A 71,043-nucleotide genomic window follows, 5' to 3' on the forward strand; every position below is an offset into this window, starting at 1 on the left:
TCTCCTAAAGCTCTTTGCCACAAACTCCAAGTGGGACCTTTCTCTCCAGCAGCAGTGTAGAGGATGTTCTTTACATCCTGTCCTGTCCGTACTGGCCCCAAGGCCACGGCACGGGCTATCTCTTGTTTTCTCTGCTCAAAAGCCTGCTCAGGACCCCATGAGAAATTATTCTTCTTCCATGTTACCTGATAGAGGGGGCTCACTATGTGGCTGTAGTTTGGGACATGCATTCTCCAAAAGCCCACTACTCCCAGAAAAGATTGGGTCTCTGTCTTGTTGGTGGGAGGAGACATAGCAGTGATTTTTTCAATCACATCTGCTGGGATGTGTCGATGCCCATCGTGCCATTTTACACCTAAGAACTGGATTTCCTGGGCAGACCCCTTCACCTTGCTGCGCTTAATGGCAAAACCAGCTTGCAAAAGAATTTGGATTATCTGTTTTCTTTTCTTGAAAATCTCTGCTGCTGTATGGCCCCACACGACAATATCATCAATATACTGCAAGTGTTCGGGAGCAGTAAAATTATTCATGCTTTATATGATGTTATGATGTGGAATACTGATAGCAAAATTACAAAATTATCAAACCATGACACCCTGGTATTTTTCTTTTTTTTTCCTTAAATATTTTCCTTTTTACTATTTAAATGTTATGGGCACATCTTGTAGAAACACAAGGCTGTTTACAAAGAAGTGCATGCTGTGTTGCTGTATGATGAGCAAGATACATCTATTCTTCATCTAGCAGGAATAGTTGCTGAGCCTTAAGAACAGTTTCAGAAAGCTTTGGGAATTTGGGCGTTTTCCTTGTTTCTGCAACACAAAATGAAAATTTACGCTGTATACAAAGAAAAGGGGAGTCCGAACTTGTACGTTAAATTTGAAGAAGATCAATCTGGGGTAATATTTAAAAAAAAAAAAAAAAAAAAGGGAGCGTGGTCATCAAATACTATAAAATATATTAGCTGTTACTAGAATGCCACTTATCTTCCCCCCATACGAATCACTGTCATGTTGTATGTGAATTTGTGAGGTGGGTTTTGAAGCTGAAATTAAAAACTTCTTGTATGGCTGTCTTCATAGTGGCTATCCAGACTATCTGTAGAAATAACAGCTATTATGTAGTCAGCTATTCACCAGTTTTAACTGATTATAAATTACGTTTCAGGGTGGAGAACATAGCATAGTGCCTGACACCTGTGTTGATCCTGAGGGCATTCTTGATTCTGTGCATTATGATGTCATGGATATTAAAGAGCAAGCTGAGGCAGCACATAGTTCCATTGTATCCCTGGGGGACCCGAAGGAAGATACTGGCTGGTTTGAAAAGCAGCTGGAGAAAACTAACTTTGAACTGATGGAGACCAAAGAAGAGCTAACAGAGAAAAACACCAAACTACTTAAAACTGAAGAAGAGCTGATGCAGAAGAACAAAGGTGAGTTATGCGATGTGAAAGGTAGAAGACAGAAATAGTTCATTAATCTAAAAGAGAAATAACCAGTTTGAGTAGGAATTAGAGGAGATGTTCTACCTTTGGAACCATAGCCTGTAGATAAGTGATAGTTTGTTCCTTGTGTATATTCAGGTTCAGCAATTCCACGGGTTTTGGTTATTTCTTTTCTTTTTTTCCCCCTCTCCTTTAAACTGCAACTAGCAGCTTTACACTTTCGTAAGTATGGGGTTAAATGTCTATATCTTGATTTTTACTTTTATATTGTAATCTCTACTCTTCTTTATGTCTTGTTGATGCAATGTTTTCGTTCCAAGAAATATAGAAAACTTTTGAATCACTCCCAATAAGTGAAGACCACATGCAAATTAATTAATCTGTTCAAAAGCTACCTAAACATTAGAATATCTGGAAAAATTGATTACTTAATAAACTATCTATTGGCTACTTATGTAATACAACCTTTTCTGTGTGTTACAGACTTTGAAATGCAGGTGATTAAATTGGATGAGTCTGTTGAGCAACTTAAAGAAGCAACTGAGGTAACTTTATCAAGAAGATGTTGTATAAAATTGTTTTAATACCAACTTGTGGTAGCTTAAAATGCTATTCCAGTAGGCTCCATTAATAGATTTCTTACCGAGCTTAGCTTAATTTGCCTTTAATGCATTGTGTAATTCAGCTACTTAACACTACATTAGAAACTGATGACTGAATTTTTTTTATTTTTTATTTCCAAGAAAATGAATGCACAAAATGAAAGGATTCGAGAGCTAATGGACATCGTGGTGCAGAAAGATGACATTATTACAGAGCTACAAGACTTAAAATCTCATTTAGAAGAAAAAGTAAAAGATTATGTGAGTTTTACACATCTCCGTATCCTTATACAAAAAAAGGAAAACACTAATTCTATGCTTGTAATCAACACATTTTTGGAAAACTGATTTTCTGTATGTAGCTGCTACTCGCTTGAAATTGTAAACAATTCAAATTTATCTGAAGGTAGTTGTTGTTAACACAAACAACAAAAATATCAGTGTGTTCCACTAACTCCTGCCTCACACTCCTACATCAGAGGAAGAGCAACAGTAAAAGTATGTTGAGTAGAGTTGGAAGTACGAGTATGAACGGTCAGGATATCTCCACGTTCTATGCAGTCCATAAAACTTTATCCTGACTAATGTACCACGAGCTACTGAATATGTGAAGACTAGCTTGATTAAGTATGTGTGCATACCACTTCTGGTGGTTTTTGTTCATTTTTTGATGTTTGGTAGCCTGAAGTAGCTCTGAAAACATTTATAGTTAATTCTGTCACTCAGATCTCTAACCTTGTAAGCTTAGCAACTTGACCCTTCTTAGTCTTTGACTGTCTGCATCACTGCAACTTAGTATTTCCACGGTATTAAAGCTGACTGTGATGAGTAGTCATGTCCTCACCTATTACTTCTTCCAAGAACAAGGCTCCAACTCTATCTGTGAGATTGTGTGGCCTGAACACTTCTGAGGCTTTTCTTTTCATAAGTTACTAAAGATGAATAATCAGTCCTTGGCAGTGCCAGCATGGCTTAACAATCGTCATCTTGTAAGTAAGGAAGCTTCACTTGTGGTCAAGGACACAATCTAAAATATGCGTGACAGAGCTGACTAAGCTTTAAGGTTGGATTATATCTGTCATGATGAAAGTGATTTTAGCAGCTTAGCTGAAGTGTGATGTGATGAACTTGTATGAGAGCTGACCGTTTGCTCTTTGACCATGTTTGTAATTTTGTTGACTTCTTGGAAACAGGAAATTCTTTGATAAACCGGTAAACTCTTGATTGTGTGCAAGTCTTTTACTTTGTAACCTGCTAGGCTCTTGCTTTCCCTTGTATACTCTACCAAGTATTGCACTTGTCATTATCTGAAGGTGTACTTTTTGTGTCTGCTATTGAAATTTGTAACTGATGTCTATAGAGTCACTGGGTAAATATTTTAGCTGTATGGTTTTGTGTAAATATTTGCCTACAGAAGATTACTGAGACTTAAGTGCTCCTTTTGTTAAGCTTCAATGTAACTGATCTTATATCAATACAGGAAAAGACTACCTACCATTTAACTACCATTAAAGCAGAACCGGCAGAAGAGAACACTAATAAGGGAACTGAAAGCAGCCAATTTTCAGTGCTTTCAGTTAAAGCACTGAAACAAGAGAAAACTGAGTTGGAAGTGGGAAAAAAGCACAGTACTGACGAGGATAAGCCTACTGTGGAAGAGCCACCTCCAAAGAAAGGTACAGTTTCTTCCATTCTTGAACAGGGTGTCTTCCAAAACAATAAATTGCTTCCTATTCCGAATCGGAAGCAAAAGGCTGTGAAGCGCGTACTTTATGGTATAAGGAGAAAAGCCACTGTGTTAAACTGTAAATAGAAGTAACTGTTATGTAAATATCCCTTTTTCAGAAGGTCCTATGCTGTTCATTTTTGAATGCTTAAGAATAAAAGTTTTTTGCACTATTTTTTTCCTTTTTGCTGCTTTTTCCTCATCTGTTGATGCACTTGCAGATTTGGTAATAGTTTTAAAGCAGTTTCTTTAGGATTGTTTCAACTGCTGTTGCTGATCTTCTGAGTAGCATCAGCTGCTCAAGTGCTTTTTTTTGTTTGTTTGTTTTGTTTTTCCTGAAGCAACTATCAAAATTGTTGATGACCTGCTAATTGCTCGCTCATGGGCAATATTTGAGCAAAATGGTTTGGATAAGCTCTGATGCATTTAACTTCACTTCTGGGCACCGCTGAGCATCAGTGTTCCTAGAATTACGGAAGGCATATACAATGTAGAAGGGAAAATCTAAAACTTAGCTGTAGTCCCTTCCTTTCTTGTATTCCTCTTGCAAAATATGTGCAAGGGAGAAAGTCAAGGCCTTCTTTGGATGAGATGCTGTTCTTGGATGATTTGTCACTGCTGCCTTTATTTGGCATAAATATTGAATCCTAATGTGACCACTGAATGGCATCACATATAAGCATCTTACCAGAGACTGAGGGAGGGATGTGGACTCCTCCATACTCCAAATAGTAGTGGGTTTGTTATAATCATATGACCAAAGCTCTCATTTAAAAATTAATGACAGCAATGCTCCACATAGGAATTAAAATGGGTAGCTGATAGTCACAATGTCAGCATGAAGTTTTCTGTTAAGAAGTACTGAGTATTCAATCATGTTAAAATTTTCTTCTATTTGTGAGTATTAATAGCGTCCAATTTCAAAAACCGCTTAATATATATTCTTTAGCTATGTTAAATATACACAGAACAATGAGCACAGGTATGTTGTGCTGGTTCTTTTGTAGAATTAGTTATATAAGTAGCACGAGCAAAAGTGTTTTAGGAGATGCTAGGTTATCTCAGCTTCAAGTTCAGGGTATTTACACCATTCTCTGAGCTTTTAGGTCTTGTTTCCTATGCTCTGTAATAATGCTTTTTCCCTACTTCCTCTGTAAGGAGCTTCTAGACTGAACATTACACATCTTCTCCCTAGTCTTATTTATCTTGCTTTAGTGCTTGCTTGTTGTTTTCAGCATAAAGTGTTTAGATTACTTATAAATCATATTCCCCTCACTAGTGTTGCTGGGAGCAGCAATCAAAACCAAAACCTGGATTGGGGTGGAATATGCCACTGCTGTTTCTTCAGTATGACTTTTAAATCAGTTGAGGGCTGTATATAAACTCTTTAGATGAGTTAAGACGCTGTTTCCATGCAGTACATGTGAATCTGTATGTAATGCAGGCTGCGCGTGGGTGCTATAAAATTCTGCATTTCTGTAGTTGTAGTAATAAAAGGACTGTACAAGAATCACCATGGAATATATTGTGGTGACCCAATCCCTAGTAAGTCTTGACTTATATTTATTTTTTTTAATACTTAAAGTATGCATATTATGAATGGACATAACTGGATTCTAAAGCAATGATGAAATACAGCAGAAGTCGCTTTTGATAGAAAGAAAATGCATGTGATTTTAGCTAATTGCTCACCAGTTAAAGAAAAAAACAGCCCCAAGCTAATGGAATATTTATGGAAACTTGAATCTGCAAATTTGTACAACTTTATGAGTGAACTTTATATGCAAAAGAGTAAGTGTGGACAGAAGTAGGAATCCTCATATTTTGTTTAGAGATCAACTGAATAAGAGAGACAGATATCAACACTTAAGTGATCAACTTGTCCAGGGTTTTATCTTTCTTTTGAAAGTAAGAGGACTGTGAGTTGGAATTAAATTTCTTAGAGAACTGTTTATCTACCATTTAGATGTAGATGGAGTGATTCCTGGCTGCCTTATAGGGATTGCTGAAGCACGGAAGATAGAAAGAATATAGCTGTGAATTATCTATCTCGTTCCCATGTTTCTTAAATCTAATTAGATTTTCTACTGGTGTGGAGTGGAAGGTTTGAGTAGTGCCATGGTAAAAGTGTTCTTCCAGACTGAAAACCTTTTGCTGTTAATTCTGTATAGAAATCTGAGGCACCTGATTACGTGTTCAGAGGACTTTAATTCCTTCACTAGTATCAAATACTATGTGATGTGAGGGCATGGCTTGCATATTACGACAGTTTTTCACTTAGAAGTTGCTACTTGGTGTTGTGAACTGCTATGTAATAATGATTTTAATCAATCTGAGCTACATTCCTTTTCCCCTTTATTTTTGGTTTGTTTGTTTGTTTGTTTTTCAGTAGTTGTAAATGAGAGAAAGAAAAAGAACACTGTAGAGCAAAAGAAAATTGAACACATGAAACAGAAGTGCTCCGCGTACCGAAAGGAAGTACTAGCACTGAGGGAAAGAACTGAAATCTTGGAACATCATTTAACTGTGCTTGAAGAACAATGCAGAAGAGAAAAAAATAAAAAAGAAGATTTCAGTAAGCAGGTAACAAGGCTGCGTATTGAGCTTTCTTTTTCTGAAGAAACAGCTGATGCCCTCCGTGAACAAATTCTGCAGGGTCAAGCTGACTATCGGGAAATTGCTTCTGAACTGGATGAACAGAAATCTATAAATATGACACTTGAAAACAAAAATGCCCAACTAACTAACAACATAGAAGTTGCCAAAGAATATATAATTGATAAAGTGTCACAAGTAAAAGAAATGCGGACCAAATTAGATGAATTATACAAATGTCACTTAGAGTTTCACGCCATCGGTACTGACTTTGTCAGTGTAAAGGATTCCTCAGACTCAGAAAAAGATGAGACAGGGACATCTCAAATTAGTTCTGCATGCATTCAGTCACAGACTTCTTCCATCTCAGATCTTGTGCAGGACCTCTCCTTTAACTATAGTCTTGAAAGGATTTGGGAAGTATGCAGAAGTATTGTTGATGTTTCCTCACAAAAAAGTCAGCACATCAAAACACTGCTTCAAGACAATGAAAACCTAAAGGCGGGACTGAATAATGCTGAAAATCATAATCATCAACTTGTAATGAAGCTATGTGAGATTACAACTCACACTAGTCAGGAAGAAGATCTTGTGAATCAGTTACATGAGCAAATAGAAAAGAAAACTCAGGACTTTGAAGAAAAGACTGCAGAAGATCAGAGAGTGATTGCACAATTTCAGGAGGAAGTTGCCAACTGTGAGGTAAAAATAAGAGAGCTTGAGTATCTCCTGGAGGCTTCCGAGACAATGGAAGACAATGTGTCAAAACTCAATGAATTAATTAAGGAAAAAGAATATATTATTGTTAATCTGGAGACAGTTACAGCAACTCTGCAGGAGAAGTCTGCTAACGCAGACAAAAAGGTTGAAGAGTTAAGTAGCAAGGAAGCAAATCTGATTCAAGAAGTTATGCAGCTGAAAAACAGCTTGGAGCAGATGAAACATTCTCTTCGGGAAAAGGAAAAGAGTGAAATGGAGAAAGTGCAACGTATAGAATCGTAAGTAACCACTGAGTTAACTTAGAGCCCTTTGAGAATGAACTAGAGTTAAAAATAGTTAATGGGAACATCCCTTCGACTTAATGCATCTGCATGCTTATCAATGGCCAAACTACTACTTTAGGATGCTTTGGTATGCTACTTGAGTTCCAAGGGAAAACAGGAGTGTGCAAGGAAATGAAGAATAATATGGGGATTTCTGGTGGTTTTGTTGTACATCCCTCAGAATAGCATCTGAATAATTTATTGCTTCAGCATCTGATTATGAGAAGCAAGCTGAAATTCAAAAGTAATTGTTTAAATCTTGTCACTGGTCTAGATAGATTTAAGAGTCTATTTACAAATAGAAACCAACAGGCAGGGCATGGATGAAGCTGTAATTGCTGTTTCCATGAGATGTGTAACAGTAATGTTCTTTGTCTCTTTATTTTTAACATAAGGCTAGAAAATATTCTTTCTGAGAGTTCTGCCCTTGTACTGAATTTGAAAAAAGATTTGCAGAGGAAAGAAGAAGAGTATGCAGATCTAAAAGACAAACATTCTGATGCCGAGAAACAAATTCAGCAAGTACAAAGCGAGGTTTGTAATCAACTGAGATATTTTTTTCTGTAAGATTATGCTTGGCTTTCTGCTGTTAAAACTTCTCAAACTTTAACTATGAAGCTGGAAATTTCACACTAGTGTGGCTAGCAGCAAATCTTAGGTAAAGTTGCCATTGAAGCTCTAGAGGGGACCAGAAGTTAAAACATGGTTTCACATAGATAATGAACAGAGGAAAGTAAAGTTGGTTGGTAGTCTGGAATAAGGTTTGTGAAGAGAATAGCTAATCTGCCTCTGGAGGGGACTTGTTATTATCTCTACGTTACTGGTGACTTGCCATTGGTATCCGTGGTAACTCCAAAGCCTAAAACCTAAGTCTTGTGAAAAAACGCTGATAACTGGGAAGAAGAATGCTATTTACTTGAAGAGAAATAGACTAATTTCCAGAGGCTCTTTAATATAAGCATGTATATTTTTTTTCTTCAATTTCAGCTTCAGTGATGTTAATAGTTAAAAATTAATTATTAAACAAGAAGATGTCTTAAAACCCATTTTGCAGGATCTTAGTCTGAAAGTTTATTGGGTGTGCTTGGGGTGGAAAATTGAAGCTTAAAAATGAATTCATGTGTTCCTTGGTAACCTTGCACTTGCTGTCGTTTTCCTACTCAGCACTTGTTTGTGAATTCCTCTTTATTTAACAAAGAAGTATTTGGCCAGGTTGGATTACAGAAGTCTTTTAATTAACCGTGAGCTGTGCTTACATTACAGGTGTCCACGATGCGTTCTGTGGAGGAATCCCTCAGGAACAAGATGGAAGAACTTGAAAGGATTAATAACCAGTTTAAGGATGAGCTGGATTATAAAGACCATACTATCCAACAACTTAAACAGGTATTTTTCTTGCTCTTAATTTTTATTAAATGAATGATTCAGGTTTTCCAAGCAACAGGAAAAAGGTCAAAAAAAAAAAAAAAATTGGAGCAAAATGAAAGTGGCCAACTGAAATTAGCGGTAGACCATGAAAGATATTCAAATAATTAGTCACTACAGAGCACTGGCAGATTGCTTTAAATACAATAATCTGCATAGTAAATACATACGTAATACATGCATGTAACCTGATCTTGTTGAGTGACATTACGATATGTTAATTGAAATGTCTTACCATAAACTCTTTTTATCAGCTTGAGTCCTTATTTATGCTATATGAAAAACTTATTAATTCTAGGCTGTCTTAAAGATTCTGCTTGTTTCTACTGTGTATGCTTTTCTTTCATCATGAAATATAGGAGCTGGAGGAAAAGGACCATAATCTTCAAAAGTGGCGTGAGGAGAGAGATCAGTTAGTTGAAGCTTTGGAAAAACAGCTCAAAACTTTGGCTTCTAATGCCATACAAAAAGAGACAGAAATAGCAGAACTGAGACAATCTGCCTTAAAGGATTCAAGCAAGGTCAGCTCTCCTTTCCTCCTACCTGATTAGCTACCCATAAATTCTGTAAGACTCCTGTACCTGCTCTTTGTATTCTGGGTGTGGTTCTGTTCTTGAACACTGTCGTATTGACATCATGTGCAACTAACCAAAAAAAGCACCAGCTTTTATTTTTGTTCTTCAGAAACAGAATTTCTGTTAATTACTAAAATTTCAATTTTTTCAGTAGTTCAGATAAGCAGATGTCAGTTTGATGCTTATGATCCTACAATCAGACTGTAAATCTGTAGCTTTTTCCGATAATTCACAGCATTTCCGGATCCCAAGCTAGGCTCAATACTCAGACAGTAGTTCTGTCTCAGGTTTCTTACTTTCTTTGCTTTCTCTGAGGTAGTGTCTACAATGGCATGAAAAGACAGAAGGGGACGTGGAGAGAGATTAAGGGAAGCATCAAAAAGCAGAGGGGGGATGATCTCTGGTAGTTGCATTTCTTATTTCAACATCCAGCTTTTAATCAGGATAGCCAATCTAAGCCGTAGCATAGAATTTCAGAAGCTAAACAGAAGACTAAATGAGTTGTGCTCTTTTGAGAATGTTTGGATTCACTTTCTCTGAGAAGAAAGATGTTCTCATAGCAAAACTTCCCCTACAACTGCCGACTTTCTCACAGTACCGAGGATTTGGGAACAAATAAAAGCTCGGGTTATTATATCTTAAGGGAGATGAAGGCTGAAGCACATAAGTAAAATAGAAGAATCAAAATATATTGTATTACAACTTCCCAGGCAATTCTGTGACTACTGCACTTGTAACAGTGACCGTACAAATCCGTGAAATGTTACTGTTCTTGAATAGTTAAGTGTTCTAGCCTGCAATTCTAAAACTGATGCTACTAAGTAATTGCAATACTGCTTGTGTGTGTTAATTCCTTTTGCCAATCCCACAACTCAGCAGTTTTTACTGTTTATTAGGATAATGCAACTGTGATAGAAGAGTTAAGAAAAGAACTGGCTGACAAAGATGACTTTATAAAGGAATTAAAACAACGCATTAACCACAGTAGCCCTCAGTGTTTGCCAGAAATACCTTTACTTGAAGAAAGACAAAGTAGAAGGAATGACTCTGTAAATGAAAAGGCATGATTATATTTATAGAAAGTCAGTACTTAACATCTTGTTAACCCCTTTTTGTTCTTCTGTTTTCCTAGGAGATACTGGAGCTGGAATCATTTTTCTTAGCATATAGTCCTTTAACTACATATTCAGTGATCAGTACTTGTTGGTTCTTTTTGTCTTCCACTCAAACAGGAGCTCTCATCTTCTCAAAAATATTTTATTTACTAGAACACCATCTCTCTGTGTACATTATGGAACTTTTCCATGCAGTTTTCCATGTATTCGTATGTGGATGCTGAAGATTAGGCAGAGGTTTAGCCTTTGGTGTTCTAACATAGCAGCTGTGAGAGTGCAGAGTATGGGGGGAATGGATGACAAAACGACCAGCGTTACAGATTTTGTCCCTAAATAATGTCTCGCTTTCTCTCTTTTCGAGGCAGAATACTGCCTGAGACTGTTAGTGAGACCCAGTAGGGTGTATCTGAAGATCACACAATGAATAGATGTTACTACCTTCCCACACTTGTGCTGTGTTTCAGCTTACGTGTTCATGTGGCGTCTGAGCTTGAGGTTTTACACTGTAACTTTAGAAAACTCGAGATATTTTGGAGGTCTAATGCATAGCCTAATCTTTACTCCTTTTAAATATTTACAGCCTAGGAAACAACAAAGCAAAACTAAAACTGGAGAAAGTATTCCATTAAGATGCAAAGCTGAAGGCAATTATTTGTCACATCGATGTACTAGGAGCCTCACTTCATTAAATGAATCTGAGGTTAGTATGAAACTTCAGATCTGAAAATGTTGTGATTGTATTGCTTTTGATAAGGAATGAGTAGGAAAAGTTAATTTATTTATCCCTTTCAAGGTGATCAGATCACCTGTTTTTATAGCCTTTGATAGGAATAAAAGCTGTTGAAACAATTGTGTGATGAATTTTTGTCAGGTGCTGTTGAAAACTCTCCTCATGTTAATGCTTATGAAGTGGCTCATGATTAGATAAGTTACTTGGAAAAAATTCATGGAGCCACTGAAACGGGCACAGCAAATTGAACTTATTTTCTTCCTCTGCAGGATTTCTGGAGATTGTTTTGTTAGCAGATGATGTTAATCATTCCTATATAAGTTTTTAATTGCTAACTTTCATAAAATAGCAGTTACATATATTTTAAAAACAAAGTATTTATTAACCAACTTAATTCTTGGAAATACAGTGGGTGGTGATACTCCATTCAGATTCTTAGCAGAGCCTGATAAAGTGGCTCTGACTACTTTTTGTCTTTCTACAATCTTTGGTAACTTTTTGAGAGGAAGAAGACTCCCCTCAGGGGGTTGGAACAGTGTAAGTAGTAAAAGCTGCTAGTCTGTGTTTGGGACACTGGAGTTTGCTAGTTACTAGCAGCAGTAGAAGCAGCCATCTACCATTTTCTGATGTCCCCAGCAGCCTGTCTTCCATGTGTTCAACCAGCATCTGAACTCATTTTTGATATGCTAGCTGAATTCCTGCCATAGAGAAGGAGGAGTCCAGGTGATCTCAGTTCTGACTTTGTTGTTCCTGTTGAGAAAAACAGGATTGAGTGGATTGTGGACAGTAAGTGCTGCTGGGGAAATGCATACTGACATTTCCCTGTCACTTAGCTGTGCATTTGCTGCCATTTGACCATGAGCAGGTACATGATAGCCTTCAGCTTAAGTACGGTGTCATTGCTTGAATGTCTGTATTCTCTCCAGGGAAAAGATAGCAATGGAGTTCTTTAATGACTTGTACTGGGCTTGCACCTTGCCAGGTGGACCTTACTTATGTAAATAACATCTCTAGTGTAGAAGAGGAAGGGCAGATTCCCTAAGATTAAGCTGGAAGTTAATCGAACACTTGAATCAAATGCTCCTGTTCCTGCCCAGTTCTGACGCAGCAGAGTTGAGATGAAGAAAATCGTGTCAGTTCTACCACCATTCTCTATTAAAAAAAAGTGTAGTTGTCTGTGCCCTTGAGAAAAAATGACTTGTAAAGTATCAGGCTCAGTTTAACATGGAGAACTTTTTTTGTGATCATAGTTTGGAAATAATTTTAAATGTAACAAGTTCTAGGAAAGAAAGGTAAAACTCTGCTGTAACTGAAATAGACTCCTTCTGTTACAAGTGTTCTTACAGCAGGAAAATCGAATGCTTACATATCCTTTTCCAGATGCTTTATAGCTTTTTAATCTCATGGCTACCTTAACACTTGCACTTAAAATTATTCTGTGCTATCAGGAGCATTTGGAAACTGTCCTCGACTCTTCTGGAGTGTCCACAGAAAATGGCAAAACTAGTCGATTCCCAAAACCGGAGGTGGAAATCCCACTGACACCTCTGCAACCTGATAAGATGGAGATAAAGCAGCACGGCAGCATGATACCTTTAGGAGTGAAAATGCCTAAGGCAAAAAAGGAAAGAAGTGATGACATGGATGAGGTATGACCTAGACCCAACAGAAAACAAAATATCTGATGCCTTTTTACCATTCTCATTTAAGCATTAAAAAAATGCTATTTCTACCTCAGTAAAGTAGTTGAAGAATTTAATCAATGAACTGCTTTAATGAACAAAACTAACAGCCAATCTCAGTGATAATGGTTTAAGAGAAGGGAATTTCTCTTAACTCCATTGTGTATTTTCTTTGAAACCTGTAGACATAAATCAGCTTTTTAGACATCATGAGATGTCTAATACTGATATCTTAATGTCCTGTTTTTATAATTGAATGCTTATTTATTATTTGATTTACAGTGGAATAGCTACCACTAGCAAATACTTCCCTACTATTAGCAAAAGTGTTTAAAGTGTTCACTTTTGTGACATCAGTTGTTCTTTCCAAAAGAATCATGGCTGAAACTTGTCTTATTTTCCCAGGATTTTGTGAAAAGTGAGAACACGAAAAATACAAAATCTGTCATGGCTTTTAATTCACCCTCTGCAAGTGACGAGAAAATGGTTGGTTTTTGTTCTAGTTTTGAAGCTAGCTTGGGACTTCCTGTAATTGTGTGGTCACACGAAAGAAGCAGTGTCTTATCCTTATGTGTATACCTGAATGGGAATCTTACATGCTTATGAGCTCTTCCTATTAAATTCCATAAGCTAACCAAAGGGCAAGTCAGTCTGTCCCCAGAGCTTGTAATGGCTGTACTGTGTAATGATTTGGAGGGAAGGATATTGCACACTGAATAGTTGGGAAGAGAAGCTTTAGTGTATTATCGTGTGCTTTTGTAAGTGAAGCCCTTGTATTAAACTAAGGTTCATATCATTAATAGGCATGGCAGTTATTAAAAACCGATGTTCACATGTGATAGCAGTATCCTTGGCATGGTCAGAGTATGAGTAGTAGATTTTTCCCATCTGTTGTCTTCTGTTTTGTATGTTTGTTTATTTTATGTAATTAGAACAGCTTATGTAAGAAACAACTCCACAGCTTGGGAGCTACTTTTAAAGAAACTACTGCCTTATTAAGAAACGTATGCCTTGAAATAGCTGAGATTTTGACAACTCCCTAAAGGGTATAAAATTGTCTACATTACTTGCCGTTGTGGTATCATCAGCATAATGAACAGAGGTGTCAGTAGTAAAGCTCAAAATGTCAACTTAAAATAACGTTGAACTAAAATGAAGTTTAAACAATGCTCTTGTTTCACATGTTCACATCTCTGTTGAACAGAAATCCGGAAAAGACTACTTCCTGAGAAAGCGAGTACATGCTTCAAGACTGACTAAAAAGAAGGATGAAACACTGCAAAAAGTTGGAGATTTTATTCAAAGCTCTCCTTCTATTATACACTCTAAAGGTTGGTGTAGAATAAGTTTTATTCCATGTTTTCTAGACATTGTAGAATGGCTTGTTTCTGCTGTAGGCTATTAATGTATGTGTTCTTAGAGAACTTGTCTGCCATGTTAAGTTGTCCTTTGATTTATGAAGTAAATGCATTTATTCGTCTCTTCAGAGATTCATTATTACATTTGTGAAAACAAGTATACAGAGAAAGTTGGTTCTGTCTTGTGCTTCTGTCAGCACGAAAGTTAGGCCTGTTGTTTAACTCCTGCTGAAGTTTCTGACTTCCAGCGACTTCTGAGCCATGATTGTCTTTCATACTCCATTTTAATGCGTGCTTTAAGCTGCCGTACCTGAAGCTATAAACTGTTTCAGCTATAGAAGCAATAAGGAACCTCGATGAACAAATACAATTTCTGAGTATTTTCACTTAAATTTTACGTGTCATTTATAAACCAAGTTTGTTACGAAGCTTTTTTTGCATTCAGTGATTTAAAGACTCACAAAACCAGTAAGTTGATTGGTTTACGTATCAAAACAAATTTCTTCTAGCCAAGAAGCTGATGTCAGCAGTAAGTTCTCCTAAATCAAACGAACCTGAAAGTCTCGAAGAAGGAGAGACCAAGCCAAAACGATGCAAAAGGAAGCTGTATTCAATTGTCGTTTCTGGCCCTCTAGATATACCTGCTTCTTTGGTAAGCGATTTGTAGTCTTGGCTTAAAATAAACTACTAAGGAGTCCAAACAGACTGGAGGTTTCATCTATTTGCAGGAGGAGGTTGAAAGTACTGAGGTATTTCTTTATTCTACCAAGTCATTCTTGTTGGTCTTCCTGCTGTTCTGTTTTAGTTTGTCCTCAAAGATCTCTGTGTTTGGCTGGCTTACAGTTTACTAAGTAGGTGATGTAGCAATCACGGAGATGTCTTCTAATTTGGAATCATAGATAATTTCAGTGTGTTGGAGTGGGATTATTCTACTATACACTTTTCTAGAGCACAACTTAGACAGCTTTTTAGGTATGCTTAAACTATGATCTCCTGTCTAAGCCAACTTGCAAAGGATCTGATGTGCCAGTTTCATGACTCTGTCGGCAGCTATTGTGCTAAGAACATTCTTGCTCTGTTGGAACTGCATCTTTTAATTATATTAGAGTCCTTTTTCTGTTCAGCATAGTGATCATTTGCCCATACTGTAATATCCCTCTGAATTTTTTGATGATTTGACGAATGATAGGGGCAGAAACCAAAATGTTATTTTTTTTTGTTAGAGGATGAAGAAGATGAGAATTTCTTCTCTCACTGTAGTTCTGAGAACATGGAACTGAACCGAGAACTGAAATTCTGGGCAAGTCATAGCTGCAGGGATTGAGGCTAAAAATGTTTTCTGAATGCTTCATGTTTCACAAAACAAGTATTATAATACTCTTTTGAAAACAAGTATTTCAAAATGAAAGCTGCCTTCAGGCTTTCCTCAGATGTGTGTGCTTTTTTAAGATAAACAGGATTTTGTACATTCTCCATATTTGTTCCTTGTGATTAAGCTGCATTAAAATGATCTCGGTATCCCATAGTTTTCTGAATAAAATATAATAACCAAATTCCATTCTGAAATCCATTTAGGGGAAGAAATATGTTTGCGTGGGTCAAGAAGAGCTTGTCAGTCTTGTGCGAAAAGATGAGTAACTTTTGAAATGTTTTCTTCAGGAATCTGAGGAACAAAAGAAGGAAAGTGATCATCTGATCATCAAGCGACAGCTGAGATCCAGAACAGCTAAAAAACCTTGAAGAAGCATGTTTGTTCCCCTTTCTCAGGACATACTTTTATCGTATTATTAAAACTGGTTGTTAATAAACAGTAACAGTTACTCCGTTGTGTTCTTAAATTTGTATATAGGTGTACAGTGTCTCTCTGACAGTTTCAAACTGACTCCATTGAGGCTGAAATAAATACAAGCTTTCTTAAACTGGGTTTGGATTTTATTGTGGTTAAGGGTTTATTTATTTTTGTCTTGCCTCCCCTGTATAGGAACAGTATCTGTAGGACTGATTGCTATTTACCCATTGTGCAGTAATAACTGTACTTGTTCAGGATGGCCTGGCTTGCTTTTTTCACGTGACTGGTGTACTTAGCAGAACTCTGGCAGAGAGAAGAGCATGAATACACATTAATATTTATGTATACTTAATTTTTGGGCCTTTTTAAAGAATTTTCTTTGGAGAGAAGATGGTGCCAATTCCTCAGTGTGGAAGAAAGGTGCTTTCCCTCACTTGTGCAAATTCAGCTTTAAATTAATAAACTTAGAAAAATAAGCCAAATACATTTGGGGGGAATTCTAATATCCCAAATACTGTTCTCCCCCTCAGTGAGCTTTGAACCTTTAGATGCTGTTGGATGAATTAGCTGAAAGGTTCTCAGCTGGCAGTATGTCCTTGTGTTGTCTCCAAGTCCAATAGTTCCTATAGATTCAATTGCTCAGGAGGTAAAAACATGGATGAAAGCCGACTTGGGTGAATATTTGAGAGTTTGATGGGAGTGAATTGCCTTAAAAGCAGCTGGTGATAGAACAATATACTGATTGTATTTAAAAAAACCCACAATCGTACTATTTGTTGCTGTGCTGATAAGCTTTCTCCTTGCTTGTAGGCTTGTGAGATCCAGGTTTGCAGAAAACAATCTGTGAAAAATCATGGGAATCATGTGGTTTTATGCTCAGCAATCTCATTAAAAACTTGAACTGACTTTTAGAAGCTTTTCTCCATGGTGTTAGCTGGACAAATCTGCATGTGGATGTCAACATGGAGGCTTTTATTGACCTGGAGTAGAAAACAGCATTCGTACCTACCAGGTGAGATGGGCAACAGAATCACAGAATCACAGAATTACCCGGGTTGGAAGGGACCTCGAGGATCATGTAGTTCCAACCCCCCTGCCTAGCAGGGCCACCAAACATACACATTTACTAGATCAGGTTGCCCAGGGCCCTGTCCAACCTGGTCTTGAACACCTCCAAGGATGGGGCATCCACAACCTCACTGGGCAGCCTGTTCCAGGACCTAACCACCCTTCTAGTAAAGAACTTTCCCCTAACATCCAACCTAAATCTTCCCTCCTTCAACTTAAAACCATTTCCCCTAGTCCTGCTATTATCAGCCCTTTCGAAGAGTTTACTCCCCTCCTGGGAGTAAGTTCCCTTCAGGTATTGAAAGGCTGCAATGAGGTCACCTCGCAACCTTCTCTTCTCCAGGCTGAACAAACCCAACTCCCTCAGCCTGTCCTCATAGGGGAGGTGCTCCAGCCCCCTGATCATCTTTGTGGCCCTCCTCTGGACCCTTTCCAAAATCTCCATATCTTTTTTGTACTGAGGGCTCCACACCTGGACACAGTACTCCAGATGGGGCCTCACAAGAGCAGAGTAGAGAGGGACAATCACCTCCCTATCCCTGCTGACCACCCCTCTCCTGATGGAGCCCAGGATCCCGTTTGCTTTCCGGGCTGCCAGAGCGCACTGCTGGCTCATGTTAAGTTTCTCATCTATCAGGACCCCTAGGTCTTTTTCAGCCGAGCTGCTCTCAAGGACCACTCCTCCCAGCCTGTACAGGTGCCTGGGGTTCTTCCGGCCCAAGTGCAAAACCTTGCACTTTGCCGTGTTGAACCTCATTAGGTTCACCCGAGCCCAGCTTTCCAGCCTGTCAAGGTCCCTCTGAATGGCATCCGTTCCCTCCACCGTATCGACTGCACCACTCAGCTTGGTGTCATCAGCAAACTTGCTGAGGGTGCACTCCATTCCCTCATCGATGTCATTAATAAAGATGTTAAAGAGCACCGGTCCCAAGACAGACCCTTGAGGGACGCCGCTCGTTACCGGCCTCCACCTGGACATAGAGCCATTGACCACCACCCTCTGTCTGCGGCCTTTCAACCAATTGCTTATCCATCTAGTTGTCCACCCATCAAATCCACCTCCCTCCAATTTGGAGATGAGGATGTGATGGGGGACCATGTCAAAGGCCTTGCTCAGGTCCAGGTAAATGACATCGGTCGCCTTCCCTTCATCCACCAACGCCGTCACTCCATCATAGAAGGCCACAAGATTAGTTAAGCATGACCTTCCCCTGGTGAAGCCATGCTGGCTGTCTCGGATCACATGCTTGTTCTTTATGTGATCAAGCATGTTGTCCAGGAGGATCTGTTCCATAATCTTCCCAGGCACAGAGGTGAGACTCACCGGCCTGTAGTTACCCGGGTCGTCCCTGCTCCCCTTCTTGTAAATGGGAGTGACGTGACCCTTCCTCCAATCATCCGGGACCTCACCTGACAGCCACGACTTCTCAAATATGATGGAGAGCGGCTCAGCAACCACCTCAGCCAGCTCCTTCAGGACCCTGGGATGCACGCCATCTGGCCCCATAGACTTATACTCATTCAGTCTACTGCACAGGTACACAGAAGAAACTGATGGAAGCATAAGTACTTGAAATCACCCTCCCTCCTATTTATTGACCTATGTATGTGAATGCCGTGCATGAATACCTCATAGTCAGATGTCAAAATGGAACAATGCTGCCTGAAGTGGTTGGTGACAATATGGAAGACGGTTCTGATTAGCTTCAGTTTGCAAATTACTTGCAAATATTTCATATCCAGAAGACTGCAATTTATCAGCCATGCGATATTGGAGGCAAAGTCATTGCAGGGGATGGGAGTGATCTACTTGTTCCAGAAGCTGTTAATAGAGCTCTCGTTGCTACTGGGTACATCATGATATACGCTTAATTACACTACTTTTCAAATGGTATTTTTATTATGAGAACAGCCTCATTGCTGCCTGCTGCTGCATGGGAAAAGTAGTTGCACACTTGGTATAATTATATGTGGTTCTCTGCTGCAAAACTGACCTTTTACAAAACGTCACATGTGGTGTTTGGTGAGTCTCAGGCTTGCCTAATTTCTGTGCATTTTCGTAAGGCACATCAAGTGCAGAAAACAGGTTGCTTTGTTTAGGGAAAAGAAAAACCAACCACAAATGTTTAGCTGACTTGCGGAATCAAACTCTATAATCCAGAGATGGGTTGTAAAGCAGGTATGTTTATTCCAGCGTTGCGCAGCGCCGGGTGCAAGGGGGATAGCTCCTCCAAACTTGCACACCGACTTGTAAAGCCGTGATACAGAAAGCAGGCAGAAGAAACATCCTTCAAATCCAGAAGGTAAACTCCACCTATTCATTCCTTAACTGGGCTAATAAAGTGCATGGATTTGCCACCACTGAGTGTATGCATTCAACAATTCTATTACTTGCCTTCAAGTGTTGTACCAAACTACAGCACTTGCTATCAAAAATTTTTGCAAAATTGGAGTCCAAACTCCAGAAAGTCTTCTATCCTTCTACAGTTCTGTATCCTTATAGGGTACCACTTTACCCTGACTGGGCAATCTCTTGCTTTTAACTTCTATTCAGGGCTTCATGTTTGGCCCTGATGCCCACACCCCTAAGTGCATCATGTTTGATATTGCTGTGACTCCTGGGGTACAACATTGTTTTTCCCCATTTGTGCTAATGTCAGACTTACAATTTTTAAACAGTCAATATTGTTGGACCCTTAGCTCCAGTTTTATTAAATTTCTTGCCAGAGCAACCTGGCAGGTACAAGAATTTCTGTATTCCTACTTAGTTTATATTTAATTAATCCAAAAAAAAACGTAAACCTTTTCTTGTTGGGCAGTAGCTTCTATTACTGTTACAAAACCATCTATGAGTAGTAAGAAGCACCCATATCCACCAGAAAATAAATCTCTTTATCCTGCTTCCCTAGATGCAATTTCCCGTTGCAGTTTGCACACTGCTTTCCTTTCAGTGGGGCGGAGCCCTCCCTGGGCACTTCAAGCCCCCACTCCCCCCACCTCTCCCTGAGGGGATCTCTGGGTCCTACGGCCCTATTCTGGCACCACAACAGTAACAGCTGTTATTATCACCAATTCCCTTACTATCTGTTTGTCAATCAGTTTTGTTTTGTTTTCATATCGTTCACCTCTTTTCAGTCCTGACATCCCTGTTATACCTTGCCAGTCCTTACTCCTCCAGCCTGTGTCTGTCCCAAACTTTCTCACTTTCCAAACTCTCATCATTACAAAAACTACTAACATCCTATTTCAGTTTCACCTCCTTCTCTCCAGGTGTCCAGTGCTAACACTGGGATTTCAGGTTTCCTACATCTCTGCACATGAAGGCTATTCTCACTTCCATTGTCCCCTCCTCCCCACCTCCCCCCTTTGCTGCTTACAGCAAGTCTCCGTACCCGGCTCTCTCTCACTCCAAGAGTTCTTGCAAGGGGGGGGAAACAATACAGGGGGTTGCTCTCATACCAGCACACATAAACTCACTTTCTCTTTAACTTTTTTTCCTTTGTACACGATTTCACTATTTGTACCTTCAGTTACACTTTGACACACCCTCAATTATACTTTCTGTATACCAATAGCAATTACACTTTCTTATACCATCAAAGCAGTTTGTCCCATTCCCTTCAAAACCCACAGATCAAACAGTACAATTTTTCAGTTTCCACAAACACCCTTAATACCATATAACTTTCCCTTAGCAATCCATATCATTCAGTTCCTTGGTCTGTTCCACCCTTATCTTTATGGCCTTATTTCATGTTTTTCTTGATTCCCAATTTCATCTTTATCCCCTAGTTTTAATACAGTATTCTCAAAAAGTGGTACTGTCATCCCGGTTCTCTCTACCCCTGTTATCTTTAAGGCCTCATTTGTTAAGTTGAGTCCTGACACCTTACGGGCCAGTGATGAACGAGCTGTCCCAGTATCAACTAAAACCACAACTTCTTCTCCCTCAGGTCCCACTTTTATATTACCAGGGGGTCCTGATGGGACCAAAGTTTTGAAAGCCCCAGAAATTGATCTAATTGTTCTGCTACTCTTATAGAATCTTCAATTAAAGATTTCATTTCCTTCTTAAAATTTCTAATTTCTCCACTAGTGAGTGGGGAGTTTACATAGCATATTTGTCCTTGTCCCAATGGGACCTCCCATAAGGGGTACACTGAGGTGCTGGTACAGCTGGGTACTTTCTGGGAAAGGAGAAATTTTTATGTCCCTTTCACATTGTTTTAATTCTCTCCTGAGCCCATCATGCCCCTCTTTTCTGTGAAATGTCCCTGTGTGCTTTACCATTTCCTCTTACTGGGGCAGTGCCTGTCTCCCTTTGTGCTACATTGGGGTTATATGGGGGGGAGATTCTCAGGAGGGTCCCATTGATTAGTTCCTTTTTCTAATTCCTCTCCTTCCTGGTCCGGGCCTTTTTCTTTTTACTAATAACAGGCTGATTTCTTGTATCCAACAGGCAGCATATTCTGATTCCTCCTTTGAAAAGGGGTTTTGTTCTTTACATGTAAATTCGAGATCTGAGAAACCCAACCTTCGCCAGATCAGTATTTTGGCCAAATACTGATTTTCCCTGTAGTGGCTCTCTAGGCCATATCTAACACAATATTTAAACATCTTTTCCCTATCCTTTTTCCTGGTTTTGGGATCATTTTAACCTGTCCTCCAACTTATATACTAACCACCAATGATTACATTATTTGATGAGGGTGTTCTTGCTTAGAGTCCCTCCCGGTTCCCCAGCAATATCCCTCCGATATGCCAATATACATCCTAAGAGATTTTCTTAGGTATCTCTTTCCCTTATGTTCCTACACACACGAGGAGGGGGAGCAATGGTTCAAAAACAAATTTCGTAAAGTTAACATGTTAAAGTGGAGGTAACACAACCCTATTGTTTCTCTAATCTGGATCATTATCACATTTAAACTGCGGTATTTTCTACAACAAAAGCAACAGGGTCTCGATACTAATTGTGGTTTGCCTTTTGTGGGCTTTTACCCCGCAGGATCATCTGCTTCTGTCTTTAGTGAAAGGACTCTCCCTCAGCAATCCCAGACCCTGGAGGTTGATGAGAGAGTCCGGGGAATGGGAGATTTCCCTTTAGTCGGGGAAGAGGTGGTCTGTGAGTGCCTAGGAAACATTAAGGTCCATAAATCCATGGGACCTGATGGGGTGCATCCGCGGGTGCTGAGAGAGCTGGCGGAGGTCGTTGCTGAGCCGCTCTCTGTAATGTATCAGAGGTCTTGGAGAACTGGGGAGGTGCCCAAAGACTGGAGGATGGCCAGTGTCAGTCCAGTCTTCAAAAAGGGCAAGAAGGAAGACCCGGGTAATTATAGGCGAGTTAGCCTCACCTCTGTCCCAGGGAAGGTGATGGAACAGCTTGTGCTGGATGCCATCTCCAGACAACTGGGTGATAAGGAGGTTATCAGGAGTACTCAGCATGGGTTCACCAAGGGGAGGTCGTGCTCGACCAACCTGGTGGCGTTTTATGAAGATGTCACTAGCTGGGTGGACGGGGGGGGGGCGGTAGATGTAGTCTACCTTGATTTCTGTAAGGCTTTTGATACTGTCCCCCATGACATCCTTATAACAAAGCTGAGGAAGTATGGGATAGATGAGTGGACAGTGAAGTGGGTCGAGAATTGGCTGACTGGCAGAGTGCAGAGGGTTGTCGTTGGCGGTGCGGTGTCTGGCTGAAGGCCTGTAACTAGCGGCGTCCCCCAGGGGTCTGTACTGGGTCCGGTCTTGTTCAACATCTTCATCAACGACCTTGATGAGGGGATAGTGACCACCCTCAGCAAGTTTGCTGATGACACGAAGTTGGGAGGATTGGCTGACACGCCTGAAGGCTGTGCTGCCATTCATCGGGACCTGGACAGGCTGGAGAGCTGGGAAGCAAGACACCGGATGAGGTTTAACAAAAGCAAGTGTAGAGTCTTGCACCTGGGTAGAAATAATTGCATGCACCGGTACAGGCTGGGGTAAGAGCTGCTGGGGAGGTGCTCTGCTGAGAGGGACCTGGGCGTCCTGGTGGACGACAGATTGGCCATGAGCCAGCAGTGTGCCCTTGTAGCCAAAAAAGCCAATGGCATCCTGGGGTGTATTAAAAAGAGCGTGTCCAGCAGGTCGAAGGAGGTGATCCTCCCCCTCTACTCTGCCCTGGTGAGGCCTCATCTGGAATACTGTATCCAGTTCTGGGCTCCCCAGTACAAAAAAGACAGGGATCTCTTGGAAAGAGTCCAGCGGAGGGTCACAAAGATGGTGAAGGTCCTGGAGCATCTCCCCTATGAGGAGAGACTTACGGAACTGGGTCTGTTTAGCCTTGAGAAAAGAAGGCTGAGAGGGGACTTGATCCAGGTTTATAAATACCTGAGGTGTGGGGGCCATAGTGGCAAGGCTGGTCTCTTTTCAGTAGTGCGTGGGGACAGGACTAGGGGTAATGTGATGAAAGTACAGCATAAGAAGTTCCACACAAATGTGTACAAGAGCTTCTTTACGGTGAGGGTGACGGAGCACTGGAACAGGCTGCCCAGGGAGGTGGTAGAGTCTCCTTCTCTGGAGATATTCAAGACCCACTTGGATGCCTACCTGAGTGACATGGTGTAGGGAGCCTGCTTTGGCAGGGGGGTTGGACTTGATGATCTCTAGAGGTCCCTTCCAACCCCTAAGATTGTGTGAGTCTGTGATTCTGTGAGTAATAGGCACCTGAGAGTGCAGAGTTATTCAGCTGACCAAATGGATGAATACACCAAAAGAAGAGACAGATCTTTCTCTATATGTCTAGTGAAAATTCCAGAGCTTATGCCATTCCAAAGCTGTGACAAACACACATTCTGTCACTGATGGCACCTTTCTTTGTTTTGGGCTCTCATTTAAATGGCATTTCCGTGGGGTCTCCAGCACACCCTAAGCCAGCTGGCAAATGCAGCTGAGGACCTTCAGGAAATCCATGTCCTGGTAGTGTCAGTGCTTGCTGGACAACTGTGAGCCCCACAATGGGTCTCGTTCCTGTGTAGCACCTTCTGAACAGCAGTACCGTGTTGTAGATGCGAGACCAAGCCAAGCTAAATCTAGTCATGCTTCTTGAAAGAGATGCTTTCTGAAGAGTCTTTACACTAATGAGAAGACCACAAGCATTCACTCAGTGAGCTCGAAATCACTGTGCATTTTCAGGCCTACAGTCTTGTTTGTCTCGCAGAGACATGGTGGGATGGTTCCCAACTCTTAACTGTAGCAAATGGGATAGAGACTCCTTATGACAGATAGCCAAGGAAGATGAGGAAAGGCTGCTGCCATCCATGAGAGTGCACTGAGCTCTGCCTAGGAATGGCAGAGGAGCCAGATGAGAACTGATGGAAAGATCTCAAAGAGGAGAGTGGCATATTCTGTTCCTTGCTTCCTGATCCAGAAGAACAAGAGGAGGGGGACAGTTATAGCTAGTATGGAATTGTTTTCTTCAGATTGTCTGCTGTGGTGCAGTGTTTTGGTTCTACAAGAAAAAAACAACACTCTGATGTTTATCGCTGCTGTTAAGCAGTGTTGTACAGAGCCAGTGCCATAGTCAGTGGAGAGCTCAAGGAACTGAGAGGGAACAGAGTGAGGATAGATGCCTTAAAGTGGCCAAAGGGACGTTCCATACCATCTGACAGCAAGCAGAAGGAGTAGTGAAAGTGGTGGGAGATCATTTCACTCTCCTCTGATGCTTGGGGCGAGCTGGGCATCAGTCTGGTGGTGCTGAGCATGTGCATGTGCATCAGTTGTAATGTACTATCCAATATATCTGAATATATAGCCATAATGATTACGCCTCTCCTTTCATCTCTCTTAGTAAATACCTTCATTTCAACTCACTAGTTTTACTTTTGCCCCCCACGCCCCCAGTTCTCCAGTTCTCATCCCCATCCCACTGGGAATGGGGCAGTGCACAAAGCAATGTGTGCTGCTGAGACACCTGTTGGGTTCAACAGCCACCATCATTTTGGTGCCCGATGTGGGGCTCCAAGGGTTGAGTTAACAGCACATCTGTCCAGAGCAAGATAACACAAGGATTTGTGGGAGCTGGAGAATTGCAGGCCATAATGATGATTGTTTCCCTATTGGCGGAGCTTGTTCCAATAGCTCCTGAGGATTTTGACTATCTGTGGGATGCCCAAACCAGCACGCTCCCATTGCTACGTGTGATTAATGTGTTTCAGGTTATGTCTGAGGTTAAAATATCATTCAGGAATATCACTGAGAGATCTGCCCCAAGGTGAGAAGGCTCAGCATGGCAGGGGGTGTGGGACGGTCTGGGCAGCTGCCTGGAGCGGTGGGCACCCCCAGGGCTTTGGAACTTCATCTCTGAGCAACTGCAGAATCCTGAGAAACTGGCAAAATATTGGGGGAAGGTCTGCTGTGGCACTGGTAATCCTAAAGAGACACACATGACTGCAGTGTACCAGATCCAGAGAGCTGGATCTGCTGACAGTGCTGCAGCCTCTGCAACTCCTGACACAGACACTGCAGCAGCTCCAAGGTTTTGCTACACGTCCTGCAGTTGCTCCAAGCTCTGGGACAGATCCCGCTGTCACTCCATCCCTCATAATGAGCTCTGCATTCACTCCTGCTACAGGTCCAGTAGCTGTTCCAAGTATTGCTATAAGAAAATGAAACAAATGCCTCTCAGGTGTGGTGCACTGTGCCAGGAGATACAGCCCTGTGGTCTCTCCAACCCCTCCAATGAGCCCAGTGGCTGCTCCAACTTCAGTCCCAGGTCCTGTGGTGATTCCAGCTCTGGCAATGAGCTCTGCAGTTGCTCCAACTCCAGCAACAGCCCAACAGTCACTTCAGATCCTACAGTGAACCCTGTGGCTGTTAAAACCCCTGCAAAAGGTCTTGGACTTGCAAAAAGATATGCATATAAATTATTATCTATGCATATGTGTTTGCAAATGAATATGTTGTATATATGTAGTAATATAATATATATTTTATATGTATAAATATATTTCTCATAATTGTTATACTTTCTCTTTTTACCACAATGCGTATAATTTAAACCACAACACTGAGTCTGTCCCCATCTTGAGTCCTGTCTTGAGTCTGTCCCAGTCACTCAGTGAAGAGCACAAAAAGATCTCAGGGTCTTCTCAGGGAGCAGCTCCTGAGGTATATTCCTTACATCAGATTTGGAAGAGGCCTCCAGTTCTCTGGTCCTGCTCTAAAGGGGCTCTCTTGTTATGGCAGTGCCAGCAAGGAGACCAGCTCTGACACAGCCGTTCGTATTGCTGGCTACTGACTGCATCCCCAGAGTGCTGCTGTAGAGAAATAAGGACTGTTATGAGACACACAAGACTTTCAGGCCAGCACAAATGAGAGGACTTGTAAAGAGAGGCATTGTAAAGAGAGAAGGAAAGAAAAGAGAATGTTGTACTGCTATCTGTGGCTGTACCACCCCAGACCCAGACAAGGTAGAGAAGACCTAAAGAAAAGTCTACTTAGAAAGATTTTTAGGTACCTATTAATCTATTCAGTGAATCTGGTTCCATGTTTACATGAGCTCTTGGAGGGAGAAAATGGAAAGTAGGTAGGAAAGAAGTGAAATAAATTTTTATTTATCAGTTCAGTAATATTTTTTGTGGGTTACTATATCACACACAATCAATCAATCACAGATGCATAAAATATAAAGAGCCATCACTGGAAATCATGTGAGGAAGACGTGCTTTATTGAAACTGGAATACTACAAATTGCAAAACCTTCCTGAGAGCGTGCTTGATCTCCCTGTTCCGCATGCTGTAGATAACAGGGTTCAGTGTTGGAGGAACCACTGCGTACAGAAGTGCCAATGTGAGATCCAGGAGTGGGGAGGACATGGAGAGAGGCTTCAGGTAGGCAAAAACAGAGGTGCTGAGAAAGAGGGAGACCACGGCCAGGTGAGGGAGGCACGTGGAGAAGGCTTTGTGCCGTCCCTGCTCAGATGGCATCCTCAGCACAGCTCTGAAGGTCTGCACATAGGACACAACTATGAAAACAAAGCAACCAAAGCCTAAACTGGCACTAAAAATGAGAAATGCAATTTCCCTGAGATTTGATTCTGAGCAAGATAGCTTGAGGATCTGGGGGACTTCACAGAACAACTGGTTCACAACATTTCCATGGCAGAGAGGCAGTAAAAACGTACTGGCAGTGTGCAGCAGGGAATTGAGAACCCCAGTGCCCCAGGCAGCTGCTGCCATGGTGGCACAAGCTCTGCTGTCCATCAAGGTCCCGTAGTGCAGGGGCTTGCAGATGGCAACGTAGCGGTCATAGGACATGATGGTGAGAAGGGAATACTCTGCTGACATGAAGAAGGAAAAGAAAAAGAGCTGTGCAGCACATCCTGTGTAGGAGATGGCCCTGGTGTCCCAGAGGGTGTTGGCCATGGCTTTGGGGAGAGTGGTGGAGATGCAGCCCAGGTCGAGGAGGGCCAGGTTGAGGAGGAAGAAGTACATGGGGGTGTGCAGGCGGCGGTCGCAGGCTACGGCTGTGCTGATGAGGCCGTTGCCCAGGAGGGCAGCCAGGTAGATGCCCAGGAAGAGCCAGAAGTGCAGGAGCTGCAGCTGCCGCGTGTCTGCCAACGGCAGCAGGAGGAACTCGCTGATGGAGCTGCTGTTGGGCATCTGCTGTTCCTGGTCTTGGAGTCCTGGTCAGAGTGCAGATGATAATGACAAGTCCAGACCATTCTCAGACACACTCCTCCTGCTATACTGTAATTTTTTTCTTTCCCTTAAGAAAATGTTCATTTAACTCCAGAACTTGTATTTATTTTCATGAATTTCACCATCCCTTAAGGAGTAGAAGATAAAGGAGATCTTACATTTTTCTCGTTTCCTAATCACATCCCAGCATCCTGGATGTTTTCCACTTTATTGCAGCTGTTCTTTGAGACCCCAGACCCAGCATCTGTGCACTTCAATTTCTCTTAGAGAAATCTGCCTGTTTGCAGGAGGAATCAACTATTAATATCTGCAGAATTCAATAAGTTAAACTGATTGTTTCCTTTTAGAAAGGAGAGGCTGAAAGCACAACCTTGCTCTTTGACTGTTCAGAGAACAACCGATGGATTGACAAAACATTTGCTCATTTCAGAGCTCTGTTTAAATTACACATACACTTTTAGATTTCTGCCCCCAGTCCTTTTTGCCTTCGCTCAGAACAGGAATTGGAAAATCCCTGCCTTGGCTCTTGTCACGGGTTACTTAGATTTACCTATGCCCGTGACAGGGGAAGCCACCCCGTGGGCCCCCCTCCCGGGGCCCGGAAAGGAGGGGGAAAAAGGGAGTGGGATAAAACAGCGACAATCTAAGGAGGAAAAACTTATTTTACTAAATATGATACCGAAATACAAGATAACACAATATAATATAATTGAAGCTAACAAATTGAACGAAACAGAGAGAGAGAGTCCCCGAAAACCGAGAGGCCTACTGTGAACTCTAGGCGACACGGCTGGAATGCTTCCCACTCTCCGAGAAGTTCGAGAGAAGAAGAAGGGCACTCCAGCCTGGGAACGAGATTATACAGCGTCCTGGTCCCGTGACTTATCATTAACCCTGTTGTTCTCTGGGATATGTAGTCTTCTTCTGTGGACTGCACATTCAATAGAAGTATCCATACTTTACATGATGTTATGATGTGGAATACTGATAGCAAAATTACAAAATTACAAAACCATGACATTCCACCCCTTATTCTACATTATTACATCATGATAAATATATATATATACATATATATACACGTATGTAAAATTATGATAGCTAAACAGTAGAATTACATGTAACATAACTAAATGTACAACTATAATAACTAAAATACACTACACATGCAAACATATATATATATATAAATACATAAAATTATTGACTGCACTCCCCCAGCATCAAATTCCCTTGTGGCACACATTGAACATCCCCATCCTTCTGCATTACCCACCAAGTGCACCCAGGTCCCTGGGCAAAGACAGTTCCACGGATAGGTTTGCCCTTTCCAGAAGCTGGAAGGACCCAAACAGCTTTTCCCAACATGTTCTTTACATGTACAACAGGGACCTTATCTCCTTCTACAGTGTGTAGGGGGCTAGATTGACTAGGACCATCACGATTGACAGATCCTCTAGTATTCACCAACCAAGTGGCTTCTGCCAGATTCTTCTCCCAGTGCTTAAATGTTCCACCACCCATTGCTTTCAACATAGTTTTCAACAACCCATTATATCGTTCAATTTTACCAGAAGCTGGTGCATGGTAGGGAATATGATAAATCCACTCAATGCCATGATCTTTGGCCCAAGTATTTATAAGAGAATTTTTGAAATGTGTCCCATTATCAGATTCAATTCTTTCTGGGGTGCCATGTCGCCACAGGACTTGTTTCTCAAGACCTAATATGGTGTTTCGAGCAGTAGCATGGGGTACTGCGTATGTTTCAAGCCACCCAGTGGTTGCCTCTACCATGGTGAGTACATAACACTTACCACTGCGAGATCGTGGCAAGGTGATATAATCAACCTGCCACGCCTCCCCATATTTATACTTTTGCCACCGCCCTTCCTCCCAGAGAGGTTTCATCCTTTTGGCTTGTTTAATTATGGCACATGTTTCACAATCATGAATAATCTGCGCAATAGCGTCCATGGTTAAGTCCACCCCTCGGTCTCTGGCCCACTTATATGTCGCGTCTCTTCCTTGATGACCTGAGGTCTCATGAGCCCATCGAGCTAGAAATAATTCACCCTTATTCTGCCAGTCCAAGTCAATTTGAGCCACCTCAATTTTGGCAGCTTTATCTACCTGATGGTTGTTTTGTTGTTCTTCAGTAGCCCGACTTTTGGGCACATGTGCATCCACATGACGCACCTTTACAACCATATTCTTTGTTCGGGCAGCAATGTCCTTCCATAATTCAGCGGCCCAAACAGATTTACCCTTCTGTTGCCAGTTGTTTTGTTCCCACCTCTGTAACCACCCCCATAAGGCATTTGCCACCATCCATGAGTCAGTATAAAGATACAGCATTGGCCACCTCTCCCGTTCAGCAACATCTAAGGCCAGCTGGACAGCTTTTACCTCTGCAAACTGACTTGATTCTCCCTTACCTTCGGTGGCCTCTGCAACCTGTCGTGTGGGGCTCCACACAGCAGCTTTCCATTTGCGATGCTTCCCTACAATGCGACATGATCCGTCTGTGAATAGGGCATATTTATTTTCATTTTCTGGTAATTCGTTGTATGGTGGGGCCTCTTTAGCACGTGATACCTCTTCTGCTGGTGATGTTCCAAACTTTTTATCTTCAGGCCAGTCCATGATTACCTCTAGGATTCCTGGACGATTGAGGTTTCCCATTCGCGCTCGCTGTGTAATCAGCGTAATCCACTTGCTCCAGGTGACATCGGTAGCATGATGAGTGGAGGGAACCTGTCCTTTGAACATCCAGTTCAGCACTGGCAGTCGAGGTGCCAAAAGGAGCTGTGTTTCAGTCCCGACTACTTCGGAAGCAGCCCGAACCCCCTCATACGCGGCTAAGATCTCCTTCTCAGTTGGAGTGTAGCACTCTTCAGACCCCTTATATGATCGACTCCAGAATCCCAGGGGTCGGCCTCGGGTCTCTCCTGAGGCTCTTTGCCACAAACTCCAAGTGGGGCCTTTCTCTCCAGCAGCAGTATAGAGGATGTTCTTTACATCCTGTCCAGTCCGTACTGGCCCCAGAGCTACAGCTCGGGCTATCTCTTGTTTAATCTGTTCAAAAGCCTGCTGCTGCTCAGGGCCCCATGCAAAATCGTTCTTCTTCCGCGTCACCTGATAAAGGGGGCTTACAATGAGGCTGTAGTTTGGAATGTGCATCCTCCAAAAGCCTACTGCACCCAGGAAAGATTGTGTCTCTTTCTTGCTAGTTGGTGGAGACATGGCAGTGATTTTGTCGATCACATCTGTTGGGATGTGACGACGTCCATCCTGCCACTTTATACCTAAGAACTGAATTTCCTGGGCAGGTCCTTTTACTTTGCTTCGCTTAATAGCAAAGCCGGCTTGTAGAAGAATTTGGATGATCTGCTCTCCTTTTGTGAAAACCTCTTCTGCTGTATCACCCCACACAACAATGTCATCAATGTACTGCAGGTGTTCAGGAGCACCACCTTGTTCCAGTACAGTTTGGACCAACCCATGGCAAATGGTTGGGCTGTGTTTCCACCCTTGGGGCAAACGGTTCCAAGTATACTGAATGCCCCTCCAGGTGAAGGCAAACTGTGGCTTACATTCTGCAGCCAAAGGAATAGAGAAGAAGGCATTGGCAATGTCAATGGTGGCATACCATTTGGCTGCTTTTGACTCCAGCTCGTACTGGAGTTCCAACATGTCCGGCACAGCAGCGCTCAATGGGGGTGTGACCTCATTCAGGCCACGGTAGTCTACTGTCAGCCTCCATTCTCCACTGGCTTTACGCACTGGCCATATGGGACTGTTAAAAGGTGAGTGAGTTTTACTGATCACTCCCTGATTCTCCAACTGGCGAATCAAATCATGAATGGGGAGCAAGGAATCCCTGTTGGTGCGATACTGCCGTCTGTGCACTGTCTTTGTAGCAATTGGTACCTGCTGCTCTTTTACTCGTAGCAGCCCCACAACAGACGAGTCCTCTGACAGGCCAGGCAAAACAGACAGCTGCTTAATGTTGTCCATATCTACAGCAGCTATCCCAAAGGCCCATCGATAGCCCTTAGGATCCTTGAAATGCCCCCTTCTGAGGTAATCAATACCCAGTATACATGGAGCCCCTGGGCCAGTCACAATAGGGTGTTTTTGCCAGTCTTTGCCAGTGAGGCTTATTTCAGCCTCCAGCACAGTCAATTCTTGAGAGCCCCCAGTCACTCCAGAAATATGGATTGATTCTGTCCCTTCATGACTGGAGGGCATTAGGGTGCACTGTGCACCGGTATCCACCAGTGCCTTATATTTCTGTGGTTCTGATGTGCCAGGCCATCGAATCCACACAGTCCAATAAACTCTATTATCCCTTTCCCTCCCCTGACTGAGGGCAGGGCCCCTCTATTGGTTACCTGTGATGACTGGAGCAACTCCACTGGTGGTTGGTATGTCTAGTAGTTCTTTCACCCGTGCTCGTAGTGCAGAAGTGGGCTGATCATGCCACTTCCTCATGTCTTCTCCACGGTCACGTAGGTAGCGCCACATGGAAACACGCGGTGCAATTGTACTGTTGTTCTTTGCTCGAGCTGGGAAGCGTGTGCGTTTAACAGCTGAGACTTTTGATGATGCAGGTGAGGAGTAGGACTGGAATACTTTGATCAGTTCCTTCATTAGACCTGGTGGCCCGTACGAGGATTGACCTTCATCAGTTGTTTCTGATACTATTACGGGATCATTACGATTAGTTGATGGAAACAATTTCTTGCACATTTCATCTACTCGGTTTTCTAGCCGTGAGATGGCAGAAACTGCGGCATGCAGTTGAGGGAGTTGCTGATCGGTGGTTTGAAGCATTATAATCAGCTCAACAACTCGGGGCCATCTGTCCACGAACCCTTTAGAACCTGTTACCAATGACTGTGCCATTCTCTCTGGTGCTGTACTTGTGATTTTCTGCCACATGTCAGGATCGGCCCTCACTCTCTCAGGGTCAAGTTCGCTTGGATCAGGGCTGTACAACATTTTCGCCATGGCCAATTCCCTCAGGCGCTGAATACCTTTTTGGACGGTATTCCAACTATCAAATTTAGGCTTCAAAGCATCCTTATAGGGGTACCTTTCTCTCACGGCTTCTAACAGCCGCAACCAGAGAGTGGCAGCTCCTTCCGAACATCTGCTAATCCCTCTGTCGATACCTGCATCTTGGGCAATGCTTCCTAGTTGGCGAGCTTCATTACCATCTAGAGACAAGCTGTTGGCCCCGTTGTCCCAGCAGCGAAGCAACCAAGCAAGGATACCTTCATCTTGACGCCGTGTGAACTCCTTTCTTGAGCCTTGGATTTCAGTCAGCTTCAGAGGTCGACAATAGGTGATTTCCTCCTCATCATCAGTCTCTTCTTCATGCCTCTTGGTTTTTGCCTTTGCTTTTTTCGGTACTGCTCCATGCCCGGCACCTGGGTCTTCTGCAGCCCCCCCCTGTGCTTCTCCTTCTTTTCGTTCTAGACGCGTGGACACCCGTTTCCATTTCTTGCCTTCCACAGGGGCAACTGATATTGCTACTGATGCCTCCTGTGACTGATCAGAATTAACTTGGGCTTGAATCTCAGATCGGAAACTCTCTCTCTCCAGAATAGTATGATACAAAGCACGGTATGCATAAGCCAAACCCCACATAAGGTTTACCTCCTTAGATCTCTGACCCAAATACTCACTTAATTTCTTAGGGTCCCTTAAGTGTTCAAGAGTGAAATCCCATGACACTGCGGGTCCCCATGCTTCTAAGACTTTTCCTAAACCTTTCCATATTCCCTGCCAGTCATCATTCTCTGGTTCTGGAGGAGACTTCCGCATAGAACGAATGCATAGGAACATATATGCATGCATTGATAGTGATAACATGAATGCAAGTATGAACCCTATCTCAGTTATTGAAAAGCGTGTGGAAATCTGAGAGTACAACCTAAATAAAAAGGGTTTTTTTAGCCTGTACAATGAATTAAACATGGTGGTGTTTGTAAAATTGCCTGTTCCATCTGGGATGCAAGTATTTGTAAAATTGCCTGTTCCATCTGGGATGCAAGTGTTTGTAAGATTCACAAATTCATCTGAGGTGTAGATGCCAAAATTCTGACCATACCACATCTCGTAAAAGTACCAGGCAGGTGTCTCCATCAGTATCCACCTTATTAGGCTATATATCTGCACAATTCCACAACACCAAATTATGGTGTTAATAGTTGACCAATACTTTAAGAAGATCATAATTGCTTTCAATCCCTTAAACAAAGCAACTGGGATGAAGAGTGGATTCATAGCTGGCAGGCTCTGTAAAAGTCAGAGCTAGCTAGCTTTGCTCTAAGGGAGAAAGAAATCCCTTTGTTTTCTACACAAAAGATAGATAGCAGTGCTGAGAATATGCAGCAGCCCTTAATGTTGACAATTTGTCTGGTATTTCAAGGTCACGTTCTCCGTGAGCAGCTACGGAAAGATAACACTCCCAACACTCCCGTAACGAAGCTCTTTAAGAGTAAAGAGAGAGTTGTTCTAAAAGCTAAAAAGCTCTATGCCCGCATCCTCCACCAAAAAATCTGTCACGGGTTACTTAGATTTACCTATGCCCGTGACAGGGGAAGCCACCCCGTGGGCCCCCCTCCCGGGGCCCGGAAAGGAGGGGGAAAAAGGGAGTGGGATAAAACAGCGACAATCTAAGGAGGAAAAACTTATTTTACTAAATATGATACCGAAATACAAGATAACACAATATAATATAATTGAAGCTAACAAATTGAACGAAACAGAGAGAGAGAGTCCCCGAAAACCGAGAGGCCTACTGTGAACTCTAGGCGACACGGCTGGAATGCTTCCCACTCTCCGAGAAGTTCGAGAGAAGAAGAAGGGCACTCCAGCCTGGGAACGAGATTATACAGCGTCCTGGTCCCGTGACTTATCATTAACCCTGTTGTTCTCTGGGATATGTAGTCTTCTTCTGTGGACTGCACATTCAATAGAAGTATCCATACTTTACATGATGTTATGATGTGGAATACTGATAGCAAAATTACAAAATTACAAAACCATGACAGCTCTCCTCTGGCAAAGCAACCTCACAAACATCCTGTTGTGCAGTGGAGCTGTGATCCCCTGCCCCAGGCAGCAGCTGTGGCAGCACAAGCCCTGCCGGGGGGCTCCTTCCCCCCACACGTCTCCCCGCAGAGCCCTGGGCAGCTCCCCGGGCAGGCTGAGTGCTGAGCCTGGCAGGCGGCAGAGTCCCATACCCGGCACACAGCCCCTGGGGCACAGCAGGGACCCTGCTCTGCAGGACAGCCCTGGGCACCCGCCTGGAGCCATGCTGGGACACGCAGCCCTCAGGGCTGTGCTCTGACTCTGCAGCACGGGAGCCCTCAGCTAGGGCAGAAGGCTTTTAACACAGTAAAGAAACATTCAGTGCCTGAAGCCAGATCTGATACGGGATGTCCCTGATTTGGTTAACCCTCTATGAAAAGCATCTGCATGGTCTGTAGTGAGACTTACTATGTCATGTTCTGTGAGTAATGCTCCTGCTGTGTGCTCCCAGCCTGCTCACACCGTACACATCCTGGAAGCTCTTTCCCCTTTCTCTCCTCTCCTTTTGGGAGCTGCAGGCTGTGCTGTGCACAAGAGCTGCTCCTGAGCACAACTTTCTCTCTGTAGCACTGCCCACTTGTATGAGCTCCATGTGTCCCAGGAGCCCGGCCCAGCTCAGCAGCAGAGGATGTCATGTTTTATCCTTCCCACTCTTCTCCCCTGAGATGTCCCTGCGTCCTCTTGGCCAACAGATCCTGAAAAACAACAGCATCATGATTGTACTTTGAAATCTGATGAATTAAATACCAAATGTACAGTGGTCAGTGACTGATTCCAGACCTGATAACTGAGATCCTGTGATGAAACAAAATGGGCATACAGGCAAGGACAGAGAGAGGTGGACTTCCCCTGTGCAGGGCAGTGATTTAGTTGAGGCAGTGCAGGCGTCACATCCCTAATTGGAAACCCTGGGGCTGAAATGGGATTCAGCTCCCCATGGACACACAGTATCATTGGGATTCCTCTGGTTCAGCTCAGAAGTGCACAAGGAGTAGCCTGCATGTGAGCTCCTGCTCTGAGTCCTCGGTTCTTCAGCGGGGAGGCAGCTGCTCACACACAGACACTGGGTGATGCCCAAGGTGCCTGGGCTGCTCCTGATGTGTGCCAGTGCTTGTAAACTGTGTGGGAAATCCCTGAGACAGATACCTCCTTCCTGGGCATCAGCTGAGGGCCAGAGAGGGGATAGCACCGGCTGTCTGGTGTATTCACACGCATCTGCAAGAGCAGCACAGGGCCTTCAGCAAAGCCATGCCCATGGAGTGTCCGTGTTGCTACGTCGAATCCAAGACCCACGATCCGTCTAATGTCTGTGTTTCACCTTCTGCACACTTGATACTATAGATGATCTGCAGGCCTGAGCTCCTGTGTGGACCACAGGGACACAGTTACATGGCTTCCACAACTTCACTGTAGCACAAGGGGAGTACAGAGTCTTAACAAGGGTTGGGTGAGGAGTCAAGGAAGGGCAACTGCCCTCTGTGAGAGTGCACTGAGATCTGCCTGAGGATGGAAGAGCAGACAGGTCAGAGCTAATGGAAATGGCCAACAGAGGAGACCATCAGTGTCTGTTCCTGTCTTCTTTTCATGGAGAGCAAGTGGAAGGTGCCCTCTGCAGACAGATGGGAGTCTCATGCTGTCAGGCCATTGACCCTTTTGGGAGCCTTTTTCACTCCAGTATATGCTGCAGGGACAGCACAGCAGGGCATGTGCCATCCAGAAGATTTGTGCAGAGCACAGATGGGAGATTCTTGACCAAGCCATGGAGGAACCAAAGAGGAGAGGTTCTCTGCTGGATCTCATACTCTCCGTCAACAAAAGTCTGGTGGGAACTGTGAAGGTCAATGAGGTATCAGGACATGTACAAGAAGCAAATGGATCTCGTTTTATCTATCTATCTATCTATCTATCTATCTATCTATCTATCTATCTATCTATCTATCTCTTTATTTATTTATTTATTTATTTATTTATTTAGAGTCCGTAAGCTTAAAAGATATTCATTAATGTCAATAAAATTGAGACAAAGAATTTAAGACAAAGATTGAAATCAATGAAAATTTGTTAACCATTCTCAACATGAGAAAACCTCATGAGTCTTGTTCCATTTTAAGTTGTAAATATGTATCTTTGAGGTGATTTGATGTCTTTTTTTTTTTTCTTTTTTTTCTTTTTTTTTCTTTTTCTGAAACTACAATGTTTTCCAGAATTGTGTTTGCTGGACACAAATGCCTTCAGGTTCAGGGACACAGACAGCGGTGCCAGTGCCAATGCCCTGAGACTATAGCCCGGCGCCCACTGCTGCTCTTCCCTGCTGTCTATTTTATGTCCCTCATCCTCCAGGTGTCTCCAGCTCTCCTAAATAAATGGCTGTCGTTAAGGGCATGTTTTCAGCAGGCCATTTAGACACATGCTCTTGCCACAGCCTGCCAGATTTCCCCACCCCTTGCTCTTTGTTCAGTCAGATAACTCCCAATTATCTGTCTGATTTGTGACTTTTAGGGGGATGACTCAAATTTGCTCCATCTCGCCAAAGTCTGATGGACTGTGTTGTCAACTCCTTCGCCGTGATTCTATCTATCCCTTCTTATCTTTTCTTTTTCTCTTACTTTTTCTTTTTCTATGCCGTTTTCTTCTCCTTTTTCTTTCCTTTCCCTTTTCCCTTTCCCTTTCCCTTTCCATATCCTTTTTTTTCCTTTTCATTTTCCTTTTTCTTTTTCTATTTCTTTTTTTCTTTCACTTTCTCTCTTTTAATTTTTCATGCTTCAAAGAAAGCATGAATTCTGTAAGATGTTCATTAATGTCAGTAAAAGTGAAAAAAAGAGTTGAAGACAAAGATAGAAATCAAGAAGAATGTGTTAACCCGTCTCAAAGTGAGAAATACTCATGAGTCCTGTTCAGTTTTAAGTTGATACCTCCCAAATCCCTGGATGATTACTGGAATTTGCTCCATTCCTCCAAAGGAATAAACAAATAGACAATAACTGAATTTTGGATTCTTGCTCTTTATGCACTCTCCATTTTGCTGAACAAGTTCTGAAAACCTGAAGAAGATAACAGGAAGGCACAAGGCACAGGAGGCTCTTTAAGGTTAGAATGGGCCCCAGGGCGTATTTGCTGCTAAGTCCGTCAACCACCAGTGCAGAGAGAAGTTTGCACAAAGAACTCAGCAAGACAAAGTCAGAAGCAACAGTGAAGTTTATTGGAGTACTAATGGGCCCACTGAGGGCCATTAGCAAGCAAGCTTCCCAAGGCAGTAATTAGAGCAGATAATTGGAAGCCATTACTCCAGTCAGGTAAAGGCACTGGCATGGTGGCTCTGATGCTAAGAAAATCCTCCTTTGTCTTAAGAAGCAAACAGGACAAGCCCTGATTCCCAGACCCTTGGCAGGGAGATCTTGTCTCTCATGTTAGCTCAGGGCCCTTCCTGGGGCAGTGGGATGGAGGTCTGTATGATGTTTAATGAAAGACATGGGGACAGAAGATCCCAGGCTCTGCATTAGGTGCAATGATACTGTCAAGTTCATGTCCCATGTGTGCCCTGTGTCTCATCACAGGATGTGGGATGTGAGAAGGGCTCTGTCTAAACAAGAAGTCAATCACAGTGAAATTCTGAACTTCAGATCTCCCAGTTCCAGTGCCCTCCTGTGCACACCCTCCCATTGTTTGATGTCCTTTACGTTCTGCATTGCCCAGAAGTGAACCTAGTGCTCCAGGTGAGGCTGGAGCTGCACAGAGCAGAGAGGGACAATCCTCTCCCTCACCCAGATGGCAATAAAATGCCTGATGTGCTCCAGAGGACTGTTAGCTTTCCTGGCTGTCTGGGCACACTGCTGACTCACATTCAATTAGATTTTGACCAGAACCCCCAGTCCTTTTCAGTCAGAACTCTCTCCAGTGTCCCATATACATTCTGTGTTTATGTCCAGGGTTGCCCCTACCCAGTTGCACAATCAGGCACTTGTTCTTGTTAGACGTTATTCACTTGGTGCTTAGTACCAACTGGTACCCACTTCTCTGACTTGTCCACATCTCTCTGCAAGTCCTCTCCACCCTAAGTGGAGGCAGCAGCACCTCCTCATCTGCTATCATCAGCGAACATAAGCAAAAATTCCTGCATGCAAGTCATCCACAAAAACATAGAAGAGAAGTGGCCCTATAATGGAGCCCTGGGGAACCCTGATAGTGACCATCTACCAGGCTGATGGAACCCATTGACTGTAATCCATTGGGGCTGACCTACTGGCCAACTGCTCACCCACCACATTCTGTTTCTGTCTAGCCGTATGCAGGACATTCTGTCCAGAAGGGTTCTGTGAGAAATAGTCTTAAAATCTCTACTAAAATTCTCAAAGATAACATCAACTGTCAACCCTTGGTCAACCAATTCACTAACATTGTCATAAAAAGACCTATAGTTAAACAGGAACTGCCCCTCGGGATCTTGTGTTGACTGTGACCAATGAAACAATTGTCCATCAGGTGATTTTCAATCACTCTCACAATCACTTTCTCCATAATTTTACCAGGAACTGGAGTTAGACTGACTGGTTCATAATTGCCCCTGTCATCTTTCTTGCTCTTCCTTACAATGAGACAACATTTGCCAGCTTCTCTTCAACTTGTATGACCATGGATTTATTTAGATGCCATTGAAATGAGAGCCCAGAGAATACTAAGGTGTCATCATTGCAAGAACATAGATGTGCCATAGCTTTGCAGTGCCTTGAACTCTGGAGTATGCCACAGATGGAGCATAGAGAAAGACTGGCCTCTTCTGTTGGTAAGCAGAATAACACTGCATGATACATGGGGACTGTGTCTCTGCTCTGCTATGCTCTGCTCGCAGGGGAAAGGTGCAGGGGGCTGCTCTCATGTCAGTGCTCATATCTGAGGTGTGGGGTCAAAGTGGAGAGACCAGGCTTTTTTCAGCAGTGTGTGGAGACAAGACAAGGGGAAATGGTCAGAAAGGGGAGCATAGGAAGCTCTGCACAAATGTGTGCAAGAACATCTTTACAGTGAGGGTGACAGAGCCCTGGAACAGGCTGCCCAAGGTGTTGGGGAGTCTCCTTCTCTGGAGATATTCAAGACCAGCCTGGACGCCCATCTGTGTGTCTACCTGGTGTTCCCAAGGGGTCTGTGCTGGGGCCTGTCCTCTTCAGTATCTTTATTGATGACCTGCATGAGGGCACTGAGTGCATCCTATGTAGGTTTGCAAATTACACCAAATTGGCTGGGAGTGTGGATGTGCCTGAAGTTAGCAAGGCCCTACTGAGTGATCTGGACAGGCTAGAGAGCTGGGCTGAAGCCAATGGGATGAGGTTCACCAAGACCAAATGCCACGTCCTGAACTTTGGGACCTGGAATGGACTGCCCAGGGGGGTGGTGGATTCAGTGACCATGGAGGCGTTCAAGGAATAAATGGATGTTGTATTGAGGGACATGGATTAGTGGGAGCTATTGGTGATAGGTGACCAGCTGGACTGGATGATCTTTTACGTTTTTTCCTACCTTGGTGATTCTATTATTCTCTGATATCCCGTCTTTGTATGAGTGCCCTCTTTGAGCAAACACTCTCTGGGATGACTCAGCACATGTCTGGAATTAGTCACTGACCACTAGAAATCTGGTGTTTAATTCAACAGATTTTAATGTACTGTCATGATGCTGTTGTCTTTCAGGAGCTGTTGGCCATGAATACCCCAGGACACCACAGGGGAGATCAGTGGGAAGGATAAAAAATGACATAATCTGTTACTGAATTGGGCTGGGCTTCTGGGATACAGGGAGCTCATAAAAGTGGGAAGTGTTGTAGAGAGAATGCTGTGCCCAGGAGCATCTCTTGTGCGCAGCACAGCAGGGCTGGGGCTTGAGCAGTAATTCACATGAGGATAGAAGAAAGGGAGAGAGAGCTTACTGTGTTTGTACAGCGTGAACCTGCTGTAAACGGACTGCAGGAGCACTGATAACAGATCAACAGAATGGTAAGTGTCTTGCAGTAGGCAATGCAGCTGATTTTCCTGGAGGGATCACCAAATCGGGGACATCCCGTAGCAGATCGGGCTGCAGGCACTGCATGTTTCTTTACTGTGTTAAAAGCCTTCTGCTCCAGCTGAGGGCTACCGTGCTGCAGCATCAGAGCACAGCCCTGAGGGCTGCATTTCCCAGCACGGCTGCAGGCTGTGCAGCCGGGGCTGCAGGCGGGTGCCCAGGGCTGTCCTGCAGAGCAGGGTCCCTGCTGTGCCCCAGGGGCTGTGTGCCGGGTATGGGACTCTGCCGCCTGCCAGGCTCAGCACTCAGCCTGCCCGGGCAGCTGCCCAGGGGAGACGTGTGGGGGGAAGGAGCCCCCCAGCAGGGCTTGTGCTGCCACAGCTGGTGCCTGGGGAGGGGGATCACAGCTCCACTGCACAACGGATTGTTTTTTAAGGTACTTTGCAAGAGGAGTGCCACGGCAGGAGGTTTCCATTTCCTGTTCTGAGGAAAAGAGGATTGGAAACAGAAATCTAAAAGGAGCTATCAGAGATCTGTGAATTTTTCTTCAATAAATTGCTTGTGGCCTGAACAGACAGACGTGATGTGCATTCAGTCCCCCCTTTCTCAGAAGATGGAACCAGTTGTAATTAACATCATTTTCTGTAGGCATGAATAATTCACTTATCCTACAATCAGGCAGCATTTTCTAACTGAAACTGAAAGTCACAGATGCTGGGGTAGGGGGCACAAAGGGGGACACTTGGGGTAAAGATATGAGACATGAAACAGATGAAAATATACAGGGAGAAGGGATAAGAAAATAAGAGGAAGCTTAGAGCTCCATATGCTGCTTCTACTTAAGGAATGCTGATCTACATGAAATTAAATGCAAGTAATGGTGCTAAATGTACACTGTTGTAGGAGAATGAAAACATTTCATAGTATAGCAGGAGGAGTGTCTCTGAGAATGGTCTGGACTTGTCATTATCTTCTGCACTCTGAGCAGGACTTCAAGCCCAGGAACAACAGCAGATGCCCAACAGCAGCTCCATCAGCGAGTTCCTCCTGCTGCCGTTGGCAGACACGCGGCAGCTGCAGCTCCTGCACTTCTGGCTCTTCCTGGGCATCTACCTGGCTGCCCTCCTGGGCAAAGGCCTCATCAGCACAGCCGTAGCCTGCGACCGCCGCCTGCACACCCCCATGTACTTCTTCCTCCTCAACCTGGCCCTCCTCGACCTGGGCTGCATCTCCACCACTCTCCCCAAAGCCATGCCCAACGCCCTCTGGGACACCAGGGCCATCTCCTACACAGGATGTGCTGCACAGCTCTTTTTCCTTCTCTTCTTCATCTCAGCAGACTGTTCCTTTCTCACCATCATGTCCTATGACCGCTACGTTGCCATCTGCAAGCCCCTGCACTACGGGACCTTGATGGACAGCAGAGCTTGTGCCACCATGGCAGCAGCTGCCTGGGGCGCTGGGATTCTCCATTCCCTGCTGCACACTGCCAGTACGTTTTCACTGCCTCTCTGCCAAGGCAATGTTGTGAACCTGTTTTTCTGTGAAATCCCCCAGATCCTCAAGCTCTCCTGCTCAGAATCAAATCTCAGGGAAATTGTGATTCTCATTTTTGGTTCCAGCTTAGCCTTTGGCTGCTTTGTTTTCATAGTGGTGTCCTATGTGCAGATCTTCCTGGCTGTGCTGAGGATGCCCTCTGAGCAGGGACGGCACAAAGCCTTCTCCACATGCCTCCCTCACCTGGCTGTGGTCTCCCTCTTTCTCAGCACTGGCTTTTTTGCCCACCTGAAGCCCCCATCCTTTTCCTCCCCACTCCTGGATTTGACAGTGGCACTTCTGTACGCAGTGGTTCCTCCAACACTGAACCCTATTATCTACAGCATGAGGAACAGAGAGATCAAGCACGCTCTCAGGAAGGTGTTACAATAAGCACTATTCCAGCTTCCATAAAATGCACAACTTCCTCATAGGATTCCCAGTGATGGTTCTTCATGTTTTATGCATCTTTGATTGTTTGATTATGTGAGATATAGCAACGTGCAAAAAAAATGTTATTGAACTTACAAATAAAAATGCATTTCACTTCTTTCCTACCCAATTTCCATTTTGTCACTTTAGGAGCTCATGTAAACATGTATCCAGATTCCCCGAATACGTTAAAGTATACCTAAAAATGTTTCAAAATAGACTTTTACTTAGCTTTTCTTTTTTCCTATTTTGTCTGGATTTGGGGAGGTACAGCCACAGACAGCAGCTCAATGTGCTCTTTTCATTTCTGATCTCTTTACACTACCACAGTGCTCCCAAGCCCTCTCATTTGTGCAGTCCTGAAGGTCTTGTGTGTCTCATGACAGTCCTGTTGCCTCTACAGCAGCAATCCAGGGCTGCAGTCAGTAGCCGGCAATATGAACAGGTCTGTCAGAGCTGGTCTCCTTGCTGGCACTGCCATAACAAGAGGGCACCTTTAGAGCAGGACCAGAGAACTGGAGGGAGGCCTCTTCCAAAGCTGGTGTAAGGAATATACCTCAGGAGCTGCTCCCTGAGAAAACCTTGAGATCTTCAGGTGCTCTTCACTGTGTGACCAGATCAGATTGAATAGCCCCAAGGAAATCCTTAAGCGTCTCAGGACAGTGCTGTGGTTTAAATTTTATGGGTTGAGACAAGGAGAAAAAGAAAAGGATAATAATTATGACAAATGTATTCATACACATATAATATATTTAGTATATTTTCACACATATACAAGATATGCAGTTGCAATCATATATGCACAGATACTAATACATATGCATATCTGTTTGCAAGTCCACGACTAGTTGCAGGGGTTTTAACAGCCACAGGGTTCACTGTAGGAGCTGAAGTGGCTGTCGGGCTGTTGCAGGAGTTGAAGTGACCTCAGAGTTCATTGCCAGAGCTGGAATCACCACAGGAACTGTGACTAAGTTTGAGCTGCCACTGGGCTCATTGGAGGGGTTGGAGCCACCACAGGGCTGTATTTCCTCCCTTGGGGGGAATTTGTTTCATTTTCTTATAGCAATACTTGGAATAGCTACAGGACCTGTAGCAGGAGTGACTGCTGAGCTCATATGAGGGGTGGAGTGACAGCGGGATCTGTCCCAGAGCATGGAGCAACTGCAGAACATGTAGCAAAACCTTGGAGCTGCTGCAAGGTCTGTGCCAGGAGTTGCAGAGGCTGCAGCACTGTCAGCAGATCCAGCTCTCTGGATCTGGCACACTGCAGTCATTTGTGTTCCTTGGGGGTTACCAGTGCCACAGCAGACCTGCCCCCAATATTCTACCAGTTTCTCAGGATCCTGCAGTTGCTCAGAGATGAAGTTCCAAAGGCCTGGGGGTGCCCACCGCTCCAGGCAGCTGCCCAGACTGTCCCACACCCTCTGCCATGCAGAGCCTTCTCACCTTGAAACAGATCTCTCAGTGATATTCCTGAATAATTGTTTAACCTCAATCATAGATTCATAGAATCACCAAGGTTGGAAAAGGCCTAAAAGATCATCCAGTCCAACCGTTCACCTATTACCAATAGCTCCCACTAAACCTCATCCCTCAACACAACATCCAGTCACTTCTTGAACACCCCTGGGCTCCCAGAGAAGACAATATAAAATGTATAATTTCTAATCATACCAACAATATTACTTCCAAAACCCAAAGATGACCACAGAGCTGAATGTGCACAAAACTTCACTTTGTCAGCTGCCAATTTTATCATGATACAAAACGAGGTCAAACAGCATAGCAAAATAAATACCCTAATCCAGAATCCAGAGTTGACAAATAATGCAGCAGGGAAAACAAGCAGCAAACAAGGAGCTGTGCAATGCAGCTTCATGAGAAGACTCAGCAAGCTCCACAAATGGGGAAACTATCGGCATCATGGCCAGCAGTTCTCCAACTCCCACAAACCCTGTCCGCTCTGGATATCCGTGCTGTTATCTCAACCCTTTGAGCCTCATATTGGGCACCAAAATGATGTGGTTGTTGAACCCAACATGTGGCTCAGCAGCGCACAGTGCTTTGTGCACTGCCCCATTCCCAGTGGGATGGGGAAGAGAATTGGGAAAAAAAGTACAACTTGTGGGTTGTAACAAAGCAATTTACTAAGAGAGATAAAAGGAGAGGAGTAATAGTTATCACTATATATCCATTGATATGGAATAATATGTAATAACTGATGCACAAGCACTTGCTCGCCACAACCAGACTGATGCTCAGCTGGGCCCTGGGCAGTGAAGAGACTGAGATGGACTCCCACCCCTTTCAATACAATTTCTGCTTGCTTTCAGGTGGTACAAAATGTCCCTTTGGCCACTTTCAGTCAGCTGTCCTCACTCTGTTCCCTCCCAGCTCCATGTGCTCTCCACTGACCATGGCCTTGGCTCCGTACAACACTGCTTAGCAGCAGCTGTAAACATCAGAGTGTTATCAATGATTTTCTCCTAGAACCAAAACACTGCACCATAGCAGGCAGTCTGAAGAAAAAAAAATCATCTGAGCTGTAACTCAGATTCCTGCCTGTCCCCCTCCTCTTGTTCTTCCTGATCAGGAAGCAAGGAACAGAATCTGCTGCTCTTCTTTTTGAAACCTTTCCATCAGTATTCAGGTGGCTCCTCTGCCATCCCCAGGCAGAGCTCAGTGCACTCTCACAGATGGCAGCAGCCTTTCTTCATCTTCATTGCCTAATCATAATGAAGAGTCAGTACCTACTTTGCTACAGTTCAGAGGTGGGAACCATCCCACCATGTCTCTGTGAGACAAACAAGACCCTAGGCCTGCAAAGGCAAAGAGATTTGGAGTTCGCTGAGTGAATGTTTGTGGTTGTCTCATTAGCGTAAAGACTCTTCAGAAAGCATCCCCTTCCAGAAGCATGTTTTGATTTAGCATGGCTGGGCCTTGCATCTACACCATGGTTCTGGTGTTCAGGGCCTTGCTCAGAAGCAGCAGCCTGCACGAAAGGAAATGCTCTGTGGTTTTCTCTTGAGTTGTCCCATTTATTTCTCATGCTACCTGCACTGGTCTGCAGGCACTTCTGGGCAGCAGCAGGTTGGGGTTACCCCCAGAGGGTTCACAATAAGATTTAGGACGGGGTATTTGCAACAAGTCCTTCTCTGAGGAATCCTCACACAATCCTATAGAACAACTCAGAGGCTTTCCATTCAATCTCCAACAGCAACAACATCCCTCAGCCCTTCTCTGTCACATCCAGTTCCCCTCCCTTCGCCCTTTGGACCTGGTTTAAAGCCCTTTAATCAATCAGTGCAGGAGCATTTCAGATGGGGTCATGGAGGAGGCAGACTGCCATTCTTGGGGTGGCCATTTTCCCAGGAGGGCATGGTGGGAGGGCTTTGTCCCATCTGGTTCCACCAACACTTGCATCCACCCAGCAGAAGGCTGTGCCCTCTGTGTCCCACTTGAACTCTGCATGGAGCTTACAGTTGGCAGTGACATGGCTGAGAAGCTCTGGGCATGGATTAAGCGACAGGGAAGTAATGTGCCTTCCTAACTTCCTCCCTGCATACCTTAGCAACTTCCTTGTAATCTCCCCAAGTACCCAGCCCCTTCTTCCAGAGGGCGTAGATTCTCTTTTTCTTCCTGAGTCTCAACAATTGTTCCCAGTTCATCTGCACTGGTCTTCTTCCCCTATGGCTCACCTTATGGCATTCAGAGACAGCCTGATCTTGTGCCTTTAAGATTTCCATCTTGAGGAGTGTCCAGGCTTCACACAGAATCACAGAATCGGACCCCTTTACCCATAAGGAGCGACTCCCAAGGGACCCGTGCTACAAGTGTCCTGAACAGGTCAAAGTCCGCCCTCTAGAAGTTCAGGATAGTAGTTTTGCTAGTCACCCTTCTGACATCTCCAAGAATAGAGACTTCTACCATTTCATGGCCACTCTGCCCAAGACAGTCCACAGCCTTCTCAACTCCTACCAGTCCTTCACTGTTAGTGAAGAGCAGGTCTAGCAAGGAACCACCCCTGGTAGGACTTCATACCAGCTGCGTAAGGAAGCTGTCTTCCATACAATCTAGAAACCTCTTGGACTGCTTCCTCTGCTCTTTATTATATTCCCAGCATATATCAGTGAGGTTGAAGTCTCCCAAGAGAATGAGTGCTGGCGATCGTGCGACTTCAGTAAGCTGCTCATAGAATGCCTCACCCATCAATTCATCTTGATTAGGCGGTCTATAAGAAACCTTTAGCAAGATGTCACACTTACAGGCCTTTCCCCTGATCCTTACAAACATGCACTTCATTCTGAAGCCCAAGCTCTTCAACATCAAAACTCTCTTTAATATAAAGGGCCACACCACCACCCTTCCTTCCTCATCTATCCCTTTTGAAGAGCTTGTAACCATCCATCACAGCACTCTAGTCATGGCAGTGGTCCCACCATGGGTCAGTAATAGCAAGTAGGTCATGGTTTGTCAGATGCACAGTTGCTTCCAGCTCCTCCTGCTTGTTGACCAAGCTCCTTGTGTTGGTGTAGACACTTCAGCTGAGGCATCTGCCTCTCTCCCAGCTCAAACAGCATTTCCCTAGGCTTATCTCTGGTAAGCCCTGTTTTGTCCCCTCCCCCATCGTAGCTAGTTTAAAGCTCTTTCGATAAGCCCCGCTACCGTCTGTGCTAGGATTCACTTCCCCCTTTGAGACAGTTGGGTTCCATTCATGGATAACAGACCATGGGCCAAGTAAACTGTCCTGTGATCAAAGAACTCAAAGTTTCTGGCTCAGTACCAACCTCTGAGACAATTGTTCATTGCTTTGCTTTCCAAGCCTGCTCTGTGTCCCTCACTGCCCCTGAAGGTATAGAACAAAAAATCACTTGATCTCCCACTTTGTGAACTAAATGGCCTAAATTCCTGAAATCTCTTTTTATAGTTTGTAGTCTTATCTAAGAAATTTCATCACTGCCCACCTAAACTATGAGTAGTGGAAAATAATCAGTGGACCTAACCAGCATTGGGAGTTTCCTTGTTATGTCCCTGACCTGCAGCCAAGAAGGCAGCAGACTTCCTGACAACTCGGGTCCAGTCTGCAAATGGGGCCCTCTATTCCTCTGAGAAGGGAGTCACCCACCACGGCCACCCTTCTTTCTTTCATGGCAGAGGAAGTCACAAGGCTTGGTAGTGACTGCCTTGCATTAGGTTCCCTCCTAGGCAGATCCTCCATTGCCTCCCTATTCTTATCTCCTTCAGAATTCAGAGTGTCAAACCTGTTGCTTAGATGGATCAGGGGTCGAGGGCTAGGCAGGCATGGGGGGGCTCCTGTGATGTTGAGTTGGGACTCTCTTCCAACCCTCCTCATCAGTCAGGTCTGTCTGACTGTGACAGGGCAGGGAGTCAACCACTTTTCTGGGGGTATCTGCCTGGCAGCCTTCCCTCGGGGATGCCAGCAAGTCACTCCACCAGCCCATCTCCCGATCACACACCCTGATGGTGAATTGTGAGTAAAACCTTGAGTAAAGTGAGAGTTCACCTAGAGAAAAGTATGAGTAGAAACCTGGATTGACGTGAGGGTAAACCCAGAGTAAACCCAGGATCCCATCCCTCATCATGCTCAGCCTATAAGGGCAACTTTTTCCAGTGTTACTGTGTAAAAAAATAGGTTCCTCACATCTAACCTATGTCTCCCCTTTTTAATTTAAATCCATTTCCATTTGTCCTGTTATCATCAGACCATCCCATCCTTATTCTAGCGTTAGGCATCTCATCCTCAGATGGAAACCCTGGGGCTGAATTGGGATCAGTTTTTCAAAGAACCACGGGGGCTGCAAGTTCACCTAGCTGAGTTCAGATGTGCACAGTGAGGTGTCTGTGTGTGAGTCCCCATCTGAATCCACAGGGACTGCACTGCTCGTACACAGACTCTCAGTGATGCCCAAGGTGCCTTGGGTGATCCTAGTTTTGTGCTAGTGCTTGTAAACTGTGATGGAAAATCTATGAGATAGACACCTCCTTCTGGAGCATCAGCTGAGGGCCAGAAGGGAGGTATTCTTGGCCATCCTAAATACCACCACAGCCCCGTGCTTAGGGCACCCAGTGTGTCTTTTGCACCTGTCCCCATGGAGTATGTAGTGATATTCAGCTTACCGAAAGGATGAGCTCAGAACAGAAGAGGCAGATCTTCCTCTCTGCTCCATCTGTGGCATAGTCTGGATTTCAAGGCATTGCAAAGCTATGGCACATCTACGTTCTTGCACTGATGACACTTTAGCATGCTCTGGGCTCGCATTTCAATGGCATCTAATAAATCTAGGGTCATACCAGTTGACAGGAAGCTGGCAAATGTTGTCTTATCGTAAGGAAGAGCAAGAAAGATTACAAGGGGAACTATGGACCTCTCAGTCTCACTACAGTGCTTGGTAAAATTATGGAGAAAATGATGGTGGGAGTTATGGAAAAACAACTGAAGGACAGGTCACAGACAACACAAGATACAGAGGGGAAGGTCCTATTTAATTTCAGGTCTTTTTATGACACCTTTATCCATTGAGCTGAACAAGGGAAGGCAGTTGATGTAATCCTTGAGGATTTCAGTAGAGCTTTTGATACTATTTCTCCAGCACCCTTCTGGACAGAAATTCCTGCATACGGCTAGACAGAAACAGAACGTGGTGTGTTGTAATACAAGAAGAATTTTACAGAGCAGCAGCTGCGGAGCAGGATAAACAGCATGAGAACAAAGGACATCTCTAGGAAAAGAATGAATGGCTCGTGGCTTTGAAGGGGGGTTATAGGGTTGTTATTGCAGTAGCTTTCCTCCAATTAGCGTGTGTGATTTTTGGACACCCTTGTCTGTCTCCTATAAAATCATGGCTTTTCGGGCAATAAATTGACGCAGCTATATGTAAATATATTGGTGTTTGTCTGTTTGTCCCAGCACGCTGACATTTTGCCTTTCAGGTTCACCAGCAGTGGTGGGTGAGCAGTTGGCCAGTAGTTCTGTCCCAAAGGATTATAGTCAGTGGGTTCCATCGGGCTGGTAGATGGTCACTTCCAGAGTTCCCCAGGGTTCCATTTTAGGGCCAGTTTCCTTTCATGTTTATGCAGATGACTTGCATGCAGGACTAGAAGACGTTCTGAGCAAGTTTGCTGGTGAGACCAGATGAGGAGGTGCTGTTGCCTCCACTGAGGGTGGAGAGGACTTGCAGAGAGATGTGGACAAGTCAGAGAAGGTGGTACCAGTTGGTACTAAGCACCAAGTGCATAACGTATAACAAGAACAAGTGCCTGATTTTGCACCTGGGTAGGGGCAACCCTGGACATAAACACTGTCTGTATATTGGACACATGAGAGACATCTGACTGAAAAGCATTGGGGGTCCTGCTCAACATAAAATTTTAAGTGAGTCAGCAGTGTGCCCAGCCAGCCAAGAAGGCCAACGGTCCCCTAAAGTGCATCAAGCAATTTATTGCCAGCTGGGTGGGAGAAAGGTTTGTCCCTCTCTGCTCTGCATTGCTACAGCCTCACCTGGAGCCCTGGGTGCACTTCTGGGCAATGCAGAACATAAAGGACATCAAACTCTGGGAGAGTGTGCAAAGGAGGGCACTGGAACTGAGAGATCTGAAGTTCAGAGTTTCACTGGGATTGACTGCTTGTTCAGACTGGGCCCTTCTCACACCCCACATCCTGTGATGAGACACAGGGCACATGTGGGATATGAACTTTTACAGCATCCTTGCACCACATGCAAATGCTTTTCCCAGTGCTTCAGTGTTCCACCACCCATTGCTTTCAACATAGTTTTCAACACCCCATTGTATCTTTTAATTATACCAGAAGCTGGTGCATGGTAGGGGATATGATAAATCCACTCAATGCCATGAACTTTGGCCCAAGTATTTATTAAGGGAATTTTTGAAATGTGTCCCATTATGAGACTCAGTTCTTTCTGAGGTGTCATGTCTCTATAGGACTTGTTTCTAACAACCCAATATTGTGTTTCTGGCAGTAGCATGGGGTACTGCATATGTTTCAAGCCACCCAGTGGTTGCTTCCACCATGGTAAGCACAAAACGCTTATCATTATGAGATCCTGGCAAGGTGACATCATTCACCTGTCACTCCTCCCCATATTTATACTTTTGCCTTGGCCATCCCCCCAGAGAGGCTTCATATTCTTGGCTTGTTTAATTATGGCACATGATTCACAGTCATGAATAACCAGTGCAATAGCATCCATAGTTAAGTCCACCCCTCAGTCTCTAGCCCAATTAAATGTTATGTCCATTCCTTGATGGCCTGAGGTCTCATGGAACCATCAAGCTTGAAATAATTCACTCTTGTTCTGCCAGTCCAAGTCTATTTGAGCCACCTCAATTCTGGCAGCTCGATCTACCTGATGGTTGTTTTGTTGTTCTGCAATAGCCCGACTCTTGGGCAAGTGTGCATCCACGTGACACACCTTTACAATCATATCTTTTTTTTGAGCAGTTATGTTTTTCTACAGTTCAGCAGCCCAAATAGGTTTACACCTCCGTTGCCAGTTATTTTGTTCCCACTGCTGTAACAACCCCCATAAGGCATTTGCCACCATCCATGAGTCAGTATAAAGATAAAGCATTGGCCACCTCTCCCGTTCAGCCACATCTAAGGTCAGCTGGACAGCTTTTACCTCTGCAAACTGACTTGATTCTCCTTTACCTTCAGTGGCCTCTGTGACCTGTCGTGTGGGGCTCCAAACAGCAGCTTTCCATCTCCGATGCTTCCCTACAATATGAAATGATCCATCAGTGAAAAGAGCATATTTCTTTTCATTTTCTGGTAGTTCGATGTATGGTGGGGCCGCTTTAGCACATGACACCTCTTCTCCTGGTGATGTTCCAAACTTTTTATCTTCAGGCCAGTTCATGATCACTTCTAAAATTCCTGGACAATTGAGGTTCCCCATCCGCGCTTGTTGTCTAATCAGTGCAATCCACTTGCTCCAGGTGGCATCGGTAGCATGATGGGTGGAGGGAACCTCCCCTTTCAACATCCGGTTCATCATTGACAGTCGAGGTGCCAGAAAGAGCTGCATTTCAGTACCAGCTACTTCGGAAGCAGCCCGAGCCCCCTTATACGTGGCTAAGATCTCCTTCTCAGTTGGAGTGTAGCACTCTTCAGACCCCTTGTACGCTCAGCTCCAAAATCCCAGGGGTCAGCCTTGGGTCCCTCCTGAGGCTCTTTGCCACAAACTCCAAGTGGGACCTTTCTCTCCAGCAGCAGTATAGAGGATGTTCTTTACATCCTGTCCAGTCCGTACTGGCCCCAGGTCCACGGCACAGGCTATCTCCTGTTTAATCTGTTCAAAAGCCTGCTGCTGCTCTGGGCCCTATGCAAAATCATTCTTCTTCTGCATCACCTGATAAAGGGGGCTTACAATGAGGCTGTAGTTTGGAATGTGCATCCTCCAAAAGCCCACTGCACCCAGGAAAGATTGTGTCTCTTTCTTGCTAGTTGGTGGAGACATGGCAGTGATTTTGTCAATCACTGTTGGGATGTGATGACATCCATCCTGCCACTTTATACCTAAGAACTGAATTTCCTGGGCAGGCCCTTTTACTTTGCTTCACTTAATAGCAAAACTGGCTCATAGAAGAATTTGAATTATTTGCACTCCAGCACAGCAGCACTCAGTGGGGGTGTGACCTCATTCAGGCCACGGTAGTCTACTGTCAGCCTCCATTCTCCACTGGCTTTACGCACTGGCCATATGGAGCTGTTAAAAGGTGAGTGAGTTTTACTGATCACTCCCTGATTCTCCAACTGGCGAATCAAATCATGAATGGGGAGCAAGGAATCCCTGTTGGTGCGATACTGCCGTCTGTGCACTGTCTTTGTAGCAATCGGTACCTGCTGCTCTTTTATTTTTACTCGTAGCAGCCTCACAACAGACGGGTCCTCTGACAGGCCAGGTAAAACTGACAGCTGCTTAATGTTGTCCATATCTACAGCAGCGATTCCAAAGGCCCAGTGATACCCCTTAGTATCCTTGAAATGCCCTCTTCTGAGGTAATCATACCAAGTATGAACGGAAACCCTGGGCCACTCACATTCTTGAGAGATATCCAGAAATATGGATTGATTCTGTCCCTTCATGACTGGAGGGCATTAGGGTGCACTGTGCACCAGTATCCACCAGTGCCTTATATTTCTGTGGTTCTGATGTGCCAGGCCATCAAATCCACACAGTCCAATAAACTCTATTATCCCTTCCACTCCCTTGACTGAGGGCAGGGCCCCTCTATTGGTTACCTGCGATAACTGGAGCAGCCGTACTGGTGGTTGGACTGTTTTGTAGTTCCCTCACCCGTGCTAATAGTACCGGAGTAGGCTGGTCATGCCACTTCCTCATGTCTTCTCTGTGGTCACGTAGGTAACACCACAAGGAAACACGCAGTGCAATTTACTGTTGTTCCTTGCTCGATCTGGAAAGCGCTTGTGTCTAATAGCTGAGAATTTTAATGATGCACATGAAGGCTTTATGGTCGTTAATTTCTTTACGATCTCTCACCCTCAACTGAAGCAGCAGCTAGGCCAATTACCAAGTGACACCAAGGTGATGAAGTGGCAAAATGGTGATTTATTGAAACAGACACATCCTTATATAACCTACACCTTTTCGTCTACACCTACTGTATTACACTAAGATTCTTCCAGAATATGGGGAAGGGCCTGACATGTCACAACAAGCTACCGTCCCAGCTGTCCCAACAGCGAAGCAACCAGGTAACAAGAGATTCATTCTGGTGCCGTGTGAACTCCTTTCTTACGCCTTCGATTTCAGTCATCTTCAGGGGTCGACAAACAGTAATAGAGATTTCCTCCTCATCACTCTCTTCTTCATGACACTTTTCCTTTTGCCTTTCTCAATACTGATCCAGACCCGTCACCTGGATCTTCTGTTGCCTTCTCCTCCACTTCTTTTTTCTGTTCTAGACGTGAGGACATCCATTTCCATTTCTTGCCTTCCACAAGGGCAACTGATATTGTTACTGGTGCCTCCTTTGACTGATCAAAATCGACTTGGGGATTTCCCTTTTTGGCTTGAACCTCAGCTCAGAAACTCTCTTTTCGGAACAGTGTTCTATAGAGCACGGTAAGCACAAGCCAAGCCCCAAATAAGTCGTACCCCCCTAGATCTATCTAGGCTGCACCATCCCTGACTCAAATACTGGCTTAGTTTCTCGGGATCCCACAGGTGTTCAAGAGTTAAATCCCATGACATTGCGGGCCCCCACATCTTGGCGAACCTGAAGGCAAAAGGTCAGTGTTCTAGGACAAACAACCACACACCAATATAGTTAATTATAGCTGTGTCCATCTATTGCCTGAAAAGCCGCACTTTTATAGCAAATGAACAAGGGTGTTCAAAAATCACACGCACTAATTGGAAGAAAGCTTCTGCAATAAGAACCCTAAAACCCCACTTCAAATCCACGAGCCTTTCATTCTTTTCCTAAAGGTGTCCTTGGTTCTCATGCTGTTTATCCTGCTCCGCAGCTGCTGCTCTGTAAAGTGCTTATCTTGATCCATGGCAGCTGCTCTGTAAAATTCTTCTTGTATTACAACAGAATGGCAGTTCCCTGGGGTCTCCAACACACCCCCAGCCAGCTGGCAAATGCTGCTGAGGACCTTCAGGAAAGAAATGCCCTGGGTAGTGACAATGTCCACTGGACAACTGTGAGCCCCACAATGGGTCTCGTACCTTGTGCCATCTTCTGAACACCAGTAGCACGGTGTAGATGCAAGGCCCAGCCAGGCAAAATCAAAACATGCTTCTGGAAGGGGATGCATTCTGAAGAGTCGTTACACTAATGAGAGGACCACAAACATTCACTCAGCTAACTCCAAATCTCTGTGCCTTTGCAGGCCTAGGGTCTTGTTTGGTTCACAGAGACATGGTGGGTTGATTCTCAGCTCTGTACTGTAGCAAATGGGGTACAGATTCTGCATGACGGATGGGGAAGGAAGAAGAGAAAAGGCTGCTGCCATCCATGAGAGGGCACTGAGCTCTGCCTGGAGATGGCAGAGGAGCCAGCTGAGAATTGATGGAAAGGGCTCAGAGAGGAGAGTGGCAGATTCTGTTCCTTGCTTCCTGATCAGGAAGAACAAGAAGAGGGGACAGGCAGGAATCTGAGTTACAGCTGGGATGGAATTGTTTTCTTCAGACTGTCTGCTGTGGTGCAGTGTTTTGGTTCTAGGAGAAAACCATTGATAACACTCTGATGTTTACAGCTGCTGCTAAGCAGTGTTGTACAGAGCCAAGGCCATGGTCAGTGGAGGGCACATGGAGTTGGGAGGGAACAGAGTGAGGACAGCTGACTGATAGTGGCCAAAGGGACGTTCTCTATCAGCTGACAGCAAGCAGAAATTGTATTGAAAGGGGTGGGAGTTCATCTCAGTCTCTTCACTGCCCAGGGTCCAGCTGAGCATCAGTCTGATGGTGCTGTGCAAGTGCTTGTGCATCAGTTGTTACATACGATTCCATATCAACGGATATATAGTGATAACTATTACTCCTCTTCTTTTATCTCTCTTAGTAAACTGCTTTGTTACAACCCAGAAGTTGTATTTTTTTTCCCAGTTCTCATCCCCATCCCACTGGGAATGGGGCAGTGCACAAAGCACTGTGTGCTGCTGAGCCACATGTTGGGTTCAACAACCACTGTCATTTTGGTGCCTGATGTGAGACTCCAAGGGTTGAGATAACGGCACATCTGTCCTGAGCAGATAGGGCTTTGTGGGAGCTGGAGAAGTGCAGGCCATGGTGCTGATATGTGTGGATGTGCTCCCTATGTGTGGAGCTTGTTGAGTCTTCTCATGAAGCTTCACTGCACAGCTCCTTACTTGGTGCTTGGATGCTTGATTAGGGTATTTATTTTGCTATGCTGTTTGACCTCAGTTTGTACCACGATAAAATTGGCAGCTGACAAAGTGATGTTTTGTGCACATTCAGCTCTGCGGTCATCTTTGGGTTTTGGAAGTAATATTGTCCATATGATTAGGAATTACACAATTTACATTGTCGCCTCTGTGAGTCCGGGGGTGTACTGGATATTGTGTTGAGGGACATGGTTTAGTGGGAGCTATAGGTAATAGGTGAACTGTTGGAATGGATGATCTTTTAGGCCTTTTCCAACCTTGGTGATTCTATGAATCTATGATTGAGGTTAAACAATTATTCAGGAATATCACTGAGAGATCTGCCCCAAGGTGAGAAGGCTCTGCATGGCAGAGGGTGTGGGACGGTCTGGGCAGCTGCCTGGAGCGGTGGGCACCCCCAGGCCTTTGGAACTTCATCTCTGAGCAACTGCAGGATCCTGAGAAACTGGTAGAATATTGGGGGCAGGTCTGCTGTGGCTCTGGTAACCCCCAAGAGGCACAAATGACTGCAGTGTGCCAGATCCAGAGAGCTGGATCTGCTGACATTGCTGCAGCCTCTGCAACTCCTGGCACAGACCCTGCAGCAGATCCAAGGTTTTGCTACACGTCCTGCAGTTGCTCCAAGCTCTGGGACAGATCCCGCTGTCACTCCATCCCTCATAATGAGCTCTGCAGTTACTCGTGCTACGGGTCCTGTAGCTGTTCCAAGTATGGTAATAAGAAAATGGTACAAATTCCTCCCAAGGGAGGAAGTACAGCCCTGCGGTGGCTCCAACCCCTCCAATGAGCCCAGTGGCTGCTCCAACATAGTCACAGGTCCTGTGGTGGTTTCAGCTCTGGCAATGAACTCTGAGGTCACTTCAACTCCTGCAACAGCCCGACAGCCACTTCAGCTCCTACAGTGAACCCTGTGGCTGTTAAAACCCCTGCAACTAATCCTGGACTTGCAAACAGATGCGCATAGGGATTAGTTCATATATGTTTGCAACTGCATATGTTGTATATGTGTGAAAATACACTAAATATATTATATATGTATAAATACATTTGTCATAATTATTATCCTTTTCTTTTTCTCTTTGTCTCAACCCATAAACCTTAAGCCACAGCACTGCCCTGAGATGCTTACGGATCTCCTTGGGACTATTCAGTCTGATCTGGTCACACACTGAAGAGCACCAGAAGATCTCGAGGTTTTCTCAGGGAGCAGCTCCTGATGTATATTCCTTACACCAGCTTTGGAAGAGGCCTCCCTCCAGTTCTCTGGTCCTGCACTAAAGGGGCCCTCTTGTTATGGCAGTGCCAGCAAGGAGACCAGCTCTGACAGACCTGTTCATATTGCTGGCTACTGACTGCAGCCCTGGATTGCTGCTGTAGAGACAACAGGACTGTCGTGAGACACACAAGACCATCAGGACTGCACAAATTAGAGAACTTGAGAGCACTGTGGTGGTGTAGAGATCAGAAATGAAAAGAGCACATTGAGCTGCTGTCTGTGGATGTACCTCCCCAAATGCAGACAAAGTAGGAAGGAAAAAAAGCTAAGCAAATGTCTATTTAGAAACCTTTTTAGGTACCTTAAAATGTATTCAGGGAATCTGGTCACATGTTTCCATGAGCTCATGGATAGAGAAAATGGAAATTAGGTAGGAAAGAAGTGAAATATATTTTTATTTATAAGTTCAATAATATTTTTTTCTTTTTTTTTTGCACGTTGCTATATCTCACACAATCAAACAACAAAAGAGGCATAAACCTAAAGAACCATTACTGGGAATCCAATGAGGAGGTTGTGCATTTTATGGAAGCTGGAATAGTGCTTATTGCAACACCTTCCTGAGAGCGTGCTTGATCTCCCTGTTCCTCATGCTGTAGATAACAGGGTTCAGGGTTGGAGGAACCACTGCGTACAGAAGTGCAACTGTCAGATCCAGGAGTGGGGAGGAAATGGATTGAGGCTTCAGGTGGGCAAAAAAGGCAGTGCTGAGAAACATGGAGACCACGGCCAGGTGAGGGAGGCACGTGGAGAAGGCTTTGTGCCGTCCCTGCTCAGAGGGCATCCTCAGCACAGCCATGAAGATCTGCACATAGGACACCACTATGAAAACAAAGCAGCCGAAGGCTAAACTGGAACCAAAAAAGAGAAAGACAACTTCCCTGAGATTTGATTCTGAGCAAGAGAGCTTGAGGATCTGGGGGATTTCACAGAAAAACAGGTTCACAACATTGCCTTGGCAGAGAGGCAGTGAAAACGTACTGGCAGTGTGCAGCAGGGAATGGAGAATCCCAGCGCCCCAGGCAGCTGCTGCCATGGTGGCACAAGCTCTGCTGTCCATCAAGGTCCCGTAGTGCAGGGGCTTGCAAATGGCAACGTAGCGGTCATAGGACATAATGGTGAGAAGGGAACACTCTGCTGAGGCAAAGAAGAGAAAGAAAAAGAGCTGTGCAACACATCCTGTGTAGGAGATGGCCCTGGTGTCCCAGAGGGCGTTGGCCATGGCTTTGGGGAGAGTGGTGGAGATGCAGCCCAGGTCGAGGAGGGCCAGGTTGAGGAGGAAGAAGTACATGGGGGTGTGCAGGCGGCGATCGCAGGCTACGGCTGTGCTGATGAGGCCGTTGCCCAGGAGGGCAGCCAGGTAGATGCCCAGGAAGAGCCAGAAGTGCAGGAGCTGCAGCTGCCGCGTGTCTGCCAACGGCAGCAGGAGAAACTCGCTGATGGAGCTGCTGTTGGGCATCTGCTGTTGTTCCTTGCCTCAGAGACCTGTTCAGAATGCAGAAGATAATGACAAGTCCAGACCATTCTCAGACACACTCCTCCTGCTATAATATGAAATGTTTTTATTCTTTTACAACAGTGTACATTTAGCACCATTACTTGCATTTAATTTCATGTATTTTAGCATTCCTAAAGCAGGAGCAGCATATGGAACTCTGACCTTCCTCTTATTTTCTTATCCCTTCTCCCTGGATATTTCCTACTGTTTCTTGTCTTATCTTTACCCCAAGTGCTCTTGGAGTGCCCTACCCCAGCTTCAGTGGCATTCAGTTTCAGTTAGAAAATGCTGCCTGTTTTTATGATAAGTGAATTATTCATGCCTACAGAAAATGATGATAATTACAATTGGTTCCATTCTTAGAGAAGGGGTAGACTGAGAGCACATCATGTGTGACTGTTCACAAAACAAGCAAATGACTTACGAAAAATTCTCAGATCTCTGACAGCCCCTTTTAGGTTTCTTTACTCCAATCCTTTTTGCCCCAGAAAAGAAAATGGAAACCTGCCTTCGCTCTCCTCTTGCCAAGGGCGTTCACAAACATTCTGTTGTGAAGTGGAGTTGTGATCCCCTGCCCCAGGCAGAAGCTGTGGCAGCACAAGCCGTGCCGGGGGGCTCCTTCAACCCACACGTCTCCCCGCAGCGCCCTGGGCAGCTCCCCGGGCAGGCTGAGAGCTGAGCCTGGCAGGTGGCAGAGTCCCATACCCGGCACACAGCCCCTAGGGCACAGCAGGGACCCTGCTCTGCAGGACAGCCCTGGTTACCCGCCTGCAGCCCCGGCTGCACAGCCTGCAGCCATGCTGGGACACGCAGCCCTCAGGGCTGTGCTCTTACAATCCAGCATGGAAGCCCCCAGCTGGAGCAGAAGGCTTTTTCCACTGTAAAGAAACATGCAGCGCCTGCGGCCAGATCTGCTATGGTTTGTCCCACATTTAGATAATCCTCTATTAAAAGCATCTGCATTGTCTACTGCAAGGGACTTACTGTATCATGGTCTTTGAGTAATGCTCTTTCATAGAGCTCGCAGCCCGCTTACACAGTACATATCTTGTAAGCTCTCTCCAATTTCTCTCTTCTCTTTCTGTCACCTGCAGGCTGTGCTGTGTACAAGAGCTGCTCCTGGGCACAGCTGTCTCTCTAGAGCACCATCCACTTTTATGAGCTCCCTGTGTCCCAGGAGCGTGGCCCAGCTCAACAGCAGATGATCTCATTTTTATTCTTCCCACTCATCTCCCCTGACAATCCCCTGACAATCCCCTGAATTGTCTGGACCGCGCATGCCTGGCCATGTTGGTTGTCCAGCAAATATCTGGATAATTGAAATCCCCCATAAGCACCAGTGCCTGGGAGTGTGCCGCTACTTCCAGTTGCTTATGGAAGGCCCCATTGACCTCCTCCTCCTGATCAGGAGGCCTGTAGTACACACCCACAGCAGTGTCCCCTTTGCCAGCCTGGCCCTTGATTCTCACCCACAAGCTCTCGACTTCTACATTACTCTCCCCCAGGTGGAGTTCAATACATTCTAGCTGCTCTCTCACGTAAAGGGCAACTCCACCACCCCGCCTTGCCAGCCGATCTTTCCTAAAAAGCACATAGCCCTCCATGACAACATTCCAGTCATGAGAGCTGTCCCACCACGTTTCCATGATCGCAATGAGATCATGGCCACGTGACTGTACGCAGAACTCCAATTCTTCCTGTTTATTCCCCATGCTTTGCGTGTTGGTATAGAGGCACTTGAGAGAGGCAGCATCTCTCCACCCCTCTCCATGCCTTTTAACCCCATTGTCTGCACCCAGCGAGTTCTGCTTTAAGACCTGAACTGCCGCGTCAGACCCAGTGACCCTTGTTTTGTCCCCTTCCCCCATCCTACCTAGTTTAAACACCTGTCAATAAGTCCTGACAGTTCCTCACCTGGAACCCTCTTACCCCTTTGAGACAGGCCGCTTCCGTCTGCAGCTGTCATGCCAGGAGCCGAATAAATTGCCCCATGATCAAAAAAACCAAGACTCCTATGTCTGCACCAACTCTTTAACCATTTGTTTAAGAGGTGGGTTTTTAGGCCCAACTCAGTATCCCTCCCTGCCACTGAAGGTACAGATGAAATAACCACTTGCACACCTGTTCCTTCGATTACCTGCCCCAGTCCCCTGAAATCATTTTTGATAGCCTTCAGGCTTTTTTAACTAACTTCTTCACTGCCAGCCTGAACTATCAGCAGGGGATAGTAGTCAGAAGGGCAGATCAGACTGGGAAGTCTCCCAGCAATGTCCCTGACCTGTGCCCTGGGGAGGGAGCACACCTCCCTGTGGCTAGGGTCAGGCCGGCATATAGGGCCTTCCATTCCTCGCAGAAGGGAGTTGCCTATGACGACTACCCTTCTATCCTTCCGTGTGGAAGAAGTTTTGAGGCGCGGGTGTGTCCGCTTCCCCCGAGGCACCCTCACAGGTGGGGCTGCTTCCACATCGGCATTCACCTCTCCCTCGGGTTCCAGGGCCCCAAACCTATTTTGCAGAGGCACCTGGGGAGCCAAGCATGGTCGTGGGGGGGGACTCCTACTTCGCCGAGCTGCCGGTACCTGTTTCCACCCATCCTTTTCTCTCAGACTACTTTGGTCTGACTGGCAACTGCAGGATAGAGGCTCTGCCGACAGTCCCACACCCCCTACCTCTACATTTGTATTGGTAGGGGTAAGGGAGGACTGAGGGCTCAGTGCAGCAGGAACACAGTCCATCTGCACACTCCTTTCTATCGCCTATTTGCAAGGTGACCGGGGGCAAAATGCTTCTTGGAGAGCCTCAGCTGTGTGCCTGGATCCCAGTGCCAATAGGGCCTGGCACCACCCATCAATTTCAATTTCACAGTCCTTAATGGACCTCAGCCTCTCCTGTTCAGATTCTCTGATTGTCCGCAGTCTAACTACCTCCTCCCTAAGCTCCACCACAAGGCTGAGCAGCTCATCTAGCTGCTCACACCGCACACAAGTTGCATCCTTCCCATCCTCTCCTGGCAGCAGCAGGTTGAGGCACTCCTGGCAGCCAGAGACCTGAACTGCCACATCTTGGAGCAGACCCTCTGTTTGGGTTGCCACAGTCTTTGTACGGGAAGCCCGTTTCCTGATGAGGACCATTTTTGAAGTGTTAGCATCAGGTCCTGTCAACAGAAGAGCAAGTTACCTGAGAAAAGACAAGAGCACTGACCCGTGCTCACACAGGATGCAGCCTCCACTCCCACTGCTGCCTTATTGAGTGCGTAGCCCAGGCAGCCCTCAAACACTGACTACCTCCAAACTAGGTGCTCAGAACAGCTTTTCACACCTTCTGTGTTGTGTGGGTGGGAACTAGTTCCCCACCCACTCTGGCCTCTCTTTATCCACACAGCAAATGGGTGTCTCTCTGTGCACAAGAGACGCTCCTGGGCACAGCTGTCTCTCTACAGCACCATCCACTTTTATGAGCTCCATGTGTCCCAGGAGCGTGGCCCAGCTCAACAGCAGATGATCTCATTTTTATTCTTCCCACTCATCTCTTCTCACATTTCCCTGGGTCCTCAAGGTCAACATCTCCTGAAAGACAACAGCATCATGACTGTGTTTTGAAATCCGCTCAATTAACCACCACATATCCAGTGGTCAGTGACTGATTGGAGACATATAGCGAGTGCTACTAGAGTTCGTTTGATGAAACAATAAGGGCACCCAGACAAGGACAGGGAGGTTTGGACTTTCCCTGTGCAGGACAGTGATCCAGCTGAGGCAGTGCAGGAATCTCATCCCTTGACAGAAATCCTGGAGCTGAAATGAGATTCAGCTCCCCACAGAATCACAGGAGCTGGGATTCCTCTGATTCAGTTCAGAAGAGCACAAGGAGTTGCCTGCATGTGAGCTCCTGCTCTGAGTCCTCGGTCCTTCAGCTGGGAGGCAGCTGCTTACACACAGACACTGGGTGATGCCCAAGGTGCCTGGGCTGCTCCTGATGTTTGCCAGTGCTTGTAAACAGTGTGGGAAATACCTGAGATAGACACCTCTTTCCTGGGCATCAGCTGAGGTCCAGAGAGGGGATAGCACCGGCTGTCTGGTGTATTCACACGCAGCTGCAAGAGCAGCACAGGGCCTTCAGGAAAGCCATGCCCATGGAGTGTCCGTGTTGCTACGTCGAATCCAAGACCCACGATCCGTCTAATGTCTGTGTTTCACCTTCTGCACACTGATACCATAGATGATCTGCAGGCCTGAGCTCCTGTGTGGACCACAGGGACACAGTTACATGGCTTCCACAACTTCACTGTAGCACAAGGGGAGTACAGAGTCTTAACAAGGGTTGGGTGAGGAGTCAAGGAAGGGCAACTGCCCTCTGTGAGAGTGCACTGAGATCTGCCTGAGGATGGAAGAGCAGACAGGTCAGAGCTAATGGAAATGGCCAACAGAGGAGACCATCAGTGTCTGTTCCTGTCTTCTTTTCATGGAGAGCAAGTGGAAGGTGCCCTCTGCAGACAGATGGGAGTCTCATGCTGTCAGGCCATTGACCCTTTTGGGAGCCTTTTTCACTCCAGTATATGCTGCAGGGACAGCACAGCAGGGCATGTGCCATCCAGAAGATTTGTGCAGAGCACAGATGGGAGATTCTTGACCAAGCCATGGAGGAACCAAAGAGGAGAGGTTCTCTGCTGGATCTCATACTCTCCGTCAACAAAAGTCTGGTGGGAACTGTGAAGGTCAATGAGGTATCAGGACATGTACAAGAAGCAAATGGATCTCGTTTTATTTATTTATTTATTTATTTATTTATTTATTTATTTAGAGTCCGTAAGCTTAAAAGATATTCATTAATGTCAATAAAATTGAGACAAAGAATTAAAGACAAAGATTGAAATCAATGAAAATTTGTTAACCATTCTCAACGTGAGAAAACCTCATGAGTCTTGTTCCATTTTAAGTTGTAAATATGTATCTTTGAGGTGATTTGATGTCTTTTTTTTTTCTTTTTTTTCTTTTTTTTTCTTTTTCTGAAACTACGATGTTTTCCAGAACTGTGTTTGCTGGACACAAATGCCTTCAGGTTCAGGGACACAGACAGCGGTGCCAGTGCCAATGCCCTGAGACTATAGCCTGGCGCCCGCTGCTGCTCTTCCCTGCTGTCTATTTTATGTCCCTCATCCTCCAGGTGTCTCCAGCTCTCCTAAATAAATGGCTGTCGTTAAGGGCATGTTTACAGCAGGCCATTTAGACACATGCTCTTGCCACAGCCTGCCAGATTTCCCCACCCCTTGCTCTTTGTTCAGTCAGATAACTCCCAATTATCTGTCTGATTTGTGACTTTTAGGGGGATGACTCAAATTTGCTCCATCTCGCCAAAGTCTGATGGACTGTGTTGTCAACTCCTTCGCCGTGATTCTATCTATCCCTTCTTATCTTTTCTTTTTCTCTTACTTTTTCTTTTTCTATGCCGTTTTCTTCTCCTTTTTCTTTCCTTTCCCTTTTCCCTTTCCCTTTCCCTTTCCATATCCTTTTTTTCCTTTTCATTTTCCTTTTTCTTTTTCTATTTCTTTTTTTCTTTCACTTTCTCTCTTTTAATTTTTCATGCTTCAAAGAAAGCATGAATTCTGTAAGATGTTCATTAATGTCAGTAAAAGTGAAAAAAAGAGTTGAAGACAAAGATAGAAATCAAGAAGAATGTGTTAACCCGTCTCAAAGTGAGAAATACTCATGAGTCCTGTTCAGTTTTAAGTTGATACCTCCCAAATCCCTGGATGATTTATCCCAGGGAGATTACCGGAATTTGCTCCATTCCTCCAAAGTCTGTTGTCAACTCCTTCACCGTGATTCTATCTATCCCATCCTATCTGTGTCTAACTCATTTCTTGTGGAAATACTCCCTAGGAAACATAAACCTCAATAGAAGCAGCTTGGACACGGCATGCAGTTGATCACTGTATTTTACTGTTCATTCAATTGCATCACCTTTCCTTCTGTTTGTTGGACATAAATAAAGATAATTATTTCTTTTTCCATGTGCAGCTGGTTCTCTGTGGAAAGCCAGTGGGAGTTGGTACAAAGGAGGTTTAACACTGAGCAGGTGACGGCAGAGTGATGTAAGGAAAACTGATGCAAGTGCCATGGGGCCAATGTGAGTAGAAGTGGGGTGGGGAGATTGAGGAGGAACTTTGTCCACAACGAAACAGAATAGAACTCACTGGGGACATCCTGAATTGACATAAGTTGCAAAGTGCTTCTTTTACTTCCTGTATAAAACAAACTATAAACAAATAGACAATAACTGAATTTTGGATTCTTGCTCTTTATGCACTCTCCATTTTGCTGAACAAGTTCTGAAAACCTGAAGAAGATAACAGGAAGGTACAAGGCACAGGAGGCTCTTTAAGGTTAGAATGGGCCCCAGGGCGTATTTGCTGCTAAGTCCGTCAACCACCAGTGCAGAGAGAAGTTTGCACAAAGAACTCAGCAAGACAAAGTCAGAAGCAACAGTGAAGTTTATTGGAGTACTAATGGGCCCACTGAGGGCCATTAGCAAGCAAGCTTCCCAAGGCAGTAATTAGAGCAGATAATTGGAAGCCATTACTCCAGTCAGGTAAAGGCACTGGCATGGTGGCTCTGATGCTAAGAAAATCCTCCTTTGTCTTAAGAAGCAAACAGGACAAGCCCTGATTCCCAGACCCTTGGCAGGGAGATCTTGTCTCTCATGTTAGCTCAGGGCCCTTCCTGGGGCAGTGGGATGGAGGTCTGTATGATGTTTAATGAAAGACATGGGGACAGAAGATCCCAGGCTCTGCATTAGGTGCAATGATACTGTCAAGTTCATGTCCCATGTGTGCCCTGTGTCTCATCACAGGATGTGGGATGTGAGAAGGGCTCTGTCTAAACAAGAAGTCAATCACAGTGAAATTCTGAACTTCAGATCTCCCAGTTCCAGTGCCCTCCTGTGCACACCCTCCCATTGTTTGATGTCCTTTACGTTCTGCATTGCCCAGAAGTGAACCTAGTGCTCCAGGTGAGGCTGGAGCTGCACAGAGCAGAGAGGGACAATCCTCTCCCTCACCCAGATGGCAATAAAATGCCTGATGTGCTCCAGAGGACTGTTAGCTTTCCTGGCTGTCTGGGCACACTGCTGACTCACATTCAATTAGATTTTGACCAGAACCCCCAGTCCTTTTCAGTCAGAACTCTCTCCAGTGTCCCATATACATTCTGTGTTTATGTCCAGGGTTGCCCCTACCCAGTTGCACAATCAGGCACTTGTTCTTGTTAGACGTTATTCACTTGGTGCTTAGTACCAACTGGTACCCACTTCTCTGACTTGTCCACATCTCTCTGCAAGTCCTCTCCACCCTAAGTGGAGGCAGCAGCACCTCCTCATCTGCTATCATCAGCGAACATAAGCAAAAATTCCTGCATGCAAGTCATCCACAAAAACATAGAAGAGAAGTGGCCCTATAATGGAGCCCTGGGGAACCCTGATAGTGACCATCTACCAGGCTGATGGAACCCATTGACTGTAATCCTTTGGGGCTGACCTACTGGCCAACTGCTCACCCACCACATTCTGTTTCTGTCTAGCCGTATGCAGGACATTCTGTCCAGAAGGGTTCTGTGAGAAATAGTCTTAAAAGCTCTACTAAAATTCTCAAGGATAACATCAACTGTCAACCCTTGGTCAACCAATTCACTAACATTGTCATAAAAAGACCTATAGTTAAACAGGAACTTCCCCTCAGGATCTTGTGTTGACTGTGACCAATGAAACAATTGTCCATCAGGTGATTTTCAATCACTCTCACAATCACTTTCTCCATAATTTTACCAGGCACTGGAGTTAGACTGACTGGTTCATAATTGCCCCTGTCATCTTTCTTGCTCTTCCTTACAATGAGACAACATTTGCCAGCTTCTCTTCAACTTGTATGACTATGGATTTATTTAGATGCCATTGAAATGAGAGCCCAGAGAATACTAAGGTGTCATCATTGCAAGAACATAGATGTGCCATAGCTTTGCAGTGTATTGAACTCTGGAGTATGCCACAGATGAAGCATAGAGAAAGACTGGCCTCTTCTGTTGGTAAGCAGAGTAACACTGCATGATACATGGGGACTGTGTCTCTGCTCTGCTATGCTCTGCTTGCAGGGGAAAGGTGCAGGGGGTTGCTGTCATGACAGTGCTCATATCTGAGGTGTGGGTTCAAAGTGGAGAGACCAGGCTTTTTTCAGCAGTGTGTGGAGACAAGACAAGGGGAAATGGAACAGAAACTGGAGCATAGGAAGTTCTGCACAAATGTGTGCAAGAACATCTTTACAGTGAGGGTGATGGAGCCCAGGAACATACTGCCCAAGAGGTTGGGGAGTCTCCTTCTCTGGAGATATTCAAGACCCGCCTGGACGCCCACCTGTGTGCCTACCTGGTATTCCCCAGGGGTCTGTGCTGGGGCCTGTCCTCTTCAGTATCTTTATTGATGACCTGGATGAGGGCACTGAGTGCATCCTATGTAGGTTTGCAAATTACACCAAATTGGCTGGGAGTGTGGATCTTCCTGGAGTTAGCAAGGCCCTACTGAGGGATCTGGACAGGCTGGAGAGCTGGGCTGAAGCCAATGGGATGAGGTTCACCAAGACCAAATGCCACGTCCTGAACTTTGGGACCTGGAATGGACTTCCTAGGTTGAAGGTGGTGGATTCAGTGACCCTGGAGGCGTTCAAGGAATGACTGGATGTTGTGTTGAGGGCCATGGATTAGTGGGAGCTATTGGTGATAGGTGACCAGCTGGACTGGATGATCTTTTAGGACTTTTCCAACCTTGGTGATTCTACGATTCTATGATATCCTGTCCTTGTATGAGTGCCCTCCCTGAGCAAACACTCTCTGGGATGACTCAGCACATGTCAGGAATTAGTCACTGACCACTAAATCTGTTGAATTTAACACCATATTGGGTCTTGAGAAACAAGTCCAGTGGCAGCATGGCACCCCAGAAAGAAGAGTCTGATAACGGGATGACTTTCAAAAATTCCCTTATAAATACTTGGGCGAAAGATCATGGCATTGTTTGGATTTATCATATCCCCTACCATGCACTATCTTCTGGTAAAAAAGATCAATACAATGGGTTGTTGAAATCTATTTTGTAAGCAATGGGTGGTGGAACACTGAAGCACTGGGTAAAGCATTTGGCAGAAGCCACTTGGTTGGTCAGTACTAGAGGATCAGTCAGTTGTGATGGTCCTAGCCAATCCAGCCCCTGTATACTGCAGAGGGAGATAAGGTCACTGTTGTTCATGTAAAGAACATGTTGGGAAAAGCTGTTTGGGTCCTTCCAGCCTCTGTAAAGGGCAAACCTGTCCGTGGAACTGTTTTTGCCCAGGGACCTGGGTGCGCTTGATGGGCGATGCAGAGAGATGGGGATGTTCAATGTGTACCACAAGGGAATTTGATGTTGGGGGAGTGCAGTCAGTAATTCCGTGTATATATATGTCTCATGGTCTCATAGTCTCGTGCGGGTAGGAAGGGACCTTAGAGATCATCGAGTCCAACCCCCGAGATTTGAGTTTCTGTGTAGCACAGTGGCACTTCTACCACTTGCGCCACAGGGGGGATTCGAACCCAGGCCACAGTGTTGCAAGGCAGCATTCCTACCACTGCGCCACCGGGGTAGTATAAAGAACTGTGTGTGTAATGCATTTTAATTACTGTTTATTTGCATTCAGATGTGTTTTCTAAGCATGATATAGTGATGTAGAATTGAGGGTGGAATATCTTGGTTTTGTCATTTTTCCTATTGGTATTCCATATATAGTAGTTAGTAAGACAAGTTTTCCTCCTTAGGTCGTTGCTGCTGCTCTGTTTGTTTCCTTGAGCCCAGCTCCCATCTCCCCCATTCCTTTTTCCCTTCCCATTTGTTTGGGGCCATGGGGCCCACGGGCCTACTGCTCCCCCTGTCATGGACACTGACTGATCTAGATAACTCTATGACAGTGCCAGCAAGGAGACCAGCCCTGACACAGCCATTCATATTGCTGGCTACTGACTTCTGTCCTGAAGTGCTGCTGTAGAGACAACAGAACTGTTGTGAGACACACAAGGCCTGCAGAAATACGAGGTCTTGAGAGCACTGTGGCTGTATAAAGAGAGCAGAATTGAAAAGGGCACGTTCTGCTGCTGAACCCCCCAGACCCAGACAAGGTAGGAAGAGAGAACAGCAAAGGAAAAGTCAATTTTTAAAGCTTATTATTAATCTCTTAACCTATTCATGGAATATGGTTCCATGTTTCTTTGAGCTCCTGGAGTAAGAAAATGGAAATTAGGTAGGAAAGAGGAAGTGAAATAAACTGCAACTTATTTGCAGATTACAGTATTACAAAAAATCAAAAATACAAAAATAATGGAACATAAAGAACCATCACTGAGAGTTGTGTGAGGAAGATGGGCACTTTATGGAAGCTGGAATAGTGCATATTGCACCAGTTTGCTGAGAGCATGCTTGATCTCCCTGTTCCTCATGCTGTGGATAATAGGATGGAGTGTTGGAGGAAACAAATAGCAGAAGTGCCACTGTCAAATCCAGGGGTGGGGAAGAAACAGAGCGAGGTTTCAGGTAGGCAAAAAAGGCAGTGCTGAGAAACAGGGAGACCACAGCCAGGTGAGGGAGGCACGTGGAGAAGGCTTTGTGCCTTCCTTGCTCAGAGGGCATCCTCAGCACAGCCATGAAGATCTGCACATAGGACTCAACTATGAAAACAAAGCATCCAAAGAATAAACTGGCACTAAAAATTATAAACACAACTTCCCTGAGGACGGAGCCAGAGCAGGAGAGCTTGAGACAACATTCCCTTGGCAGAGAGGCAGTGAAAACGTACTGGCAGTGTGCAGCAGGGAATGGAGAACCCCAGTGCCCCAGGCAGCTGCTGCCATGGTGGCACAAGCTCTGCTGTCCATCAAGGTCCCGTAGTGCAGGGGCTTGCAGATGGCAACGTAGCGGTCATAGGACATGATGGTGAGAAGGGAATACTCTGCTGACATGAAGAAGAGAAGGAAAAAGAGCTGTGCAGCACATCCTGTGTAGGAGATGGCCCTGGTGTCCCAGAGGGCGTTGGCCATGGCTTTGGGGAGAGTGGTGGAGATGCAGCCCAGGTCAAGGAGGGCCAGGTTGAGGAGGAAGAAGTACATGGGAGTGTGCAGGCGGCGGTCGCAGGCTACGGCTGTGCTGATGAGGCCGTTGCCCAGGAGGGCAGCCAGGTAGATGCCCAGGAAGAGCCAGAAGTGCAGGAGCTGCAGCTGCCGCGTGTCTGCCAACGGCAGCAGGAGGAACTCACTGATGGAGCTGCTGTTGGGCATCTGCTTTTGTTCCTTGCCTTCGAGTCCTTCTCAGAGTGCAGATGATAATGACAAGTCCTGACCATTCTCAGAGACACTCCTCCTAATATGCTTTGAAATGTTTTCATTCTCCTATGATAATATTCATTTGGCAGCACTAATTGAATTTAACTTCATTAAGTTCACCATTCTATAAGCAGAAGAAGCCTATGGAGTTTTAACCTTCCTTTCATCTTCTTATCCCATCTCCCTGGACTTTTTCATCTGTTTTGTGTCTCATATCTTTACCCTCTCTGCTGTTAAAATCCTCAGTCCCAGCCTTTGTGCCCTTCACTTTCTGTTCAGGAAAACATGCCTATTTGCAATATAAGTGCATTATTCTTGTCAACAAAATTGATAATCTCAAATAGTTCCACCCCTGGAAAGGTTTCTTTTTGTGAATGGAGAGGCTGAAAACACTTCACATGTGACAGTTCACATAAAAAGCAATTGACTGAAGAAGAATTGGGAGTCTCAGAGCTGTGTTTATATTTGACAGACTCTTTGATTTCTGCTTCCAATCCTTTCCCCTTCCATCCAATCAAGAAATAGAAAATTGCTACCTTGGCTCTCCTCTTGCAAAGTACCCTCAGAAACCTTCAGTTGTGCAGTGCAGCTGTGATCCTTCTGCCCCAGGCAGCAGCTGTAGCAGCACAAGCCCTGCCGGGGGACTCCTTCCCCCCACCCGTCTCCCCGCAGCACCCTGGGCAGCTCCCCGGGCAGGCTGAGTGCTGAGCCTGGCAGGCGGCAGAGTCCCATACCCGGCACACAGCCCCTGGGGCACAGCAGGGACCCTGCTCTGCAGGACAGCTGTGGGCACACACCTGCAGCCCTGTCTGCAAAGCCTGCAGCCTTGCTGGACACGCAGCCCTCAGGGCTGTGCTCTGGCGCTGCAGCACAGAAGCTCTCATCTGGAGCAGAAGGCTTTTTCCAGTGTAAAGAAACATGCAGTGCCTGCTGCCATGTCTTCTATGGGATGTCCCACATAGAGATAACTCTCTATCAATAGCAGCTGCATGGTCTGAAGTGAGACTTACCGTGTCATGCTCTGTGAGCAATGCTCCTGCAGGAAACTCAGAGCCTCCTT

General features: G+C 45.0%; 3 protein-coding genes and 1 long non-coding RNA gene across 4 annotated transcripts; all 4 read left to right on the plus strand.

The window, feature by feature from the left end:
• Positions 1-2,112: 2,112 nt before the first annotated feature.
• LOC146752508 (kinesin-like protein KIF20B) lies at positions 2,113-7,375 on the plus strand. The gene is made up of 3 exons (XM_085531744.1): positions 2,113-2,313; positions 3,533-3,728; positions 6,168-7,375. The coding sequence occupies exons 1-3, from the start codon at positions 2,161-2,163 to the stop codon at positions 7,373-7,375; spliced, it is 1,557 nt and encodes a 518-aa protein (XP_085387870.1). The 5' UTR covers positions 2,113-2,160.
• A 1,307-nt stretch (positions 7,376-8,682) lies between these two features.
• Positions 8,683-13,797, plus strand: LOC146752509 (kinesin-like protein KIF20B). Its single transcript, XM_085531785.1, has 5 exons — positions 8,683-8,802; positions 9,201-9,362; positions 11,112-11,231; positions 12,710-12,910; positions 13,349-13,797. Exons 1-5 carry the CDS (start codon positions 8,689-8,691, stop codon positions 13,547-13,549), a joined length of 798 nt encoding a protein of 265 aa, XP_085387911.1. The 5' UTR covers positions 8,683-8,688; the 3' UTR covers positions 13,550-13,797.
• Positions 13,798-14,154: 357 nt separating this feature from the next.
• On the plus strand, positions 14,155-16,199 carry LOC146752510 (uncharacterized). The gene is made up of 3 exons (XR_014940540.1): positions 14,155-14,274; positions 14,811-14,953; positions 15,961-16,199. It is a non-coding gene; the product is annotated as an uncharacterized LOC146752510 (long non-coding RNA).
• A 24,584-nt stretch (positions 16,200-40,783) lies between these two features.
• LOC107307836 (olfactory receptor 14J1-like) lies at positions 40,784-43,015 on the plus strand. The gene is made up of 2 exons (XM_015851339.3): positions 40,784-40,929; positions 41,925-43,015. Exon 2 carries the CDS (start codon positions 41,951-41,953, stop codon positions 42,863-42,865), a length of 915 nt encoding a protein of 304 aa, XP_015706825.3. The 5' UTR covers positions 40,784-40,929; positions 41,925-41,950; the 3' UTR covers positions 42,866-43,015.
• The last annotated feature ends 28,028 nt before the right edge of the window (positions 43,016-71,043 follow it).

This window comes from Coturnix japonica, unplaced genomic scaffold (genome assembly GCF_054131305.1).
Source record: "Coturnix japonica strain WE unplaced genomic scaffold, WE-NBRP24 Scf044, whole genome shotgun sequence".
Taxonomy (NCBI): domain Eukaryota; kingdom Metazoa; phylum Chordata; class Aves; order Galliformes; family Phasianidae; genus Coturnix; species Coturnix japonica.

What these genes read in the sequence shown, in the direction of transcription:
- LOC146752508 (XM_085531744.1), top strand. Translation starts at nt 2,161, where the DNA reads ATGACTGAATTTTTTTTATTTTTTATTTCCAAGAAAATGAATGCACAA. An exon ending in AAGAAAAAGTAAAAGATTAT is followed by an intron (nt 2,314 to 3,532) that starts GTGAGTTTTACA and finishes ATATCAATACAG; the next exon opens with GAAAAGACTACCTACCATTT. An exon ending in AGAGCCACCTCCAAAGAAAG is followed by an intron (nt 3,729 to 6,167) that starts GTACAGTTTCTT and finishes TTTGTTTTTCAG; the next exon opens with TAGTTGTAAATGAGAGAAAG.
- LOC146752509 (XM_085531785.1), top strand. Translation starts at nt 8,689, where the DNA reads ATGCGTTCTGTGGAGGAATCCCTCAGGAACAAGATGGAAGAACTTGAA. An exon ending in CTATCCAACAACTTAAACAG is followed by an intron (nt 8,803 to 9,200) that starts GTATTTTTCTTG and finishes CATGAAATATAG; the next exon opens with GAGCTGGAGGAAAAGGACCA. An exon ending in GAAGTGATGACATGGATGAG is followed by an intron (nt 12,911 to 13,348) that starts GTATGACCTAGA and finishes TTATTTTCCCAG; the next exon opens with GATTTTGTGAAAAGTGAGAA.
- LOC107307836 (XM_015851339.3), top strand. Translation starts at nt 41,951, where the DNA reads ATGCCCAACAGCAGCTCCATCAGCGAGTTCCTCCTGCTGCCGTTGGCA.